Below are 72,089 nucleotides of genomic sequence, written 5' to 3'. Positions count from 1 at the left end.
AGATGGCGGGTCTATGCAGATGACGGGTCTATGCAGGACGTGTGATGTCCTCTCTGTGGATTTGTAGGAAGGGAGAAGTGTCGTAACCTCATCTAGATGCAGATGGTGGGTCTATGCAGATGAAGGGTCTATGCAGGACGAGTGATATCCTCTCCGTGGATTTGTAGGGAGGGAGAAGTGTCGGAATCTCATCTGGGTGCAGATGGCAGGTCTATGCAGATGACGAGTCTATGCAGATTACGGGTCTATGCAGATGATGGGTCTATGCAGGACTAGTGATGTCCTCTCGGTGGATTTGTAGGGAGAAGGGTCGTAATCTCATCTGGGTGCAGATGGCAGGTCTATGCAGATGACGGGTCTTTTGAGGACGAGTGATGTCCTCTCCGTGGATTTGTAGGGAGACGAGAAGTGTCGGAATCTCATCTGGGTGCAGATGGCAGGTCTATGCAGATGACGGGTCTATGCAGGATGAGTGATGTCCTCTCTGTGGATTTGTAGGAAGGGAGAAGTGTCATAACCTCATCTGGATGCAGATGGCGGGTCTTTGCAGATGACGGGTCTATGCAGATGATGGGTCTATACAGATGAAGGGTCTATGCAGATGACGGGTCTATGCAGGACGAGTGATTTCCTCTCCGTGGATTTGTAGGAAGGGAGAAGTGTCGTAACCTCATCTAGATGCAGATGGTGGGTCTATGCAGATGAAGGGTCTATGCAGGACGAGTGATATCCTCTCCGTGGATTTGTAGGGAGGGAGAAGTGTCAGAATCTCATCTGGGTGCAGATGGCAGGTCTATGCAGATGACGAGTCTATGCAGATTACGGGTCTATGCAGATGATGGGTCTATGCAGGACTAGTGATGTCCTCTCGGTGGATTTGTAGGGAGAAGGGTCGTAATCTCATCTGGGTGCAGATGGCAGGTCTATGCAGATGACGGGTCTTTTGAGGACGAGTGATGTCCTCTCCGTGGATTTGTAGGGAGACGAGAAGTGTCGGAATCTCATCTGGGTGCAGATGGCAGGTCTATGCAGATGACGGGTCTATGCAGGATGAGTGATGTCCTCTCTGTGGATTTGTAGGAAGGGAGAAGTGTCATAACCTCATCTGGATGCAGATGGCGGGTCTATGCAGATGACGGGTCTATGCAGATGATGGGTCTATACAGATGAAGGGTCTATGCAGATGACGGGTCTATGCAGGACGAGTGATTTCCTCTCCGTGGATTTGTAGGGAGAGGAGAAGTGTCGTAATCTCATTTGGGTGCAGGCGACAGGTCTATGCAGATGACGGGTATATGCAGATGATGGGTCTATACAGATGATGGGTCTATGCAGTTGACGGGTCTATGCAGGACGAGTGATGTCCTCTCCGTGGTTTGTCTAGGGAGGGAGAAGTGCTGTAATCTCATCTGGGTGCAGAGGGCGGGTCTATGCAGATGACGGGTCTATGCAGGACGAGTGATGCCCTCTCCGTGTATTTGTAGGGAGAGGAGAAGTGTCGTAATCTCATCTGGGTGCATACGACAAGTCTATGCAGATGACGGGTATATGCAGATGATGTGTCTATACAGATGACGGGTCTATGCAGGACGAGTGATGTCCTCTCCGTGGATTTGTAGGGAGGGAGATGTGTCGTAATCTCATCTGGGTGCAGATGGCGAGTCTATTCAGATGACGGGTCTATGCAGGACGAGTGATGCCCTCTCCGTGTATTTGTAGGGAGAGGAGAAGTGTCATAATCTCATCTGGGTGCATACGACAAGTCTATGCAGATGACGGGTATATGCAGATGATGTGTCTATACAGATGACGGGTCTATGCAGGACGAGTGATGTCCTCTCCGTGGATTTGTAGGGAGGGAGATGTGTCGTAATCTCATCTGGGTGCAGATGGCGAGTCTATTCAGATGACGGGTCTATGCAGGACGAGTGATGCCCTCTCCGTGTATTTGTAGGGAGAGGAGTAGTGTCGTAATCTCATCTGGGTGCATACGACAAGTCTATGCAGATGACGGGTATATGCAGATGATGTGTCTATACAGATGACGGGACTATGCAGGATGAGTGATGTGATCTCTGTGGATTTGTAGGGAGGGAGAAGTGTCGTAACCTCATCTGGGTGCAGATGGCGGGTCTATGCAGATGATGGGTCCATGCAGGACGAGTGATGTCCTCTCTGTGGATTCGTAGGGAAGGAGAAGTGTCGTAATCTCATCTGGGTGCAGATGACGGGTCTATGCAGGACGAGTGATGTCCTCTTTGTGGATTTGTAGGGAGGGAGAAGTGTGGTAATCACATCTGGGTGCAGATGGCAAGTCTATGCAGATGACGGGTCTATGCAGGACGAGTGATGTCCTTTCTGTGGATTTGTAGGGAGGAAGAAGTGTCGTAATCTCATCTGGGTGCAGATGGCGGGTCTATGCACATGACGGGTCCATGCAGGACGAGTATTGTCCTCTTCGTGGATTTGTAGGGAGGGAGAAGTGTCGTAATCTCATCTGGGTGCAGACGACGGGTCTATGCAGATGACTGGTCTATGCAGGACAAGTGATGTCCTCTCCATGGATTTGTAGGAAGGGAGAAGTGTCTTAACCTCATCTGGATGCAGACGGCGGGTCTATGCAGATGAAAGGTCTATGCAGGATGAGTGATGTCCTCTCCGTAGATTTGTAGGGAGGTAGAAGTGCCGTAATCTCATCTGGGTGCAGATGGAAGGTCTATGCAGATGACGGGTCTATGCAGGACGAGTAATGTCCTCTCCGTGGATTTGTAGGGAGGGAGAAGTGTTGGAATCTCATCTGGGTGCAGATGGCGGGTCTATGTAGATGAAGGTCCTATGCAGGACGAGTGATGTCCTGTCTGTGGATTTGTAGGGAGCTAGAAGTGTCGTAATCTCATCTGGGTGCAGATGGCAGGTTTATGCAGGTGACGGGTCTATGCAGGACGAGTGATATCATCTCCATGGATTTTTAGGGAGGGAGAAGTGTCGGAATCTCATCTGGGTGCAGATGGCGAGTCTATGCAGATGACGAGTCTATGCAGATGGTGGGTCTATGCAGATGACGGGTCTATGCAGATTACGGGTCTATGCAGATGATGGGTCTATGCAGGAGTAGTGATGTCCTCTCGGTGAATTTGTAGGGAGAAGGGTCTTAATCTCATCTGGGTGCAGATGGCAGGTCTATGCAAATGACGGGTCTATGCAGGGCGAATGATGTCCTCTTCGTGGATTTGTAGGGAGGGAGAAGTGTCATAATCTCATCTGAGTGAAGACGACGGGTCTATGCAGATGACGGGTCTATGCAAGACAAGTGATGACCTCTTCGTGGATTTGTATGGACTGAGCAGTGTCGTAATCTCATCTGGGTGCAGATGGCAGGTCTATGCAGATGACGAGTCTATGCAGATGGCGGGTCTATGCAGATGACGGGGTATGCAGATTACGGATCTATGCAGATGATGGGTCTATGCAGGACTAGTGATGTCCTCTCATGGATTTGTAGGGAGAAGTGTCGTAATCTCATCTGGGTGCAGATGACAGGTCTATGCAGATGACGGGTCTATGCAGGATGAGTGATGTCGTCTCTGTGGATTTGTAGGGAAAGGAGAAGTGTCGTAATCTCATCTGGGTGCAGACGACAGGTCTATGCAGATGACGGGTATATGCAGATGATGGGTCTATACAGATGATGGGTTTATGCAGATGACGGGTCTATGAAGGACGAATTATGTCCTCTCCGTGGATTTGTAGGGAGGGAGAAGTGTTGTAATCTTATCTGGGTACAGATGGCGGGTCTATGCAGATGACGGGTCTATGCAGGACGAGTGATGTCCTCTCCGTAGATTTGTAGGGAGGGAGAAGTGTTGTAATCTCATCTGGGTGCAGATGGCGGGTCTATGCAGAGGAAGGGTCTATGTCGGACGAGTGATGTCCTCTCTGTGGATTTGTAGGGAGGGAGAAGTGTTGGAATCTCATCTGGGTGCAGATGGCAGGTCTATGCAGATGACGAGTCTATGCAGATGGCGGGTCTATGCAGATGACGGGTCCATGCAGGACGAGTGATGTGATCTCTGTGGATTTGTAGGGAGGAAGAAGTGTTGTAACCTTATCTGGGTGCAGTTGGTGGGTCTATGCAGATGATGGGTCTATGCAGGACGAGTGATGTCCTCTCCGTGGATTTGTAGGGAGGGAGAAGCGTCGTAATCTCATCTGGGTGCAGATGGCGGGTCTATGCAGATGACGGGTCTATGCAGGACGTGTGATGTCCTCTCTGTGGATTTGTAGGAAGGGAGAAGTGTCGTAACCTCATCTAGATGCAGATGGTGGGTCTATGCAGATGAAGGGTCTATGCAGGACGAGTGATATCCTCTCCGTGGATTTGTAGGGAGGGAGAAGTGTCGGAATCTCATCTGGGTGCAGATGGCAGGTCTATGCAGATGACGAGTCTATGCAGATTACGGGTCTATGCAGATGATGGGTCTATGCAGGACGAGTGATGTCCTCTCCGTGGATTTGTAGGGAGGGAGAAGCGTCGTAATCTCATCTGGGTGCAGATGGCGGGTCTATGCAGATGACGGGTCTATGCAGGACGTGTGATGTCCTCTCTGTGGATTTGTAGGAAGGGAGAAGTGTCGTAACCTCATCTAGATGCAGATGGTGGGTCTATGCAGATGAAGGGTCTATGCAGGACGAGTGATATCCTCTCCGTGGATTTGTAGGGAGGGAGAAGTGTCGGAATCTCATCTGGGTGCAGATGGCAGGTCTATGCAGATGACGAGTCTATGCAGATTACGGGTCTATGCAGATGATGGGTCTATGCAGGACTAGTGATGTCCTCTCGGTGGATTTGTAGGGAGAAGGGTCGTAATCTCATCTGGGTGCAGATGGCAGGTCTATGCAGATGACGGGTCTTTTGAGGACGAGTGATGTCCTCTCCGTGGATTTGTAGGGAGACGAGAAGTGTCGGAATCTCATCTGGGTGCAGATGGCAGGTCTATGCAGATGACGGGTCTATGCAGGATGAGTGATGTCCTCTCTGTGGATTTGTAGGAAGGGAGAAGTGTCATAACCTCATCTGGATGCAGATGGCGGGTCTATGCAGATGACGGGTCTATGCAGATGATGGGTCTATACAGATGATGGGTCTATGCAGATGACGGGTCTATGCAGGACGAGTGATTTCCTCTCCGTGGATTTGTAGGGAGAGGAGAAGTGTCGTAATCTCATTTGGGTGCAGGCGACAGGTCTATGCAGATGACGGGTATATGCAGATGATGGGTCTATACAGATGATGGGTCTATGCAGTTGACGGGTCTATGCAGGACAAGTGATGTCCTCTCCGTGGTTTGTCTAGGGAGGGAGAAGTGCTGTAATCTCATCTGGGTGCAGATGGCGGGTCTATGCAGATGACGGGTCTATGCAGGACGAGTGATGCCCTCTCCGTGTATTTGTAGGGAGAGGAGAAGTGTCGTAATCTCATCTGGGTGCATATGACAAGTCTATGCAGATGACGGGTATATGCAGATGATGTGTCTATACAGATGACGGGTCTATGCAGGACGAGTGATGTCCTCTCCGTGGATTTGTAGGGAGGGAGATGTGTCGTAATCTCATCTGGGTGCAGATGGCGAGTCTATTCAGATGACGGGCCTATGCAGGACGAGTGATGCCCTCTCCGTGTATTTGTAGGGAGAGGAGAAGTGTCGTAATCTCATCTGGGTGCATACGACAAGTCTATGCAGATGACGGGTATATGCAGATGATGTGTCTATACAGATGACGGGACTATGCAGGATGAGTGATGTGATCTCTGTGGATTTGTAGGGAGGGAGAAGTGTCGTAACCTCATCTGGGTGCAGATGGCGGGTCTATGCAGATGATGGGTCCATGCAGGACGAGTGATGTCCTCTCCGTGGATTTGTAGGGAGGGAGAAGCGTCGTAATCTCATCTGGGTGCAGATGGCGGGTCTATGCAGATGACGGGTCTATGCAGGACGAGTGATGTCCTCTCTGTGGATTCGTAGGGAAGGAGAAGTGTCGTAATCTCATCTGGGTGCAGATGACGGGTCTATGCAGGACGAGTGATGTCCTCTTTGTGGATTTGTAGGGAGGGAGAAGTGTGGTAATCACATCTGGGTGCAGATGGCAAGTCTATGCAGATGACGGGTCTATGCAGGACGAGTGATGTCCTTTCTGTGGATTTGTAGGGAGGAAGAAGTGTCGTAATCTCATCTGGGTGCAGATGGCGGGTCTATGCACATGACGGGTCCATGCAGGACGAGTATTGTCCTCTTCGTGGATTTGTAGGGAGGGAGAAGTGTCGTAATCTCATCTGGGTGCAGACGACGGGTCTATGCAGATGACTGGTCTATGCAGGACGAGTGATGTCCTCTCCATGGATTTGTAGGAAGGGAGAAGTGTCTTAACCTCATCTGGATGCAGACGGCGGGTCTATGCAGATGAAAGGTCTATGCAGGATGAGTGATGTCCTCTCCGTAGATTTGTAGGGAGGTAGAAGTGCCGTAATCTCATCTGGGTGCAGATGGAAATTCTATGCAGATGACGGGTCTATGCAGGACGAGTAATGTCCTCTCCGTGGATTTGTAGGGAGGGAGAAGTGTTGGAATCTCATCTGGGTGCAGATGGCGGGTCTATGTAGATGAAGGTCCTATGCAGGACGAGTGATGTCCTGTCTGTGGATTTGTAGGGAGGTAGAAGTGTCGTAATCTCATCTGGGTGCAGATGGCAGGTTTATGCAGGTGACGGGTCTATGCAGGACGAGTGATATCATCTCCGTGGATTTTTAGGGAGGGAGAAGTGTCGGAATCTCATCTGGGTGCAGATGGCGAGTCTATGCAGATGACGAGTCTATGCAGATGGTGGGTTTATGCAGATGACGGGTCTATGCAGATTACGGGTCTATGCAGATGATGGGTCTATGCAGGAGTAGTGATGTCCTCTCGGTGAATTTGTAGGGAGAAGGGTCTTAATCTCATCTGGGTGCAGATGGCAGGTCTATGCAAATGACGGGTCTATGCAGGGCGAATGATGTCCTCTTCGTGGATTTGTAGGGAGGGAGAAGTGTCATAATCTCATCTGAGTGAAGACGACGGGTCTATGCAGATGACGGGTCTATGCAAGACAAGTGATGACCTCTTCGTGGATTTGTATGGACTGAGCAGTGTCGTAATCTCATCTGGGTGCAGATGGCAGGTCTATGCAGATGACGAGTCTATGCAGATGGCGGGTCTATGCAGATGACGGGGTATGCAGATTACGGATCTATGCAGATGATGGGTCTATGCAGGACTAGTGATGTCCTCTCATGGATTTGTAGGGAGAAGTGTCGTAATCTCATCTGGGTGCAGATGACAGGTCTATGCAGATGACGGGTCTATGCAGGATGAGTGATGTCGTCTCTGTGGATTTGTAGGGAAAGGAGAAGTGTCGTAATCTCATCTGGGTGCAGACGACAGGTCTATGCAGATGACGGGTATATGCAGATGATGGGTCTATACAGATGATGGGTTTATGCAGATGACGGGTCTATGCAGGACGAATTATGTCCTCTCCGTGGATTTGTAGGGAGGGAGAAGTGTTGTAATCTTATCTGGGTACAGATGGCGGGTCTATGCAGATGACGGGTCTATGCAGGACGAGTGATGTCCTCTCCGTAGATTTGTAGGGAGGGAGAAGTGTTGTAATCTCATCTGGGTGCAGATGGCGGGTCTATGCAGAGGAAGGGTCTATGTCGGACGAGTGATGTCCTCTCTGTGGATTTGTAAGGAGGGAGAAGTGTTGTAATCTCATCTGGGTGCAGATGGTGGGTCTATGCAGAGCAAGGGTCTATGTCGGACGAGTGATGTGCTCTCTGTGGATTTGTAAGGAGGGAGAAGTGTTGTAATCTCATCTGGGTGCAGATGGTGGGTCTATGCAGAGGAAGGGTCTATGTCGGACGAGTGATGTCCTCTCTGTGGATTTGTAGGGAGGTAGAAGTGTCGTAATCTCATCTGAGTGCAGATGGCAGGTCTATGAAGATGACAGGTTTATGCAGGACAAGTGATGTCCTCTCCGTGGATTTGTAGGGAGGGAGAAGTGTTGTAATCTCATCTAGGTGCAGACGGCGGGTCTATGCAGATGAAGGGTCTATAGTGCCTAATTTGTGCCGGTTGTTGGCGGTGGCCAACACCGGCACTCTTTTTTGGGCACCGGAACATGATTGGGCCGGCTGGCCACATGTAATTGCTTTGTTATTTCAACTTTCCTGCAAGCTTCCATCATAAATCATTCATTGGAGTCTGCTCTGCTTGCAGGGCCTGGCCGGGCCTGGGAGTTCACAACAAGGACAGCCAATGGAAACCAACATTCTGTTGTTACTATGCAGTGTTTGATACATTCTGTATAGTAATACAGAATGTATAGTTTTCATTGCTGTTCTTGTGGGCCAGTGAAATGACATGGTGATGTGAGGAGACAGGGGGGGTCACATGGGTCTGTTGGAGGCAGCAGCGCCACCTTCACTTCACTTGTTAAGGCGTGGCTGCAGTTGACTTGTGAGAGCAGCTGCCTGCACGTGTCGTCCTGTGTGTGCATTGCGGCTTAGCTGAAGTTCCAGTGTGGCCTACTTGCGCGTTTAATTTCCTCAGGCCAGGGCAGGCCCTGCTTTTGCTCAGTGCAGCAGCGGCACTCTCAGTGAGTTAAGTTAACTTAAGTTTCTTCTGTCCGGAGTCGAGTCTGACCGCATTCGTGTGTGTGAAGAATGCTGCAATTTTGTAAATCATGTCGGCTGGGCATAGTTACATTATTGTTGCGGCGGCCGCCGTGGATATGGTGGCCCACCAACACCACAATAATAACATAAGGTAAGCAGCTGATCATGATACAAGTAAGAGCCTTGCTACAGCAAGGTTGGCTCTCTCCCCCTGGCTGGCTGCCCCCCAGCCCCCACACCTCCCACCTTTGACCACGGCGAGGTAATCCAAGTTGCCCCAATGCCTCCATTATTATTGCGGCGGCCGCCGTGGATATGGTGGCCCGCCGCAATAATAATGTAAGCGGGGGGACGGATCATGAAAGAGCATTGCTCTTCCCTTGGCTGGCTGCCCCCCTGCCCCCTACCTTGAATGCAGTCACACACCTCACAGTGTCCGGACCGGACGGTCCATTTCATGTGCCCTCCCTCCCTGCTGCGGCCGCCGCAGACCAGGATCATGGCCCGAGCAGGCAGCAGGCTGCGCGAGGTGGCCTGTCCTTGTTTGCCAATGCGTGACTGCCTACATTATTATTGCCGCGGCCGCCATGGATATGGTGGCCCGTCGCAATAATAATGTAAGCAGGGGGGGACCATGATAAAAGAGCCTTGCCTTGCTCTTCTTCCTCTGGCTGGCTTCCCCCCTGCCCCCATCCCCCTTTTGACTGTGTCAAGGTGATCCAAGTTGCCCCAATGCCTACATTATAATTGCGGCGGCAGCCGTGGATATGGTGGCCCGTGGCCGCCGCGATAATAATGTAAGGTAAGCAGGGGGACGGACGATCATGTCCGTAAAAGTAGAGCCTTGCTCTTCCACTGGCTGACCCCCGGATCCCAACCCCTCCCCCCCCCCCAACAGCATTTTGTATTTTTGGTTCTGCCCTGGGCCAATTGCCCTATAGTAGGCCAGTCTGAGCCTGGCACCACTGCTAGTGCCCCTTCCCTCTGCCCTGTTGTTGTCTTTTCACCCAACTTGCTCTTCTTGATAGCATATATATACCAAAGAAAAACGTCATTAGCTTGCTCTAACAGAAGGCTTAGGTGGGCGTAATGCGAGGGCTCGCAGGGGAGACTCAGTGTGACCTCATTGCAGGCACCTTGTGCTGTTTGTTTCACTCAAAGCAGCTCAGGATGGGTTGGAAGAAATTCGGCTGCCATTTCTGTCTACTACTCCTGTCCCGGCAGCATCCACCAGTGCCTGATTTACATTAGCTGCTTTTATGACTGCTGCATGTATTGCTTTCTGATTTGACAGTTGAGCCCTGCATCTCCTTCAGCAAAACCGCTCTGATTAATGAGGTTGGGTAACACACGAGATCAGCTTTTATTACTGACTTACAAGAGTCTTTGCAATATCTCTATATTTTGCTTCAGGCTAGTGTAATGTAATGGACATCATGGCTCACTCACCTTTTAAGCCTCACAGTAGCTGTCCTCATTCCCTTATCGAGTCAAGGATTTGAAATAACATTGTAAATATCTTTATAGTTTTCAAAAATTAGAAATCTCTTCCTTGTCGCAGAATCAAATAAAAAATGTTTAATCTGGTACTTCCTTTTTACACCATGGGGCAATTGGACAAGCAATACAAATGCTGGCTGCAGTAAAACAAAAATGAAAATAGCGACTCACCATATTGCCATTTCCAAGGTTCTGCTTGTACATCCCTTGTGTGCTAAAGCTATGGTTTGATCAGTCAGAGCAGCATTTGTTTGTGCCAATGTTTTTTATAACGTACCTAATACCACCAGAGTTCGGTTTCTAAGCGCGGATCTGGGATTCAAACCTCTGTTGCTTTCCGTGGTCTTGCTTCCAAGACCAGCGTTTTGCCCCTGTGCTTTGCCCCTGTGCGTGTTATAAATTACAAAGTATGAAACAAACAGTAATCATTTGTTTAGGGTAATTGCCTAACTCGCTCTAGTTTTCTCATTTGACAGCATTATTATGTGTAAAGCTTTTAGGTATATTTATGAAGCATTAGTAGCACCCTGGGAGTTGCCTGCTGTTTAGCATAAGTGTGTGATCCCGGGCAAATAATGTAATCTCACCTGACTTCAACTGCAAAGGGTCACTCTCCCCCCTTCTTCCCCTCTGTTGAAGGCAAGTGTTAGGGAGAATTCTCATTTATGGCTAATTTCCCTCACCTAGTCAGTCCCCCAGCAGCTTTGCTGGACTTCTGGAGTTCATTTTTTTCCACTTGGTAAGAGTGAGAGCTTTTCCCCCACTCTTACCTGTATTTTGCTATGTGTTTCTATCTGTTTTTGTGATTGTGGACTCTGAAGTACACCACTTCAGTAGCCCCCTTCTTTTTGTGTGTCACACAGCACCTTCAGTGCCGTGGCACAGGGTTGTCTTTGAAACTTCCCTCGACTACTGTCCCCCAGAAAAGGGTAAAGTTACCATTAACTTTACTTAGTCAATCTACCACAGATCCAGTACACCCCATCTTCCATGGAGTACTGGAAAGGGTTAACTCGTATCCCTTTTTATCTGTATCTCCTAGAGCATTGTTTCGCTCTTTTAACATTTAGACTTGGCTGGTGGCAGTGGTATCTACCCTAACTTTTCTACCGCGATTATATTAGATAAACGTGATACTGTTCTTGGCTATTATATTAGACTCGAACATAAACCTGCTTGACCAAATCGTCTTTCTTTTGGCTCCGGTTGGGTTTATTCGCCATTTCTTTTTGTTAAAGTGCTTCTTGTGTTTTACTTTGCGCGGCAAACTAGGTTCGCCTTCTTTGTTCACCGTCTTTTGGCAGGCTTCTGCCCAGAAGCCCTCCTCAAGGCGCCTGGGTGTCTAGGTAGGCTGAATGTGAGGGAGGGGTGTAGTCACCCCCTGCACAGGGTATCCTAGGAAACCCAAGTCGCACTTTGTCATGATTGGCCAGGGTAGTTGTCCGGGCTGGACAACCCCCCTGCTGGGTGATTGACAGCAAGGTTGCGTGAATGGGTTTTTTTCGCATAAAAGGCAGGTCTCTTGGGCTAGAAGTCAGAGATTCGCCACTGAAACTACAAGGAAACGAAGAGAAGCAGAGAGAACGACGGCTGCTGCAACTACCCCGTCCTGGTGAAGCCCTGCTGCAGTCCTGAGCTATCTTCCCTTCAACGACTTAGAGAAGATCCAGTCCGGAGTCTTCTTCCCTTGAGCTTGGTGGGGATAACCAGCTCATCTTCTACAGCCAGAGGATCGTCTTCCGTGGTCGAAATCGCTGCACACTGCTGTAGTGGTCCGGATAGCCACCTGAAGAGCCTCTCCTGTTTTTAAGGAGCGCACCTTTTATTCATTGTCGCTGCTGCCGGCTTCATCCCTGTGTGGTGCAGACCCCCTTCAGATGTCCTCCTTCTCGACGGAGCTCCAGGAATCGTGGGTCTGCGGGAAACCAACAGGAACAACTGCCAGGGCACCAGCTGCACCATATGAACAAGGTACTGTGTTCTGTTAAGGAAACTGGGTGAATCCCTTTTTCTTCATTTCCAAGGCTTGACCTTGTCTTCCCTCCTTCTTATAACTTTTGCTTCCGAACATTGACAATATCGAAGTACTTTTGGCTCCGTTGAATCGTGAACTGTTAGACCGTGTGATCTTCGGCAACTGGCCCAGGTGTCTTTCGACCCTGGATCCGGCCCTTTGACTTTTGAACTCCTGTCTCTGAATGTTTCTTGATTCTGCCTGCCTAACCAAAATATTGCCTGTCATTTTTGCCTCCAACTCCCTCTAGGTATCTCAGGTGCTAAGTGTGTTTTTGCCCCGGTAGCATTTCATGTCACGGATATGCGTTTGCTTAGTAGACCGAACCATCAAAAAGTGATCGCAATCGTATGCGCGGTAACGTGTTTTTGTGCCTAACACCGGTTCATGCCAACACAGGGTACTTACCTTGAGACTTACTGTACAAAGTGAATTGGTTAGTTGTAGTATATTTAACGTGTGGTTTTTATTGAAGCTTAATAGAAGTGTTGTGTTTATAACGAATCGTTTAAAAATACATTTACTTATATTTTTCTACCTGAAACCTTGAGTCAGTGTTTGCTTGAGTCACAGTAATTGTGGTCCCTTTGTGTAATCTCTGCTACTGCTCATATACTCTTGAGATAAGCCTAGCTGCTCCGCCACTGCTACCACTATGACATAGTAGTACAGGCCTGTACCAAAGGTAAAACCTGTATCACCACCTGTGTGTAGTGGTCCCTAAGGGAACTGCACAGGATTCTGCCTAACAGCAAGACAAACATATGTCTGCGGGTGCTGTGATAGAGGCGAGTAACATATTGTGCAGTGTAACATCCTGTCATGTTACGTCCAACTTTGCCCTGTTAGTAAAATGTCTCACTTGCAATACCTACAGATTTGACCCACTGTGTCCTATTAGGCTTTCTTTTTCCTACCCTCACATTTGCTGCATACAGTCTATTATTTTTCCTAGTGTATGTCAAAACAGAAAGATAATCTCACTGTGAGTCTCACAAGAGACCCCAGCCCCACTCAGAGCCATTGTGAAACAGGGCGGTGGGAGGGGGTGGCCGGTGGGGAGTCATTCTACAAAATCGACAAATAAGATAACATCCACAGGTTTGCAACAATTTTCAAATACATTATCACTTCGAGGACAGCAAATATGGTCCAGACGTGTAATAAGTGTGGTCTAGAACTTAGAAGTGTGTTCAAATGCACTCTTTTGCCTCTGGGGTTGCCGGAATGCTGGAACCACTACACCTACCATAACAAGTGTTTTCCAACGTTAAAGCATTATACTTTCTCAACCCATGTGTGCCCTTCCCCATCCATCCCACTACTAGCCTGTGCCAGCAGTTGCTGCAGCGCCAAACATGTGACATGGAGAAGCAGCAGTGTGATGGGCTGGTGGTGAGCCGATCTAGGTAGGTCTAGCACTGAACTGGCAAGGGCCGCGTGCCCGCACCGTGGGGGGCGCCACGCCCGGCATTATGGGGCCAATATTTTTTGGGCACTGGCACTTATTCTTTTACAAATTAAGCCGACTATGCAGGACAAGTGATGTCCTCTCTGTGGATTTGTAGGGAGGGAGAAGTGTCGTAATCACATCTGGGGTCTATGCAGATGGCGGGTCTATGCAGATGGCGGGTCTATGCAGGACGAGTGATGTCCTCTAGGTGGATTTGTAGGGAGGGAGAAGTGTCGTAATCTCATCTGGGTGCAGACGGCGAGTCTATGCAGGTGATGGGTCTATGCAGGACGAGTGATGTCCTCTCTGTGGATTTGTAGGGAGGGAGAAGAGTCGTAATCTCATCGGGGTGCAGACGGCGGGTCTATGCAGATGACGGGTCTATGCGGGACGAGTGATGTCCTCTCCGTGTATTTGTAGGGAGAGGAGAAGTGTCGTAATCTCATCTGGGTGCAGATGACCGGTCTATGCAGGTGATGGGTCTATGCGGGTGACGGGTCTATGCGGGTGACGGGCCCATTGCTGGATGATGGGCTTTCATGGGTATGAGTGTTTGCTGAATGTGAGGGTTTCTGGTAGGGACTGGAAGGTTGGTGCTGTCAGGGCTCTAAAGATTGCACAGTGAGAGTTGAGCTGCTGTACTGGCTGGGGGTGGATGTCCCAGTATTCCTTACCAATAAACTTATTTCAAAGAAAACGAGTGAATGCCAGTTTAAGCCGCATTCCTTAGTTTGGAGGTGACTTTTCTTTTTTCTATGAAACTGTAAGATTCACATTTGGGGAACAATAGTGTGCCCAGCATGTAGGACAGTGATGCCCTCACACCAACGACCAAAGTAGAGAGGTCGAAGTGGGCAGGAACTAAACGGTATGGCGTCCCCTCACTTTTGGGGGCAATCCCGAATCGCTCCCTTAGTGTGACCAGGAGCCCCATTCTAGGGCGGCGCCAGAGTCTCCCCAGAGTGCGCTGTCTATCCCGTCTTTATGTGTATAGACTGCTTGTGACAGAACACTCGTGGTGTACCCCTCGCTCGGCAGTGGGGTACCGCTGCGTGGCAGCCGAGGCAGTGTCTGTACAGGTAATGGGCGGGGTCGTGGTGGGAGTGGGAGTGGCTGTGGCGCTGCATATGGTGGGTGATTGGAAGAGGGAGGCGCCATAGAGCTGCAAGCCGGAGGGGGAGGGGGGTGGTGGGGGGGACTATGACAAACTAATGGTGATCATTTAAATGCAGTTTTGTATTTTTGTCTGGACACTGTGGTGGCGTGGACGAAATAAAAACCCAGGTATGGGGTTTCAATTGGGGAGGGGGAGGAGTGGGACTGGGGTCTGTCTGAAAGAGGGGATGGGGAGGGGCAAGGGGGTTAAAGGGGCGGGCAGGGGAACATAGTTCCACTACTTTTTTTCACTTTGACCACTGCAAGCAAATGAAAGCGCCGAGAGTGGACATTATAAACAGCAAGACACGCAGGCCACGCCCCTCATGGTTCATAAATAGAGGGTCCTGACCTGAGATGGGGGAGGGGCGGATGGCTTCCTCAATTCCGCGGGGTGGGAGGGTGGGGGCTCTATTCTCTAATCTTCTGCAGAGTTCTGCATGGGTCCTGCCATGGTATACAAGGCCTCCATGGGATCCTTTCTCAGCCCTGCTCTGTCCACATAGACCACCATTACGGGGCGCTGGGGGGTATAACCCCTACAAATCAGGCCCCCTCTTCCCTCACCCCACAGCAGCATAAAGAGTGCAAAAAATACCTGCCAGAGAAAATGAGGTAGCTTCCTGCTGTGGTGTCACCAAAGGTGATTATGAACTCCATAATCCCCTGCCATGACGTCAGAGCAGGCAGACACAGCAGAGAGAGGGCTGCCAATGGCTCCCTATGGAAGCCATGTAAAGCAGACACTGCCTGGGAGGGGCTTTGTCAGGAATTCAACCATCCGCAGGGGGGGGGGTGCGCTCACCTGGGATTTTTTGAAATGTTATATGAAAATGAATGATAGTAGATAAACTTCTGGAAAATGTGTGGGGCTAATCCACACACATTTTTCTATGCTCACTGCACAACAAAACTATAGGCCTGTGTACTCTGGGTGAACACAGTCTACAGGCGCAGTCCTCCCTGTCACATTTACTTAGAATGTGACACCCAGCAGTACATCAAGGCATCTCAAAAAGGAGAGGCCAAAACCTTCCTCCTACCATGACCACCCTAATTAAATAGCAATGGCTCCATGGATCCACCCTGTCCATTGTCAGGTCTGCTGGTGGCAGCCTTGCATACAAAACAGAGTTAATTCAAGCAGGCCCATGGGAGGCCTGGTCACAGGACTGCCAAAAGAGGCAGGATACCCTCAACAAACTTTGATATGCACTGTGTCAACCTACAGCCAGCTCCTGCTCCTCAGTATCAAGGGCAGTGAAGTGTCATGTCTGGTACATGTGTTTACAATGCAACCCCTGCAGGGGGACCCCATTCAGAAGGTAGGAGTATGTGATTTGATGGAGACAGAAAGTCTGTTCTCGCAGCAGCTTCAGGGGAGGCCTGCCACTTTAATAAGGAACCACAGAGAGCTACATTAACCAGAGACACGTGTTGATCCATAACAGACAGGAAGATGGGTGGGACTTAGTAGAATATGTTTTCACCTCTTAACCTTTCGTGTTGCAAAGCACTCTGGTTATGACCTCAGGCATACAGGAGATTGTTGATGGGGACCCAGGATTGGTTCGTTAAGGTAGGCTTAGCCTACACCAATCATCAGGGCCCATTTGGCTTTAAAAGAGTGTCGAGCCCCTCTTTTGGGCAGATCACCTGAAGGCTTCACCAGAAGCAGAAGGAAGAACTTGGAATTGAAACCTGGCTGAAGGTACAGTCTTCCTTACATGTTCTGCTAGTGAAGGAAGGCCAGGACCTCCAAGAGGGAAGCAATATCGATCCCCTAAACATCTTAAAGGACGACACAAGCCCAGTGTAGAAGCAAGGAGGAGTGCATTGACAAGCATCAACTAACCAACAATCCAGGACCTTGCAGAGATAAGCCTGCCATTCCGTCTACATTACCAAAATTGGACAAGGTTCCCCGGAAGTTGATTTGCCACAGGCTTCATGAACCCACAGGACAGAATATGCTGCTCTCCGAGTGGGGTTTGGAGAGTGTAGCATGCCATTGTCAGCCCGGGCATGGCACTATTCAGCCCAGTTTGTATCCTCTCTGCTGTATGTCCACACACACTCAATGGCTGTGAAATGGAGGAGTTGCCTGTCAATAGCTATCTGAGAGTGACCTGCTGGGGTATTAAGGAGAGAGTGGGGCACAATAGCCATTCACAGAGAGTGGCAGCCAGCTATAGTCCGAGTCAGAGACTTGCATGAAAGTAGCCTGTCAGGCATGTGCCTACTAAGGCCATGGGATTACTAAAGTGAGATATTTGTATACAATCTTGAGTGGACAGTCCCTTTTATCATTGAGTAACAATTGCATTTTCGCTATGTTGCAACCAACCATTGATCCGCGACCCTGCAGATATAAGCCTGTTGTTCCATCTTCGTTACCAAAATTTGTACAGGAGGGTTATAATTTACTTGTATTCCAATCTGTTCGATCCCTTCTGGTGGTACTAGAGGTGTGGGACTGTTTGATGGTTTGGAAAACGATATTCATCCCTGGACCACTGGTGCCCAAATGATGATTTGTCACAAATAGCCTCAGGTCTTTTGGTTGTAGCACTGGAAAGAAGCTCAGGGGCTACAACCAAAAGGCTAGTGAGCCCTGATTCCTGATAATGCCAACATTACCGTAGTTCCGCTTACCACGCCCTTCATGTTCATACATGAACATGCTCTATGCATGTTAAGACGGATTTCTGAACTCTGACCTGGTGGGCAGAGGTTCAGAAGGCCAGCCTAGTTTCTTGGAAAGGGAACCTTCTGGACAAGCCAGACCAATCAAGGTAGCTTGGCGGCTGTCAAGACTAGGTCTCAGGAGTGGTGAGGGTGATCGAAAGCCCACAATGAGCAAACACAGCAAAGGACACTTACAAATCACTCCCAGTCAGGTGTATATATATTAAAAATACAAATACATTTATTTCAAGGCCTTTCAGTTTCAACACACAGATAAGATCACAGTAATACTTCTAAGCCAACACAATCCTATGTATATACATATATACAAGACCAATGGGGTCTAAAGGGTTAATGCACAAAATGAGACCACAACCCAAAATGTGAAGGAAGCAGTCAGTGCAAATAGGATTTAGGCCCTTCTACATCAAACACAACCCTAACTGAAAGGCAGTCAAACCCCAACATGAGAGGAGCCTACTGCTCAAATGTACTTGCGATGCTGGCGCACCCGGTAGTGTCGATGGGCGAACCAGGGTCTTTTTTAGGGGCTCTAGCAGCTCAGGAAGGTGGGTGAGGTGATGCAGAATAGGTTTCCATTATTCGAGGAGAGTCTCCCCTTGCAGGCAGAGCAGGTTCCAAGAGTTGGGAATAGTTTGATAGTTTGCACTAGCAGTGGAAAGGAGAGGGGCCCTCAGGGGCCACTTGTGTGTTAAATTGATGGATGCACTAGGGGCCACCAGTAAGGGCTGCAATTACTCACCGACCCCATGTGCACTCCGGACCAAATTTCGGCAGTCAAGTCCATGTCGGTTGCAGGTTCAAATGCGGCAATCTCGCGGCTCTGCGGCTTTCAGCAACGAAGTTACAGGGCCTCATTACACGGACGGCGGTTAGGGTTAACGGTCACCGTTAATGGTACCGGTGACCATTAACCCTTACCGCCTTACTACGAGGTCCCTTTGCGGGTTGGAGAATTTAACGCCGACTTTTTGCAGGCGTTAAAAACCAACCCGCAAAGGGACCAGGGAGCTAATTACGGTACCACAATTTGCCGAGCCGTAATTAGCAACTTCCCTATTCCCATTATGCCCTATGGGGCAAAAATGGGAATGGGGAAGGGCAATGGGGGAAGGGGGAATTATCGCCCCACCAACCTTGGAATAGGGCGGTAATTCCCCTTTCCACCAAGGCGGTGCCGGTATTTTACCAGCATGGACCAAGGTGCTAATGGCCTTGGTCCACCGCCGTCCGTGTAATGAGGCCCACAGTGTTGATTCCCAAATGGGACAGTGACGATTTCTCAGCTCCTGGTGAATGGATCACGCCAGATCTGTTGTACCAGGTTTCAGGGCACAGAAGAGCACAGCTGCAATGAGTTTTCAAAGTTCGTCACCACGGCTGGGCAATACAGTAACCGCGTGTACTCCAGTTCGGGCGCTCTCTCTTTACTCCAGACCTGGGAACGCCAAGTGTACAAAATTCATTGTGATAGTGCCGTGAACACAGAGCGTATGGCCTCCTAGAAACAGCGGCGGTATCAGGGCAAAGGTCCTGTGTAAGCTGATCAGCCCACTGGTTGGCCCACAGACACTTCCGAGAAGGCTTACTTGCAGGTTTTGATGAAGGGGCCGCAAATAGTTGGCCCCACTATTCTAATGGGTCTAAGTGTCTTCGCAGACCTTCTAGGACGACAAGATGAAGAGGAGTCCACTGGGATGACCGCGGGTGTTCCCAGGCATTCCCAGCACACCAGACTCTCTGGCACCCAGGATGTGTATTGGAACCAGACAGTCCAGCCCACATCCTGGAAGCACACACACAAGGGATGCAGAAGCCAGCAAAAGCTTGGTGTTTTGCAGGAGAATGCATGCCCAAATAAGGACTGACCTGGGTCAGCTTGACCTGAGGAAGATGAAGGGGCAAGATGGCCAAAGGACAGGACAAAGATCCTCGTGGCATGGCCATTTTGGAGCCAGGCCACCCATTTGTGCCAAATGCGGTAACCACTGTTTACCTGGCTGGAAACTGTTAAAAATACATGAAAAGATAAGCTGCCACCAGCCCTGTCCATGGCACATCTGCATGTATCCTAAAAATTCCTTCGAGAGTATCTAGGGCCTTTAAAATTACAGGAAGGCCCAAGTGCACTGTACTGGAAGGTACATTGTACACTTGCAACATGTTGCAGAAAAGGTCCAACATTGGAAAGGACGAAGGGAAACAAAGTCTCCCAGCACTGACTGTCTTAAGGCCATGTCGGTTTCCCCATAAGAAAGTGAACGAAAATTGCAGAGGAGAGCAGCAGAAGGCTGTGCTCCTCTGGCAAAGTCAGACTATACTATGGTGTTTAAACAAAGCAAAACCCTGGAAGGTACACAACTGGAGGGAAAATTACCCATGAAATGGAAATCTTTCCTAACAATGCACCATCACTCCAACAAGTGTACGTGTCAATCCATTATGTGCCCAGATCAGACTGGCAAATTCCATCTCTAGTCCAAATCTAGTGCAGAAAAGTGAAAAAAGTAACATCACCACCAATTGCTCCTGTAGTGTAGAGGAGCTCTGGTGGTCACGCCTGATTGGGGGAGAAAGGACCTTGTGGGCCATTACAGTAGTAAAAATCTTAGAACAAATCTTTGCCTCTACTGTTCCACAAACTCACAAATGACTTCTGAGAAGGCTGGGGCAAGTTGTAACGAATCAACTCGGCAGTTGAACTTTGCCTAAATTAGGATACTCTGGGCCACATTACGAGTTTGGAGGCAGCCATGCCCTTAATAACAAACTCAGGTCTGGGTCAGAGTTCCTTGAATGAGGAATTACCGGGCCATTCCAACCTTGGAGGACCCAGTAATTCCTCATTCAAAAAACCTATCCCCATTCCCATTAGAACGCCCATAGGGCTCAATGGGAATGGGGAGGGAGCTAATAATGGGCCCGTTCTTAGCTCCCTGGTCCCCTTGCGGGACCCGCAAAGGACGTCTGGTCTGACCAGGTGTTCAGAGCGGGTCCCGCAAGGGAACCTCGTGATAGGGAGGAATGGGTTTACCGGCACCGCCACCATTACCGGTGCTGTTAAACCCATTCCGCCCACCTCGTAATGAGGCCCTTTCTTTTTTCTGGAAGTTTCATCTTCAAATCTCTTATCTGTTTTTGTTTGTGTCTTGTAAAAATCATTTTCGGCGATTATAATCTCGTAAATTAAAAATATATATATATATATCGTGATATGTTGGTATTTAGTATTCTCAAATGATTGCATTAGTCTTTTCTCTTATTGAATTGCAGAAATTTCACAGTAAAGTGCTCCTAATGAAGAGGGTTTAACTTGAAACGCGTTGGGCTTCCCATTAAATCGAAATCTTCGAGGAAAACAGACCTCAGGGAAATTCTTTTTCAGAAGAATACTTTCTTGAATACTTCATTTGCAATTCTTTTTGAATGCCTTACTTTTTTTGTCTGAATACTTATATAATAATGTTTTGGTTTGGGATCTTACTTTTCTGTATTACATGTATTACATGTGTATTACATATATGTGCCAGGACCGGGTTTCTCCCCTGCACCTTAAGTTTCATATCTAATTAGTTCCAACTATGCAAATAACTAGATTAAATCTTTCTAGCAAATATCCTTACATAGAAGTGCGTTGCTTTGTTTTTACGAAAATATCTGATGCCGCCAGTGCAAAGGAAAGGAAAAAGCGAACAGAATTCTTAAATTAGTGAATCTGTCCCGCAGGTGGAACGTTAAGCGCCTCCAAAAAAATATAAGATAGAAAGAACCTCGTCGCTTACCAAAATGACCTGCGCCTTTCGGCAATTACTACAACGGCCAACCTCCGCCTCAAGAACGCCTCCTCGGGCCGAAGTCCAACCTGAGTCAATCAGAAACGCCATCTTGGCCTGGGGTGCCGTGTCATAGATAAGGTGGTGGTACCTATCATGTATCAGAGAGGGCGTGGGGGAGCACAGCAAGCAGGGGTTGTGTGAGCTCTCACACTATATCCCGTGTGATCTTTGGCGGTGGGTGGGTGAGGTGTGGAGGAGCACAGCAAGCAGGGGTTGTGTGAGCTCCCACACTATATCCCTTGTGATCTGGGTGAGGTGTGGAGGAGCACAGCAAGCAGGGGTTGTGTGAGCTCCCACACTATAGCCCTTGTGATCTTTGGTGGTGGGTGGGTAAGGTGTGGAGGAGCACAGCAAGCAGGGGTTGTGTGAGCTCCCACACTATAGCCCTTGTGATCTTTGGTGGTGGATGGGTGAGGTGTGGAGGAGCACAGCAAGCAGGGGTTGTGTGAGCTTCCACACTATATCCCTTGTGATCTTTGGTGGTGGGTGGGTGAGGTGTGGAGGAGCACAGCAAGCAGGGGTTGTATAAGCTCCCACACTATATCCCGTGTGATCTTTGGCAGTGATATATGATATGATATTTATAATGCACCTATACACAAGTGTTTCAAGGCGCGAGGTGGGCGGTGGGTGGGTGAGGGGTTGCGTCAGCTCTCACACTTCATCCGGTGTGATCTTTGGCGGTGAGCGGTGAGTGGGTGAGGTGTGGAGGAGCACAGCAAGCAGGGGTTGTGTGAGCTCTCACACTATATCCCGTCAGACTTTGCCGGTGGGTGGGTGAGGTGTGGAGGAGCACAGCAAGCAGGGGTTGTGTGAGCTCTCACACTATATCTGTGTGATCTTTGGCGGTTGGTGGGCGAGGTTTGGAGGAGCACAGCAAACAGGGGTTGTGTGAGCTCTCACACTATATCCCGTGTGATTTTTGGCAGTGGGTGGGTGAAGTGTGGAGGAGCACAGCAAGCAGGGGTTGTGTGAGCTCTCACACTATATCCTGTGTGATCTTTGGCAGTGGGTTGGTGAGGTTAGAGGAGCACAGCAAGCAGGGGTTGTGTGAGCTCCTACACTATATCCCGTGTGATCTTTGGCCGGGGTCGGTGGGTGGGTGAGGGGTTGTGTGAGCTCTCACACTTTATCCTGTGTGATCTTTGGCGGTGGGTGGGTGAGGTGTGGAGGAGCACAGCAAGCAGGGGTTGTGTGAGCTCTCACACCATATCCTGTATGATCTTTGGCAGTGGGTGGGTGAGGTGTGGAGGAGCACAGCAAGCAGGGGTTATGTGAGCTCTCACACCATATCCTGTGTGATCTTTGGCAGTGGGTGAGGTGTGGAGGAGCACAGCAAGCAGGGGTTGTGTGAGCTCTCACACTATATCCCATGTGATCTTTGGCAGTGGGTGGGTGAAGTTAGAGGAGCACAGCAAGCAGGGGTTGTGTGAGCTCACACACCATATCCTGTGTGATCTTTGGCAGTGGGTGGGTGAGGTGTGGAGGAGCACAGCAAGCAGGGGTTGTGTGAGCTCTCACACTTTATCCCGTGTGATCTTTCGCGGTGGGTGGGTGAGGTGGGGAGGAGCACAGCAAGCAGGGGTTGTGTGAGCTCTCACACTATATCCCTTGTGATCTTTGGCGGTGGGTGGGTGAGGTGTGGAGGAGCACAGCAAGCAGGGGTTGTGTGAGCTCCCATACTTTATCCTGTGTGATCTTTGGAGGTGGGCAGTGGTTGGGTGAGGTGTGGAGGAGCATAGCAAGCCCGGGTTGTGTGAGCTCTCACACTTTATCCTGTGTGATCTTTGGCGGTGGGTGGGTGAGGTGTGGAGGAGCACAGCAAGCAGGGGTTGTGTGAGCTCCCACACTATATCCCGTGTGATCTTTGGCGGTGGGTGAGGGGGAGCAGAGCAAGCAGGGGTTGTGTGAGCTCTCACACAATATCCCGTGTGATCTTTGGCGGTGGGTGGGTGAGGTGTGGAGGAGCACAGCAAGCAGGGGTTGTGTGAGCTCTCCCACTATATTCCGTGTGATCTTTGGCAGTGGGTGGTGGGTGTGTGAGGAGTCACGTCAGCTCTCACACTTTATCCTGTGTGATCTTTGGTAATGGGTGGGTGAGGTGTGGAGGAGAACAGCAAGCAGGGGTTGTGTGAGCTCTCACACTATATCCCGTATGATCTTTGGCAGTGATATGATATGATATAATATGATATTTATAACGCGCTTTTACACGTGTTTCAAGGCGCGAGGGGGCGGTGGGTGGGTGAGGGATCGCGTCAGCTCTCACACTTTATCCTGTGTGATCTTTAGTGGTGGGCGGGTGAGGGGTCGCGTCTGCTCACACACTTTATCCTGTGTGATCTTTGGCGGTGGGCGGTGGGTGGGTGAGGTGTGGAGGAGCACAGCAAGCAGGGATTGTGTGAGCTCTCACACTTTATCCTGTGTGATCTTTGGCGGTAGGTGAGGTGTGGAGGAGCACAGCAAGCAGGGGTTGTGTGAGCTCTCACACTATATCCCGTGTGATCTTTGGCGGTGGTCGGTGGGTGGGTGAGGGGTCACGTCAGCTCTCACACTTTATCCCGTGTGATCTTTGGCGGTGGTCGGTGGGTGGCTGAGGGGTTGTGTGAGCCCTCACACTTTATCCTGTGTGATCTTTGGCGGTGGGTGGGTGAGGTGTGGAGGAGCACAGCAAGCAGGGGTTGTGTGAGCTCTCACACCATATCCTGTGTGATCTTTGGCAGTGGGTGGGTGAGGTGTGGAGGAGCACAGCAAGCAGGGATTGTGTGAGCTCTCACACTTTATCCTGTGTGATCTTTGGCGGTGGGTGGGTGGGGTGTGGAGGAGCACAGCAAGCAGGGGTTGTGTGAGCTCTCACACCATATCCTGTGTGATCTTTGGCAGTGGGTGGGTGAGGTGTGGAGGAGCACAGCAAGCAGGGGTTGTGTGAGCTCTCACACTATATCCCATGTATCTTTGGCAGTGGGTGGGTGAGGTTAGAGGAACACAGCAAGCAGGGGTTGTGTGAGCTCTCACACCATATCCTGTGTGATCTTTGGCAGTGGGTGGGTGAGGTGTGGAGGAGCACAGCAAGCAGGGGTTGTGTGAGCTCCCACACTATATCCCGTGTGATCTTTGGCTGTGGGTGGGTGCGGTTAGAGGAGCACAGCAAGCAGGGGTTGTGTGAGCTCCCACACTATATCCCGTGTGATCTTTGGTGGTGGTCGGTGGGTGGGTGAGGGGTCGCGTCAGCTCTCACACTTTATCCCGTGTGATCTTTGGCGGTAGGTGGGTGAGGTGGGGAGGAGCACAGCAAGCAGGGGTTGTGTGAGCTCTCACACTATATCCCTTGTGATCTTTGGTGGTGGGTGGGTGAGGTGTGGAGGAGCACAGCAAGCAGGGGTTGTGTGAGCTCCAATACTTTATCCTGTGTGATCTTTGGCGGTGGGCGGTGGTTGGGTGAGGTATGGAGGAGCAGAGCAAACACGGGTTGTGTGAGTTCACACTTTATCCTGTGTGATCATTGGCGGGGGGTGGGTGAGGTGTGAAGGAGCACAGCAAGCAGGGGTTGTGTGAGCTCTCACACCATATCCTGTGTGATCTTTGGCGGTAGGTGGGTGAGGTGGGGAGGAGCACAGCAAGCAGGGGTTGTGAGCTCTCACACTATATCCCTTGTGATCTTTGGTGGTGGGTGGGTGAGGTGTGGAGGAGCACAGCAAGCAGGGGTTGTGTGAGCTCTCACACCATATCCTGTGTGATCTTTGGCAGTGGGTGGGTGAGGTGTGGAGGAGCACAGCAAGCAGGGGTTGTGTGAGCTCTCACACTATATCCCGTGTGATCTTTGGTGTTGGGTGGGTGAGGTGTGGAGGAGCACAGCATGCAGGGGTTGTGTGAGCTCCCACACTATATCCCGTGTGATCTTTGGCGGTGGGCGGTGGGTGGGTGAGGTGTGGAGGAGCACAGCAAGCAGGGGTTGTGTGAGCTCTCACACTATATCCAGTGTGATCTTTGGCAGTGGGTGGGTGAGGTGTGGAGGAGCACAGCAAGCAGGGGTTGTGTGAGCTCCCACACTATATCCCGTGTGATCTTTGGCAGTGGGCGGTGGGCGGGTGAGGGGTCGTGTCAGCTCGCACCCTCTCTCCTCCCAGTGATTGATGGGGGAGCTTGCAGCAGCTGCCTCATGCATATTCTTTGGCCGGTCCAGGCATCGCCTCCACGGCGGCCATGATTGATGGAGTTCACGCTCTGTGCTGACGGCTTCAGCACAGACACATTATATACTCAGCTCCCCCCACAGGCAGCGAACATGGAGTGCCCATCACCAAGTCTCCATGCAGAGCCTTCCAGTTGCCGCTAACAAGGAGACGCATGTTTCCACTGCCTGTGGCTCTCTCAGGACTCAGGAGTACCGCCCGTCTGGAAGCAGGTGGCAGATGTGGCGTGCTGCAGCCTGGGAGGTGATGGCGCCAGCGCATGCGCAGGTGCCTTCCCCGGTGCGCAGTGTGGAGCTCGCCCCGCAGATGTCATGCACTGCGCTCCCACACACCATGCTTTCAGACAGCCCCCTCCTGCCACACTGCCCTGAGCTACTCTATGCTGCCAGCCCTCCCCAATCCGGGCACTGCCCCACCCTGAGCTCCTGCACACACAGAGTGGCTGGGCTAAGGGTCGAGTGGTACCCCCCCCCCCCCACTGCCCCCACCCTGAGCTCCTGCCCACACACAGTGGCTGGGCTAGGGGTCGAGTGGTACCCCCCCCGCACTGCCCCCACCCTGAGCTCCTGCCCACACACAGTGGCTGGGCTAAGGGTCGAGTGGTACCCCCCCGCACTGCCCCCCCGCACTGCCCCCACCCTGAGCTCCTGCCCACACACAGTGGCTGGGCTAAGGGTCGAGTGGTACCCCCCCCCGCACTGCCCCACCCTGAGCTCCTGCACACACATAGTGGCTGGGCTAGGGGTCGAGTGGTACCCCGCAAAGTAATGGCGGCATTGACTGGTGCCCCGTGAGTCGCCCTGCCCCTTCTAGCAAGGAGGCCTGCTTGGCTGTCCCTCCTCTCCAAGCCTTGGCGAGGAGGCGCAGCCTACGTATGGGTGGGGTGTCGGGGGAGGCCACCCACCCATACTTAGGCCACGCCCCAACTAGAGCCCTCCATGCCTTTGAGGGGCGGGGGCCTGGCAATTGCTTGGCTCCCCGGCAAGCGGGGGGGGGGGGGGCACTGCTGTCATACCTTTGGTCCTTCCAGCCCTCCTTTTTGTTCCTAAGCCCCAGGCTTCGAGCCCCGCAGGTAAACCTCTTCGGTTTGGAGCCTGTGATTAAGAAATAAAAGCAGAGGGCAGCGGGTGCACCAAAGGTATGGTAGCAGAGCGCCCCAGCTCTCCTTTTGTATCTTAATGAGTTGAGCAAACCCCCAGTAGGCAGCTCTTTCATTCAAGGAGCTTCATGGTTAAAGGACTGCCTGTAGGTGTCAGCACTTCAGATTGGAAAAAAGAGAGGCATTGGCTGTTGGTTTCCCTTTTGCCACGCAGCCGTTTGGCTAAATGGGCTGCCTGAGGGGGTTGGCGTATCTGGGGCTAGTCAGGATGTCTGGGGGTCCAGGCAGAGCCCCGGCTCAGGGCCACTTTTTGGAGACTACCAGGGCACGGCCCCGGCTAGCCACGGTCCACTTAAAGCCCTGAGCCTCAGAACATCTGCAGGACTTCCTCAGGCTCATCCTGTAATTCCCTGAGTGCCTTGCCACTTTCCATACGTGAAGCGCGGGTGCGCCCCCTGCTGGCTTTAGTCAGCATTACGCCTTCCTACGCGTGCAGACTTCAGGGGAACTCCCAGGCATCTCTTTCTGGCGTTATCCCCAGCGCCACCTCAGAGAACAGCAACAAAAGTAAAACATGTTTATTTTTATTTTTTATTTTTATTTATTGTGATTTAGCCAAGACAAATCATGACTTTGTACACAGGTATCAAAAATAAACACATTCATGGCAAACCATTTTTCAATTATAATAATTACCAGAGAAAAGGAAATAAAGTAGAAGATAAAAGAAAAGAAAACAAGGAAGAAAAGCAGAGATAAAGGGAATGAAACTAATGAGGAGGAGGAAAAAGAGAAAAAAAAGAAAAGGAAAGAGGGAAAAGGAGACAACCAAGAAAACCAATTCAATACAACCCTTAAGTTCGATGGTCAAAACAAACGAAAAAGATAAAAGAAAAAAACATCCAATATCCCACATTACATTCTCTAGTAGGCGTTAGGACTCATAAAACAACTTAAGAGTGAACCTATGCTTACTACTAATAACTGCAAAAAACACGTGATGTTTCTAGCTGGGTGGGTGAGGGAATTCTCTAGAGGGTTTGATGCCTTTACTCTTCACGCCTTCCTACCTCTCCAGTCCCCTTACCTCTACATCCTCCCACTTTCCCTCCTCTAATAAGAACCACTCCCATTCCCAAACCTCAACATTTTTACCACTTCAGTTGTAAGAAACGGTTTGTTACCCGATGACAGTCTTTCCAGAACATGGGAGATGCCAAAGAATCAGTGCTGTAGACAAATCTTCCCAGTCTAAGGACCCTTAGGGCCCAGGTCCCTGCACAGCTAATCAGCAAAGTAAAACCTATCTGTGTTGACCTTGAGAAAAGGTGTGCACGTGATTTGAGGAAAGATCTATTTCTCTAATGCTTTTGGTTTTATTGACATTATCTGCCACATTGCGACTGATAATAAAATGTCTTAATTGATCAGACATTTCCTTTTTTCATACACTTTTTCTTGCACTTTTTTGCTATTTTTCACCTTTATTTGCTTTTTCGTTCCTTTTCTGTTTAATTTCCCTTTCCCTCTTTTTTACACTCCATTTCTCATTTGCTCTTTATTTCATTGTCACATTTGATCTTTTCTTTTCCTTTCATTTGCTCTTTTGCTGAAAGAAATTGCAAAATAAAGGTGAATCTTTAACTTTTACGTTCATTCTTTACACTTTTGCTTTTACTTTATTGCAGTGTCACTACTTTTGCTTTCTTTTAATCTTGTTCTTTCACTGTTTCTTGTACTTATCGCTCATTCTCTTGCGCTTTCTTCTTCTACTTTTGTTTGGTTCTTTATTTCAATAATTGTCTATTTCTTTTGCTCTTTTGCACTTTCTGTCTGTCACTTTTTGCTCTTCATTTTGCTCCTCTTTACATTTTCTTCTTTCCCTCTTTCGACTCTTTTATTTTGCTGCTCGTGCACTTGTTTGTATGTTATATGATAAGTTATTTACAAGGCGCCTGTACATGTTCTTGCTTTTGCTCTTTATTTTGCACTTGTACTGAGATGTTTCACTCTTTCTGGTGCACTTTCCCTGCTTTGCTATATTTCTCATTCACTCTGGATAATGATCTATCATTTGCTCTGTATTTTAGCTTTAATGCTGCATGCTCTTTTATTTCCTTTTCGTTTATCTTGCTCTTTTTTATTCTTTCACTTACTGTTGCTTTCTTTCTCTCCTTTCGGTCATTCTTTCACTCATTGCTCTTTCTTTTTGCTCTTTCTCTTTTTCTCTTTTCTTCATCCTTCGCTCTTAGGTTCTTTCTTTTGCTCTATTACGCGCTTTTGGTCATTTGCTGTTTCTTTTATTGTTTCACTCTTCTGCTATTTGCTCATTTTCTATGCTCTTAACTTACTGTTCCTTTCACTCTTTCTTTTATTCTTTCACACTATTTCACGCTCTTCTTTTTAAGTGTTTGGATCTTTTGTATTACTCATTTGCTTGCATTTTCTTTTGCTCATTTATTTGCTTACTCTTTTTGAAGCTCATTCAGTTGCTTTCTCTTTCTTTTGCACTTTCACTCACTTCCTATTTCCTTTGCACGTTCATTCTCTTGCTCTTTCTTTTGTTTGTTCATTTGCTTGCTATTTCTTTAGCTCTTTCATTCACTTGCTCTTTTTTTAGCTCTTTCATTCACTTGATGCTTCTTTTGCTCCTTCATTGGTTTGCACTTTCGTTTGCTTGTTCATTTGTTTGCTCTCTTTTGCTCATTCATTTGCTTGACGTTTATTAAGAGCTTTCATTCGCTTGCTCTTTTGCTTATTCATTCGCTTACTCTTTCTTTTGCTCGTTCATTTGCTTGCTCTTTCTTTTGCTCTTTCATTCGTGTGCACTTTCTTTAGCTTGTTCATTTGCTTTCTCTTTCTTTGCTTGTTCATTCACTCTTTTTGTCACTGTTTCCTTCTTTCATTTGCTCTTTTGCCGTTTCATTTTCTTTCATCTTTCCCTTGATCTTTCTCTTTTCTGTGGTAATCTCTCTTTTGGCCTTTTGCTCTTTCACTCTTACTCTTTTCCTTTGGTGCTGTATCTTTGGCTCTTTCTTTTGATCAATTTCTTTCAGTCTTGTAATTATTCATTCATTGTCTTTGGCTGGCTCTTTTGCACTTTCAGTCTCTCACTCTTTCCTTTGCACTCTTGTTTACCCTTCCTTTCAGTCTCTTTCTTTCATTCGTTTGTTCATTCATTCGCTTTGTCTTTGGCTGGCTCTTTTACACTTTTGGTCGCTCACTCTTTTTTTGCACTCCAATTTACTCTTTCTTTTGGTCTCTTTCTTTCATTCGTTTGTTTATTAATTCACTTTTTCTTTTGCTTGCTCTTTTTCTCTTTCTTTGCTCATTAATTTGCTTGCTCTTTCACTCTTATTGTAAATGTTTTTCTTTCTTTGCTCTTTTAAGTCTTTCCTTACAATCATTCACTTTCTTTTTGCTATCACTCTTTTCTTTGATCTATCGTTCCATTTCTCGTTGTTTTGACCTGTTTTGTGCTATTTTCTGCCCCTTTCCTACATACATTTTCACGCTCTTTGGCTCTTTCTTTTGTGGTATCTTTTGCTTTTCACTTAACACTTTATTTAGAACTTTCAGTCTTTCTGTTGCTCTTTCTCTGGTACGTTTGCTCGCTCTGTCACTCTTTTGTTGCTTTGTTTTTATTTTCACTCTTTTATTCATTCTGTCACTGCATAGCACCCGTGCAGATTACGCTGCCCCCATCGCAGGCTATATCTGAAGCTGTTGGCAGCGGGATCCTGTTATAAGAGGCCTCCTTTTCCGTGGCATATTTCGCGCTACACGCGCAGCGGATAAATAATAGGACTGCTGTAACATTCTGCACTATGTAACATCTGAGAATTAGGGAAGAGACCTGAAGGGGATACTAGGAAAGGCCATCATGATGCACAGCCCATGGATGCTCTGGCTGCAAAGCAAGAAACCAGAGAAGGAAAAATCCAGATTCAAAGAAAAGAGGGAAGGGGGAGAAACAAATACATGTTTCTCTTGTGATAGTATTTATCACTTTGCTAATCCTGCTTTCAGGGCCATCTGTAAGAAATGTGATTGGAAGGGGCATTTCACAGACTGTTGTGGAACAAAGAAAGAGAAGGCAGAGTGTGTTGACGAACTCTGTGATGACTCAGAAGCGAGTGCCTGTGTTGTGGAGGAAGAAGAAATATATAACATTATAGATGAAGAGGCTGATGCAGAAAACCCCATGTCGACAGTAAAAATGAATGGTGTGGGATTTGAAATGGTGATAGATTAGGTTGCTAAATACACCATAATGCCAAAGAAAATGTTTGAAAGCAAATTACTCAAGAACGTTCATCTCAACAAGGTGGATATTAAGCCAATGGCTTATGTTGGGAAAAGAATTGAGATATTGTGTGCGTTTTGGACCACCACACAATTTTAAGATAGAGTGGCCAAAGGAAAGGTATCCTCTAGATTTGAGATCTGCCTACCATCAAATAGTCCTTCATCCGGATTCTAGGAATGTCAGCACATTCATTACACCTGAGGGTCTATTCCAGTGTAAAGGCATGCCCTTCTGCGTAGTGTCTGCTGCTGCAGTCTTCCAGAGGGTGATGTATGAAATGTTTAGTGACATCCAGGGGGCGGGAGGGGGGGGGTTCTATGTTTTCAAGATGACCTGCTAGTTTATGCCCAATGCAGGGAAGAGCGTGATAGGAGACTAAAGAAAGTTCTTGATATTTTCGTGGAACATGGTTTGACTCTCAGCAAAGAGAAGTTTAAGCCTCATAAAACCATAATTCAGTATTTAGGACATAACATTTCTGAAAATGGTATAAGATCCAAATTGGAACTTGTGAATAATATTTTGGGGTTTCCCAGTCCCACGTGTGCTCTAGCACCATGAAGCGTCTCTTGTGCTAAATGGAATTACAAATAGAGATCACAGACCAAATAACTGGACAGACTCAAAGAATATAGCAAAACACTACTTTATTCAACGGTGGCAGACCAGACAAACATTGGGCGGATGCATGTGCACTCCTAAAGCAGCTTGATTACACAGAGGTCTTCATACCCCAATATGAGTCATCTATGACCTTATTCTATGCAGCAAAAACACAAAACACAAATACAAAACCTATGAAGTGGAAGAATTGGTGAAGGGATCATATCTACTTATAGAATATATAAGGATTAGTGATTCCTTGGCTGCCCCTTATCCGTAGGGCACGCCTTGAACTACCTCTAGGTACGTAAAGTACTGATTATAATGGACACAATGTCAGTGGATTGGTATATGCAACATTGTGTGTTAGGTTGTCCCTCAAACCGACTGATTGGTTGGCATACTATCCCAACCTTGGACTAGCAGCACGTAAGCGAAACGAAACATAGGTGTTTGATTCCCATCAGACTACTCCCCGTTTTCCCAATTAGTTTAACACCTCTCATCGGTCGGCCATAAGCAAAAGTCTTCCTTTTTTAGTTGACTTTGTTGACTGCTCACTGGCCCGGAACATTCAAGGGAGTGTAAGCACACCACTATCTTCGTCTGAGGCTTAATGCATAGCTCTTGTTCTCTGCTCCAAAAGACCACGATATGTCAATTTCTGCCTTCTATTTATTTATTTATTCAGATTTGTAGAGTGCACGTCAGCCCAGGGGCATCGTGGCGCTTGTTACAGACATATATTAGTTACATAGAATACATTATTCACATAAAATACATTATTTACAGTGGCAAATATGGCGTTTGTACAAATTTGCAATGCAGTATATTTACATGGATTCGCAAGTGTCACATATTATTGTGCAAGGAAAGAGGTCTTCAGTTTCCTACGAAAAATCGGGAGTGAGTTCTCCGCTCTAATGTCTGCAGGAAGAGCGTTCCATGACTTGGCAGCAATGTTGGGGAAGCTTAGGCCACCGGCTTTGGCTCTTTTGATGCGTGGCATATGGAGTAAGTTGGTGTATTGCGTCCTGGTGGGACGGGCGGAGGAGGGTTTGGAGATGGTCTCTGATAGATAGGATGGGGGCGGAGAGAGAGAGACATTTGTAAGTAAGGGTGAGGATTTTGAGTGTGATCCGCTCTTTGACCGGGAGCCATTGGGCTGAATGTTTGGCATGGGAGATATGCTCTCTTCTTGGGATGCTAAGAGCGGCCCGGAGAGCATTGTTCTGTGTGACTTGTAGTCTGTTTAGGTTTTTTGCCGATATGCCTGCTAGGAGGGCATTGCAATAGTCCAGTTTGGCTCCAATGGTTGCTCTGGCTATTGAAAGGCAGTTAGGTTTTGAGAGGTATGGCTTGATGGCGTTTATAAGTTTGGTGGTATGCGCAGATGAGGAAGTGATTGCGTTGACTTGTCTGGTCATTGATAGTGAGGAGTCTAGGTATACTCCTAGTGTCTTGACAGCTGTGGATACAGGGATGATGGAGTTGTCAATGGAGAAGTTGGCGTACAGTTTGTCCAGTTTGTCTAGGGTGCTCTGTTGACCTAGTATCATAATCTCAGTCTCGTCTCCATTAAGGCAGAGGCCATTAACTGCCATCTAAGCCTGGATGATGGAGTAGATCGTGTGGAGTGCCCTGGCGTCTTCGTAGTATGATCCTCAGAGGGGTAGAAGTACTTGTGGGTCGTCCGCGTAGTTCGTGTACGTGATACTGTATGAGTCGAGTTTGTCAAAAAGAGGCTTAGTGAACAAGTTGTAAAGTGTGGGTGCCGTGCAGGATCCTTGAGGGACCCCGCAATGGATTGTAGTGGGTGTGGCGTTAGCAGTGTCCGAGAAGACTTTCATGGCTCCTCCCTCTAGGAAGGAGGTGACCCAGAGAGCTGATCTTTAGAAAAGTTGACTGAGTGTGTGAGGTGTGAGGTGAGGGTTTTGTGGTCAACCGGATCGAAAGCGGTTGAAAGATCTAAAAGGAGCAGGAGAGCAGGCTTGCCTTTGTCCATGATTTGGGTGATCTGACTCTTCGGACCCACCAGGGCTGTTTCTGTGCCGTGTCCTTTCCGGAAGCCTGATTGCCTGGTCCGGAGGATGGAGTGGGTTTCCAGAAAGTGTTGGGTTTGGCAATGTGCAGCTTTGTCCAGTAATTTCAGGAGGAATGGCACTGTGGTTATTGGTCTGTAGTTGTTGGGTTGTAGGGGGTCGAGGGTAGTTTTTTTTTAGGAGGGGCCGGACCAAGGCCTCTTTGTGGCTAGCTGGGATGATGCCTGTTTTAAAAGACGCATTGATGAAAGCCGTAAAGAGCGGCGCAAAGCAGTCTGCGCAGTCTTTGATGAGTTTTGGTGGGAAAATATCGCCTTTACAGGGGGAGGGTTTGAGATTTTTTAGTAAGTTGATGACTTCTGGTTCAGTGACGTCCCTGAAGGAGAAGTCAGGTATGGTGGGCTTGGGCGAGATGGGTGGGGTGTTAGTAGGCTTAGTTCCTGTCTGTTGAGGTAATGCTTTGCAATGGTCTTTGATTTTCTTTTGGAGAAGGTCAATTTTTTGTAGCATGGCGGCTTGAATGCTGGTACACCAAGCTTCATCTTTGATTATTTCATCCGGGGTATTGGGGGGAGGGGATGAGCTCGTTAAAAATGGCAAAGATCTCTTTAGAGTGCGATTTGGCATTGGAGATACGTGTGTTGAAGGCGTTGGCTTTGGCAGCAGTGATGGATGTTTTGAATTGGTGGGAGATTAAGTTGAATTTGTTTTTGGCACTGCTGCAGGGGTCAGATTGCCAGTTTTTTAGTGCTTCTCTTTTGCGGGAGCGCATTGAGTGCAGTTCTTCAGTGAACCAAGAGTTGGTGTGTAGTGATTTCTTTTCTTTTTTCCATTCGAGTGGTGCTATTTCATTGATGGCTTTAGTGATGACATCTTTGTAGATGTCTGCCAGAATATTGGGATCATTAGCGAAAGGGGGTGCTAGTTTGGGGGTGTTGAGGTAGGGGCGCAGGTTATCCTCTTTGAGTTTTTTAGAGCTTCTGACTTGTGCAGCGATAGCAGGGGTCAGAGTTTTGTGGTTTTTAGTGATGGGAACAGAGAATTTGATACAGTTGTGGTCGGTCCAGGGCAGTGAGGTGTTAGAGGTGATAGTGGAGAGGCAATTATGGTCCGCGATCCAATCTAGAATGCAGCCTTTGGAGTGAGTTGGACTTTCTAAGTTCCTTGGTGAGGGTGACCGCAGGTTTGTCTTTAGCATCCTTGAATCCCAGATTGAGGTCTCCTAGTAGAAGGGTTTTGGTGGAGCTTTTAATATTATTGCTGAGGATGTGAGTGATGTTTTCCTGAGAGTCAAGGGTGAGGCCTGGGGGGCGGTATAGTAGGCAAATGTTGATGGTGCTGTTGGGTGACAGTGTGAGTTTAGCCAATAAGAGGTCAGAGTTTCTGGTCGAGGAGTGACTGACAGGTCGGAGCTGGAGGTTCTCTTTGTAGATGAGGGCTACTCTGCCTCCTGTTCGTTCAGGTCTTGTCTGAGTATGGTGAAGCCTGGTGCTAGTGCAAGTGCAGCGGCGGGGCCTGATGCTTCATGTAGCCATGTTTCAGTGATGGCCAATAGGTCAATGTTATTGTTGGTTTTGAGGTCATGTATATCAGATGCATGAGCTGAGAGGGAGCGGACATTGAGGAGGGCACATTTGATGTGAGGTGTGTGGGGTTTGTTTGTGAAGGTGTGGGTGGTGGACGTGTCTGATATGTTATGTGTGGTGATATTGTGGGGTGTAGTTTGGTTAGTGGGTGGTTGTTTGTGGGGGAGTGGGTGTCCAATGCGGGGGCAGTGTTTGGAAGTGGTGCGGGAACTCAGTCTATAGTTTCTGTATTCTGTGGGAGGGGGTTGTGTGCTGAATTTTGTGGTCTGTGTGCGAGCTATAAGTCTTTCCAGTCTATACATTATTGCGACGCAGGGTGCAGGGGGTGCGTCTGTGCGAGATGACTGAGTTTGTGAGGTATCCGGGGCAGCGGGTTTCGTGGGCTTGGGGAGTGGGCTTAGTGGCATGAGTGCGAGGGGACGGATTGATGTGTAGGGTTGGAGAGCAGTGAGTGTTGCAAGGAGAGTGAGCAGCGTGGTGGTAGTAGCGGCGAGCTTGCAGGAAGCTATGGGCATGATTGTATGCTGGGAGGGGCTGTGGGTAGTGGATGGCACACACAGGCTGGGTTGGGTGGCCCTAGCCTGAGGTAGGCTGGAATACATAGCTTCAGAGTCGGCTAAACAGCATCTTAAGGTACTAAGAGATGTCAGTGTAGCTTACGAGCAGCAGGATGCACAGGCAAGAGCGCAGATGAGCGACCATAAGGCACAACAAAATGACAATGTGGTCTAGGAGTCACCATAAGGCACATTACGATGTGGTCTAGGAGCGACCATAGGGCGCAATCAATAATGGCAGGAGTGGCCGCTAAGCGACCATAAGGCACAACAAAATTACAATGTGGTCTAGGAGCGACCATAGGGTACAACAATATTGCTGAGAAGTTACATAAGTGGCATAAACCACCATAGAGGCATCATCTAAATGGCAGATGTGGTGTAGGAGCAACAGGGCTCAGTTAAAAAGTAAGTGTTGTGACCTACAGAACGTGCTCCTTTTGGACTTCCTGGTCCTTGTCTCAATGGGGCTTGCACTCCCTGGTACTCTCAACATGGCCGTCCAGCGTGAAACACCTTCCTTGCTCTACACGTTGGACGTAGCGTGTTCTATTAATAGACCACACCCCCCGCGGCTCTGCGCGTCTCAATGCTATTGCGAAGTAGCGACCAGACGTGTGCCCCATAGCTCGAGGTATTGCTTCCCTGATTCTGTCCCTACTAACTCCATTCCTTGTCCATCTCCTTTCTTTCTTACTTCCTGGACTCGTGTGCTGAGTAGTGCACTTTCTTAATTTCCCAGATTCCTGGATCGTTGCATCCCGGAACTTTGAACGCACGCTGGAGTCGGAAGAGACTCGTGCAGCCTTATTCAAGACCCGATCCGTCCGCAAGAAGGCATCGACCAAGAAATCCAGCAAAGATCGGACTCAGGTGAGAAGTGGGGAACTCCTTGACAGTTTGAGATGCCACCCGACCGAACTCGATATGGACATTGAAGCGGCCGTCCAGGACCTGATGCGTGGCATGCAAGAACTTACAACCGAGGTACAGAATCTAAAGGTGTAAAACGCCGCTCTCAAACAATTAGTTCTATCCCCTGATTCTGCCACAAAAGAAAGTGTGTTGCTGGGAGGCATAGTGGACAAATACGATGGGTCGGCAAAAACCCTTCGCGGATTCCTGGATTCATGTTTGGTCCACTTTACTTTTAAGGCCTACTACTTTTCGACTCCCAGGACTAAGGTGGGTTTCATAATTTCTCACCTTTCAGTAAATGCCTTAACCTGGGCTACGCCCCTCGTTAATTCCGGCGATGCTCTCCTAGATGACTTTGATGGGTTCATACAGGCCCTTAAGACCATGTTTGACCGCCCAGAGCAGGTCTATAGTGCCCAGGAACGTCTGTTAGACTTTCAGCAGGGATCCCAGGATATGCTCACCTATGTAACCCGATTCAAGCAATTAGCCAAGGAAGCTGATTGGTCCCCTGAGGCGAGTTTTACCCCTTTCAGCTGAGGAATGAATGAGGAGATTAAGGATATGTTGGCCAGAGTGGCTCGCCCAAACTCATTCCAGGCACTAATGGACCTTGCCATGCAAATAGACTTTCATATCCAGGAAAGGAAGGCAGAGAAGAAGAAATCCAGAGGAAATCCTCCGAAAGTGTCCTTTGAGAGCACCACCAAGACGGACACAAACCCAGGCTCAGCCACTGAACCAGAACCTATGCAGATAGGAGCCTTCCGTGGACCCATATCCCCGCAAGAAAGGATGAGAAGGATTCATACGGGGTTGTGTATGTATTGTGCCTCAGATAAACACCTGGTTAGGGAATGTCCTCTAGCCCCTCCTCGGCGTTCGGGAAATGCCAGCTCCCGATCCTAGATGGAGCAGAGCTTCGGGAGAGAGATGTTTGCTCCACATCAATTCCATCCTTGAACTCTCCTGGACAAAACAATTTGGTGATACTGCAGGCCTTCCTATCGCCCTCCAAGAATAAGACCTATTCCATTTTGGCCCTGGTAGACTGCGGAGCTATGGGAATATTCATTGATCAAGAATGGGTTGTTAGTCATCACATTCCATACGAGACACGAAGCACTATGCAGCCGGTGGAAGCAATCGACGGAAGACCCCTCACTTCAGGGCCCATAAGCCTGCAGACTAAAGAGATCCAGCTTTCTATAAACCATCACCAAGAGCGGATTAGATTCGACATCATTAAGTCAGCCCATTACCCCATGGTATTGGGTATGCCCTGGTTACAGAAGCATAATCCGTACATCAATTGGACAGCAGGATCACTATTCCTAGGCTCTGAGTTTTGTATATCCCACTGTCTAATCCTGGATCCCTCCTCAACACCCCTTGAAGAACCACCAAGAGACCAGCAAACACCACTCATGGTTTCCAATATCATTCAAGTCCCTGAGGCCTATCAGAGATATGCTGATGTATTTTCCACTGCCATAGTCCAGGCCTTACCCCCTCACAGACCTGAAGACTGCGCCATAGATACAGATCCCTCAGCAGTGATTCCCTTCGGCAGAATATTCATCCTTTCCGAACCTGAGAAAAGGCCCACAGAGAATACCAGGATACCAACCTTGAAAATGGCACCATAAGACCTTCAAAATCTCCAGCGGGTGCTTTGTTGTTCTTTGTTCCCAAGAAGGACACCAAGGAACTCAGAGCTTGCCTCAACTATTGTGGCTTAAATCAATGCACACTCAAAGACAGGTACCCATTGCTCTTGATCTCGGATATCCTGGAAGCTGTGAGAGGCACCGTAATATTCACGAAGTTGGATCTCCAGGGTGCCTACCATTTGATCCGTGTCCGGGAAGGAGACAAATGGAAAACAGCCTTCAGAACACCCTTTGGTCACTATGAATATCTAGTCATGCCCTTTGGACTAGCTAATGCCCCGCAGTTTTTTAACGTTTCATGGATAGGGTGTTCTCTGACATGTTATTCCTCTTCGTCACGTCATTGTCTATCTGGACGACATATTGATCTTTTCCAAGGACTTTCTAAAGCATGAAGAACATGTAAAGGCAGTATTACAACGACTCTGTGAACACAAACTTTTAGCCAAACCCGAAAAATGCTTGTTTCACGTTACTTCTGTTCACTACCTAGGATTCATCCTTAGCCCTGAAGGAATTGGTATGGACCCTTCAAAGGTAAAGGCCATACTGGTATGGCCCGCTCCCACGTCCGTGAAACAAGTTCAATCCTTCCTGGGGCTTGCCAACTTCTACCGGAAGTTCATATCCACCTTTTCTGAGATTGTTCAGCCGATTATTGCTCTCTTGAAGAAAGACACCCCCTTTATCTGGTGTACACCGCAAGATAAGGCATTCCAACATTGAAAGGCAGAGTTCACGCAAGCCCCCATTTTAGCCCAACCCGACATAAATTGACCATTCCTAGTGGAAACGGATGCCTCTAACTACGCCATAGGAGCGGTGTTGAAGCAGGAATTTGAGGATAAACTGGAACACCCCATTGCTTACCTTTCGCAAACCCTGACTCCCAGTGAGACACACTACTCCGTCCTGGAAAAGGAACTGTTAGCCATCCGCCAAGCCTTCACTGAATGGCGAAATCTACTTCTGTGTACTAGATATCCAGTTCTGGTCCGCACGGACCATCGTAATCTTCAAATTCTACAGTCATTGGAATGTAGGAACAGTCGTCAGGCGCATTGGTCCTACCTCTTTGCCCATTACCAGTTTCACATCAATCATGTTCCCGATCACAAAACCTGATTGCTGACGCCTTATCTCGACGTCCTGACTATGTAACTACTGAAGACATGGCCTACCCTAAGATGTTTCCCCACACGATCATTGTAGCTCAAGCAGTCAATCTCCTGGAAGAAATTCGAGTGCAAACCCAATCCTCTGATCTGTGGAAGGATATTTCAAGGAAGAATCAATGGAATCTAAGAGTCAAGGAAGGATATTTATTCAAGGACAATGCGCTGGTCATTCCCACACAGAAATTACAACAAAGAATAATAAACCTCTGTCATGATACCCTTCACTCCGGACATCGTGGCATAACCAACACCCTCCACCTCATACAAAGACAGTTTTGGTGGCCTGGAATGAAGACCAACGTACAGCAGTACATCCAAGCTTGTGCTATCTGTAGTCAAAATAAACATGATAACAAGAGACCGGCGGGTCTTCTACTGCAACCTACACTGCCAACAAGGCCATGGGAATTCATTGCTACAGACTTCATTGTAGAATTACCATCTTCCCGAGGATACACGACCATCATGGTTACCATTGAATTGTTCACTCATATGGCTCATTTTACACCCCTGTGTAAGCTACCATCTTCGTCCGAACTTGCTAGAATCTTTCTGGAACACATATTCCGTCTGCAGGGACTTCCTTCCAAGATCATATCTGATCGAGGACCTCAATACGTCTCACAATTCTGGCAACATCTCTGTCGCATTTTGTGAATCCAACGCGCCCTCTCATCAGGTTATCATCCCCAAACCAATGGGACCACAGAACGTGCTAATCAGACCCTGGAACAGTATCTTCGATGTTTCGCCACCAAGGTTCAGGATGACTGGTCGCTCCTGATACCCGTGGCTGAATTCGCCTACACCAATTACGATCATTCAGCACTTAAGACCAGTCCCTTTTATTGTAGCCAAGGTTTCCATCCATCGGTTCTACCCTCTGTTCTCCCTCATCCCACACCGGTACCTACTGTCGACTCCTGGATCTAAACCCTCATCAACGTACACCAGGAGGCCAAAGAAAACTTAGAGAAGGCCAGAACACAGACTAAGAGGTATGCAGATTCCAAAAGAAGACCAGGGCCTTCTTATGCAATTGGTGATCAAGTCTGGTTGTCCTCGAAATTACTACCCCAACATCTATGGCAAAACAAATTGGCCCCTCGGTACTATGGTCCATTTCCCATCAAGGAAATTATAAATCCAGTCTCATACCGGATCAAGCTACCAGACTCCTGGAAGAAAATTCACCCAGTTTTTCACACATCCTTATTAAAACCCTACATCCAATCCTCCCAGAAATCCTGCAGACCCGCTCTTCTGCTGGTCACAACCAACTGGAATATGAAGTGTCCCGAATATGCAACTCCAGGTATAAACGGGGTCAGCTTCAATACCTGGTTGAATGGAAGGGATATCCTCCTAGTGAAAGAACCTGGGAACCACTATCTAATCTCAAGGGCCCTCGACTGCTCAGAAAATTTCACCTCATACACCCGGGCAAACCCAGAGGAACGGGTCTTCAGAGGAGGCATGCTGTCATGAACTACAGAACGCGCCCCTTTTGTACTTCCTGGTCCTTGTCTCAACGGGGCTTGCACTCCCTGGTACTCCCAACATGGCCGTCCAGCGTGAAACACCTTCCTCGCTCTACATGTTGGACGTAGCGTGTTCAAGGTGCCAAATTCCAGTGGGATCATACTTGTGAAACTGAATTTAAGGGCATCAAGGGTGCTTTGAATAAAGCCCCAACACTCAGTAGCCATGATCTCAGCAGGAGATTTACTGTAATGGCAGATGCCAGTGATCAAGGTTTAGGAGCTGTGCTAACACAAGTGTGTATTGGTAAGGAATCTACTGTGTCTTTTTCTTCGCAAGTGTTAAAAGAAGCAGAGAAAAATTACTCAACAATTAAAGAGTTGTTGACAGTCAAATGGGTCATAGATATGTTTGGGCCATTTTTGTGGTGCATGAAATGTACGATTCGCTCGGATCATAAGTCTTTAAAAGGTATTGTAACCACCACTTGTCTAGACAAGGTATCCTCTAGGATTAGGAAGTGGGTGGCCAGCCTGCAGGATTATGTATGGTGGGTGGAGAATGTACCAGGCGTAAAAAACAAAGCTGCAGATTATCTCGATTGACCAATGAGGTTGAGGAACAAGATGCAAAGGATGAAGACATAAATGGTCAAGTGTTGGGGTAATTGAAGTGAATCAGGATGTGGTGTCAGAGGAAGGATGGCGGCAAGTCAAGTCAGAAGATGAGGTATTGTGCGACAGTAAGGAACATTTTGAATGTAGAATAAAAAGCAACAAAATAACGAGACTGCCATGAGACTAGTATTTGATGAGCTAAGCTGGAAGGGAGATATGTTGATGAGGGGAGACAAGCTACTTCCCCCTGAAGGTGGCAGAAACAAAATACTGGCTGACCACATGAAGGCCATCAGGGTATGACAAAGACTAAGCAGTTGTTGAGGCAACATTATTGGTGTCCGGACATGGATGTACACGTGGAGAGGTTGGTGAGAGAATGACATATCTGTGAAGAGTCTGCCAAAACCTCTGTCATGTGGGTGGAGCCAATGGGCCTCATTACACGGTAGGCGGTGAACCATGGCGCTATTAGCGCCATGGCTCATGCCGGTAAAATACCGGCACCGCCTTGGCGGAAAGGGGATTTACCGCCCCATTCCAAGGTTGGAGGGGCGGTAAATCCTCTTTCCGCCATTGCCCTTCCCCATTCCAATTTCTTCCCCATAGGGCTCTATGGGACTGGGGAAGGCGCTAATTACGGCACCGCAATTTTGCGGTGCCGTAATTAGCTCCGAGGTCCCTTAGCGGGTTGGATTTTAACGCCTGCAAGAAGCAGGCGTTAAATCCTCCAACCCGCAAAGGGACCTCGTAGTACGGCGGTAAGGGTTAACGGTCACCGTTGCCATTAACGGTGACCGTTAACCCTTACCGCCGTCCGTGTAATGAGGCCCAATGACATTAATATCCATTCCTGAAATTCCATGGGACCGGGTAGGTTTGGACATTGTGGGACCGGTACAATGTCAAACAGGTTGAAAGTACTGTATGTTATTAGTTGACATGTGGTCTCATTGGGTGGAGATACCATGGGTATAACATATTTGTACAAGAGACATTGTTAAATTCCTAGTTGAGGTATTCACGAGGCAAGGATATCTGTCAAGTATCGTTACAGATAATGGTGTGTAATTGGTGTCAGGAGAGATGGAAGTGAGGCAATAGACTAGATGGGAAACCTAGTCACACAACCGCTCTCCGTTTGTACCCAGTCTGGGTAATTATATTCGAAAAAATAATTCCAAATGGTTTTAGTTTGGTTCTTCTTAATCCGAGAATTGTTCATAGAAAAATGAGTTCCAAGACCTTGTTTATGTAATATATATTCTTTTATCAAAAAAATCAAAAGAATGATCACTAATCAAAGCTTAGTGAGGACGCAGCTGACATGTTGCATTATGCAAGTAGACTTAAAATGCCAATGCATTTCGGAGTATAAAACTCCTTCATCAGGGCAAGTCTGTCATTACTTTCTACGCCATCTTGGATCCACTTGTCAACGCCCCAGACATGTTGCATTATGCAAAGTCTACTTGCATAATGCAACATGTCAGCTGCGTCCTCACTAAGCTTTGATTAGTGATCATTCTTTTGATTTTTTTGATAAAAGAATATATATTACATAAACAAGGTCTTGGAACTCATTTTTCTATGAACAATTCTCGGATTAAGAAGAACCAAACTAAAACCATTTGGAATTATTTTTTCGAATATAATTACCCAGACTGGGTACAAACGGAGAGCGGTTGTGTGACTAGGTTTCCCATCTAGTCTATAGCCTCACTTGTTTTCTTGGGTCAGGGTGACTCCAGACCCATCTCAGCCTGCTCCCGCAAGTGTTTAGATATTTCTTTGCTCAAAATTTAAAATACAAATACGGACTGAAGACGACAAATAATAATATTTACCCTGTGGTGCCCACTTATTTCTCTTTTTCTTTTTTTTTTGTCAGGAGAGATGGAAACATTTTTTTAAAGTTATGGGATTCAGCATAAGACAGGTTCTATCTATCATCCTGAAACCAATGGGATAGTAGAAAGGTTTAATCGTGTCATCAAGGATTGCATTAGAGGGACCATTGCTGAGGGGAGAGATTGGAGGAAAGCTGCAGATGAAGTGGTGGTAGTGTATAGGTTCACTCCTCATTCCATTATGGCCATTTCACCCTTCGAGTTGCTCAGGGGCAGGAAGCCCAATACAAGAGTTTGTCCCCCTTGGCTTAGTAGAGCAGGGGTGGCAAGCGTAGATTTACAGAACGTTATCAATAACATTAGTAAGAAACAATTACAGAATAAGAAGTGTTTTGATGTCCAGAAAGATGTGAAAGAGAAGAAGTTTGTAGTGGGTGATGAAGTGCGTATTAAGCTGCCTCAAGGGAGGAAAGAAGGTGTGGTGTGTTGATTAGAACTGATCAAAGTGATAAAGGTGCTGCATGGTGGTGTCATAATTGTGATAGTAAAGGTTGGAACAAAACTAGAGTGTGTTGCAGTCGGGTCGACCAAGGAACAAGGAATAATAAAGTGTAGTTTAGTGCTACATCTAGCGGTAAAGATACAGGGCGACCAAGAAGAGAATGTCGCAAGCCATCGTACTTGAGGGAATATGCAGAGTGATTTCTGTCACCACCACTGAAGGGGAAATGTGGACACGGTTTGAGGATTATCACTTGTAGTCTATTGTTGTTATCTTATCCATGTTTGCTTTGACTTCATTCCAATTGTCAATAACTCCGTTTGTGATAGGTGCTGTCAGCGTATGTAGTTACCTTCGTCTATCTCAAAGTCTTGTGAATGAAGGGTATTCTGTTGAGAAAGAAATCTGTAAAGAAGGGAGTTGTGTAGCATTCTGCACTGGGTGCCATCTCAGCCTGGAACACTAGAATGTAGGGCACTTCCGGTGGAACGGGAACAAGATGCCTCTCCCATTAGAATGTGCATCTTTAGAAGCAGAGAGTAACAGAGAGAGAGCTGACGCCAAGGAAGCCAGTGGGGCGTAAACGAGCTCTTGGATAAAGAAGAAGAAAGAAACTCACCTGTCTGCTCTATCCTTTCAGTTGCACACAGTGATTGCTTTGATACTTCCCTCTTGTGTGTGGGAACTATTTATTAGTGGGACTGCGCGTATCCATGCATGCAAGCGCATACGTAGAGTAAGCTTGGGCTGGCACGTCACACATGAGGGTCTTCCAACAGCGTCCCTCTGCTGTCCCACACATTCCTCCTCACCACAGATACAATAAGCTGTGTGTTGCTTTCTCAAAAGTCATATCATTCTTGGCATTTCAGTTATTCAGCCTAAGGCATTGAACCTACTTGGTAATCTACCTTGGGTTCTGGTAGAACATCTTGAGGTTGAGGTGATAATACTACTGGGCAAGGTCATCTCAGGTGGGGTTGTTGACCCCAGTACTCAGCTGATCTCTCCATGCTTCCAGAAGGTTCAGTCAGTTCACCCTCAACTTGCTCAGAGTTCTCGTTCTCAGTCTCTTCACTGTCACTAAGTGGGAGGCACTCAGTTGACTTCATGTTGGTGAAGTCAAAGCGCGACAAGTTCCTCATTGTCGTGAAAGATCCTCACTGTACGGCGGTCACCGTCCCTTCCCTGCAGATCACTGTAATCGAGGGACATGGTTGGGTCTCCCTCTCTTGGGGATGGTGATGCTCATGTCATCGGTGGCTGTCTTCATTGATGTGTTTCATAGCACGTAAGCATGGAGCAGTACCTAGCAAGGGGCATAAAATACTGAAAACTCGAGATTGCAGTGTTACTGGACTGCCCGTTCTATACCCTGGGACTAACCCCCTCTCTAACTGTATCAGCTGCAGCACCCCCTTAGACCTGAGGCAAGGAGCACCCAGCTTCATGGGGTACTTTGAGGACTCCTAACTGCTCCTTTTGCCCCTCCTGCTCATCATTTCACTGTGAAGAAAGGCTGGCAGGCTTTCGGCATGATTCTGAAATTGAAGTTATGGAACTACCGCAGAACCAGGTGGCGGGTGGCAGGTGGGAGGGATTCTATGTTGTTTGTCGGCTGTGCGCACTGTGTGAGCGGAGTCTGAGGCTTGTGGGAGACACTGAGGTAGACTTCTGGGAGAAACAACCAGGGATTCTGACTCCCAGTGCTTTAAGTGGGGTAAGAAACTGAGGGGGGACCCTCATTTGGGGGCGTGGCCTAAGACATAACGGGCGTGGGTTAATTAGTGGGCGGGGCCTACTGCCTACAGACTTCAGTGACAGATCCTACTGCTTTTTACTGTGGTGGCATGGAATTTTTGTCACTCTAAGTCAGGCTTCAGGACAAAGCATGCAACACATTAGTCTGTCTATACAGTGGACTGGTAGGTGATTACTTTAATTGGGCTCAGACCAATCCACTGAACTGACCGCTACTTGACTCTCTCCTGCACTCTTGCCGGGACAACTCTTAGGTGAACCACCGGTGAAAGCAAGTGGCAGAGCGTACCACCATCACACAGCATCTGCTGACAATTTGGTGTTAAGTTACCATTCACAATTATTCAATTTTTACATTTCAACATCTTTCCATGTTGTGCTGTTTGCATGTTTTGTATTTCCCTGTGATGTCATTGTTATGGGAATTATTATTTTTGAAACTTGAAAAATCGTACACATCTTTTTGGTCACAGAATGTTGGCAAGTATGCGATCCTTCTCGCATGCGAGGGAACAAACAGTAGAAAGTTTGGAACAAAGAAAATAAATGCTTGCACGCATTTTCTTTCATTTATTTTCTCCGTTCCAAATTTTCTGCTGTTTGTTAAAAAGGTTTCCTCTGGTAACCCTCGCGAGGGGTTGCCCGAGGAAGTTAGTTTCCAAGGTGCTCTTCCGGCAGCACTGCAGCAGGCAGCTGTGACTGGCAGAAGTGTTAGCCAGTCACAGCGTCGCTCAAGCTGTGACTGGCTGGCAAGTCTGTCAGTCACAGGCTTGCCTGACTCTGCCATGCCTGACCTCTTGATGGGCGGCCGGCGGCTCATCCCCCGTCGCGTCCGTGGCAGGAGATGCACCCGCCGTGGCTTGGTGGGATCGGGGGGCCCCGGCAGGGCCCCGGCTCAGTCTCACTTTTTGGAGACTGCCGGGGCCCGGCCCCGGCCCACTTTAAGCACTGCTGACTCCTGCCCGATCGCCAAACACCTAACAAACTCTGTCCTACGCGTCAGATAGGCAATAATCGCAACAGGCCACTGAGCATTGCACCTGAGCAAGTTAGAGTGACGTTTGAGGCCGCACTCGGCCTGCCAACCTGTATACTAAGGAAGTTGAGAGCGGCCCCAGACCTTCATATCACAAGCAGCTGTTTCTCTGAACCAATAGTTCTTGCCTCCCATAATCCTGAGTGCAGTCTCCAGGCTGCCCTCTTCTCCCATCTGCCAGTGCCTAGATCCTTGTGGCTCGCAGGGGGAAATCTATATAAGAGAGAAAGAGTGATGTGGCCATGTGAACCAGTGAAATGGCAGCTGCAGGCAAGCGGCGGGAGGCAGGAGCACAGGGAGGACACCAGGTTATACAGGCCTTTTCAGGTGTTGCTCTGACGTCTAATGCATTCTGATGGCCTTCGTGTATGCCTTGCCAGGTTATGTTTGCTACATGTGGTGTCAGGTGTGTATGTCCATCTGCAATAACCCGCTCCAGTTCTACTTTCCAACACAAAATACACATAGCAACTAAGCCCCCCCACACATGGCAATTGAACACCCCTTACAACAGACATCAAACATCAGAACATTGCGTTGCTACTATCCACTTAAATACCACCCCCAAGCCCCCTTGGAACACAAGGCTCCCCTGTACACAAACACATAACAGCTAAACACTGACCCCCACACTGGGCTCAGGGTGTTTCCGGTCTGCACGCATCAACACAATAGCAAGGCTGTCTTGCACGTTCCCTTTTCTTTTCCCACTGAGCTCACCCGACGAGAGCGCCTGGGACCCTGGAAATGGAAGCGGAGCCTGGTATGGCTCCCAATAACATACCATTTTCCCTGGGGGTGAGGGCCTTGCGCCTTAGTGCAGCAATGGGTGAGGCCCTGAGGGTCCAAGTGCAGCAAGGGGTGAGGGCTTGGGGACTCTTGGTGCAGGCGGCGAGGCCCTCGAGGTTCTTGCTGCTGGCGGTGAGAACATGGATGCTCTTGGTGCAGAGGGTAAGGACATGGAGGCTCTTGCTCCTGGGGGTGAGACAATGGAGGCTCTTGGTGCAGAGGGTAAGGACATGGAGGCTCTTGCTCCTGGGGGTGAGACAATGGAGGCTCTTGGTGCAGGGGGTAAGGACATGGAGGCTCTTGCTCCTGGAGGTGAGACAATTGAGGCTCTTGGTGCAGGGGGTAAGGACATGGAGGCTCTTGCTGCTGGGGGTGAAAACATGGAGGCTCTTGGTGCAGGGGTGAGGCCATGGAAGCTCTTGGTGCAGAGGATGAGGGCCTGGAGGCTTTTGGTGCAGGGGCAAGGACTTGGAGGCTCTTGGTGCAGAGGGCGAGTGCCTGGAGGCTCTTGGTGCAGGGGGTGAGGCTGTGGAGGCTTTTGGTGCAAATGATGAGGACCTGGACGCTCTTGGCACACGAGGCAAGAACCTGGAGTCTCTTGGTACAGGGGGGTGAGAACCTGGAGGCTCTTGGTGCAGGGGGCGAGGACCTGGAGGCTCTTGGTGCAGAGAACGAGGACCTGGAGGCTCTTGGTGCAGGAGGTCAGAACCTGGAGGCTCTTGGTGCCGGGGTGAGGACCTGGAGGCTTTTGGTGCAGAGGAGGAGGATCTGGAGGCTCTTGGTGAAGGAGGCGAGGGCCTGGAGGCTCTTGGTCCAAAGGATGAGGGCCTGGAGGCTCTTGGTACAGGGGGTGAGGACATAGAGGCCCTTGGTACAGGGGGTGAGGACCTGGACGTTCTTGGTGCAGAGGGTGAGTATCTGGAGGCTCTTGGTGCAGAGGATGAGGACCTGGAGGCTGTTTGTGCAGGGCAGAGGACCTGGAGGCTCTTGGGGCAGAGCAGGATTATTTGGAGGGTCTAGGTGCAGGGGGTGAGGCCCTGGAGGCTCTTGGGGCAGGGGGTGAGGACCTGGAGGCTCTTGGTGCAGGGAGTGAGGGCCTGGAGGCTCTTGGTGCAGGGGGTGAGGACCTGGAGGCTCTAGGTGCAGGGGGTGAGGACCTGGAGGCTCTTGGTGCAGAGCAGGATGATTTGGAGGCTCTTGGTGCAGGGGCGAGGACCTGGAGGCTCTAGGTGCAGGGGGTGAGGACCTGGAGGCTCTAGGTGCAGGGGGTGAGGACCTGGAGGCTCTTGGTGCAGGGGTGAGGACCTGGAGGCTCTAGGTGCAGGGGGTGAGGACCTGGAGGCTCTTGGTGCAGAGCAGGATGATTTGGAGGCTCTAGGTGCAGGGGGTGAGGACCTGGAGGCTCTTGGTGCAGGGGGTGAGGACCTGGAGGCTCTAGGTGCAGGGGGTGAGGACCTGGAGGCTCTTGGTGCAGGGGTGAGGATCTGGAGGCTCTTGGTGCAGGGGGTGAGGACCTGGAGGCTCTTGGTGCAGGGGGTGAGGACCTGGAGGCTCTAGGTGCAGGGGGTGAGGACCTGGAGGCTTTTGGTGAATGGGGTGAGGCCCTGGGGGGTCTTGTTGCAGTGCATGGGGTCCTTTGGGACAGGGGATGAAGCCCTGGAAAACCGTGCAGCAGTTAATAAGGCTCTGCACGGTCTTCTTACAGGGGAGTGAGGCCTGGAGACTGGCACATCAGAGGATGCAGTGGTCCAGGGGTCCAGGAGACTGGCAGTGCAGGGGATGAGAACCCCACTGGGCCCGATCGCAGGGTGCCGGACTACTTGATGGCTCTCAGTGCAGGAGAGCGGGTCCTAGGGGACCCTTGGGACAGCAAGGAGGGCCATGATTTCTCCCGGGCATGGATTGAGGGCATGGTGGCCTAGGAAGCCTATGGTGACAGGGCTCCCAGAGGTGTTTGGTAGAGTGGGCAGGGTCCCTGCAGGCTCAGCAATCAAAGGAATGGGCCCTTTGGTTCAGGTTTTATGGGCCCTCGAGACGTGGGTGATGGGGCCCTGGGGTACCCCGGTGAAGGGGATAAGGCCCTGCAGGCTTTTATTCGGGCATTGAGGGCCTGCGGGTTCTTTCTGCAGGGGATGAGGGCCCTGTTGGCTCTGGGTGCAGGGGTTGAGGGCCCTGTTGCCTGTGAGTGCAGGGGATGAGGGCCCTGTTGGCTGTAGGTGCAGGGGATGAGGGCCCTGTTGGCTCTGGGTGCAGGGGATGAGGGCCCTGTTGGCTCTGGGTACAGGAGATGAGGGCCCCTTTTGCTCTGGGTGCAGCGGATGAGGGCCTGTTGGCTGTGGGTACAGGGGATGAGGGCCCTGTTGGCTCTGGGTGCAGGGGATGGGGCCATGTTGGCTCTGGGTACAGGAGATGAGGGCCCCGTTGGCTCTGAGGGCAGGGGATGAGGGTCCACTTGGCTCTGGGTGCAGGAGATTAGGGCCCCTTGGCTATGGGTACAGGAGATGAGGGCCCCGTTGACTCTGAGGGCAGGGGTTGAGGGCCCTGTTGCCTGTGAGTGCAGGGGATGAGGGCCCTGTTGGCTCTGGGTACTGGAGATGAGGGCCCCTTTTGCTCTGGGTGCAGGAGATGAGGGCCCCGTTGACTCTGAGGGCAGGTGATGAGGGTCCCCTTGGCTCTGGGTGCAGGGGATGAGGGCCCTGTTGGCTGTGGGTGCAGGAGATTCGGGCCCTGTTGGCTCTGGGTGCAGGGATGAGCCCCCCCCCCTTGGTTCTGGGTGGCAGGGGATGAGGGCTCCATTAGCTCTGGGTGCAGGGGATGAGCCCCCCCCCCTTGGCTCTGGGTGGCAGGGGATGAGGGCCCTGTTGGCTCTGGGTGCAGGGATGAGGGCCCCGTTGGCTCTGGGTGCAGGGATGAGGGCCCCCTTGGCTCTGGGTGCAGGGATGAGGTCCCCCTTGGCTCTGGGTGCTGGGGATGAGGGCCCTGTTGGCTCTGGGTGCAGGGATGAGGGCTCCATTAGCTCTGGGTGCAGGAGATGAGGGCCCTGTGGGCTCTGGGTGCAGGGATGAGAGCCCTCTTAGGGGCTCTGGGTGCAAGGATGAGAGCCCCCTTGGCTCTGGGTGCAGGGATGAGGGCCCCCTTGGCTCTGGGTGCAGGGGATGAGGGCCCTGTTGGCTCTGGGTGGAGGGATGAGGTCCCCCTTGGCTCTGGGTGCAGGGATGAGGGCCCTGTTAGGGGCTCTGGGTGCAGGGATGAGAGCCCCCTTGACTCTGGGTGCAGGAGATGAGGGCCCTGTTGGCTCTGGGTGCAGGGATGAGGGCCCTGTTAGGGGCTCTGGGTGCAGGGGATGAGGGCCCCCTTGGCTCTGGGTGCAGGGGATGAGGGCCCTGTTAGGGGCTCTGGGTGCAGGGATGAGAGCCCCCTTGGCTCTGGGTGCAGGGATGAGAGCCCCCTTGGCTCTGGGTGCAGGGGATGAGGGCCCTGTTGGCTCTGGGTGCAGGGATGAGGGCCCTGTTAGGGGCTCTGGGTGCAGGGGATGAGGGCCCCCTTGGCTCTGGGTGCAGGGATGAGGGCCCTGTTAGGGGCTATGGGTGCAGGGATGAGGGCCCTGTGGGCTCTGGGTGCAGGGGATGAGGGCCCTGTTGGCCCTGGGTGCAGGGATGAGGGCCCCCTTGGCTCTGGGTGCAGGGGATGAGGGCCCTGTGGGCTCTGGGTGGAGGGATGAGGGCCCTGTTAGGGGCTCTGGGTGCAGGGGATGAGGGCCCTGTTGGCCCTGGGTGCAGGAGATGAGGGCTCCGTTGGCTCTGGGTGCAGGGATGAGGGCCCTGTGGGCTCTGGGTGCAGGGATGAGATCCCCCTTGGCTCTGGGTGCAGGGATGAGAGCCCCCTTGGCTCTGGGTGCAGGGGATGAGGGCCCTGTGGGCTCTGGGTGCAGGGGATGAGGGCCCTGTTAGGGGCTCTGGGTGCAGGGATGAGGGCCCCCTTGGCTCTGGGTGCAGGGATGAGGGCCCTGTTAGGGGCTCTGGGTGCAGGGATGCGAGCCCCCTTGGCTCTGGGTGCAGGGATGAGGGCCCTGTTAGGGGCTCTGGGTGCAGGGATGAGGGCCCTGTTAGGGGCTCTGGGTGCAGGGATGAGGGCCCCATTGGCTCTGGGTGCAGGGTTGAGGGCCCCCTTGGCTATGGGTGCAGGGATGAGGGCCCTGTTGGCTCTGGGTGCAGGGATGAGAGCCCCCTTGGCTCTGGGTGCAGGGATGAGGGCCCCCTTGGCTCTGGGTGCAGGGGTGAGGGCCCCCTTGGCTCTGGGTGCAGGGTATGAGGGCCCTGTGGGCTCTAGGTGCAGGGATCAGGGCCCTGTTAGGGGCTCTGGGTGCAGGGGATGAGGGCCCTGTTGGCCCTGGGTGCAGGGGATGAGGGCCCTGTTGGCTCTGGGTGCAGGGATGAGAGCCCCCTTGGCTGTGGGTGCAGGGATGAGGGCCCTGTTAGGGGCTCTGGGTGCAGGGATGAGGGCCCTGTTAGGGGCTCTGGGTGCAGGAATGAGGGCCCCGTTGGCTCTGGGAGCAGGGATGAGGGCCCCCTTGGCTCTGGGTGCAGGGATGAGGGCCCTGTTGGCTCTGGGAGCAGGGATGAGAGCCCCCTTGGCTCTGGGTGGAGGGATGAGGTCCCTTTTAGGGGATCTGGGTGCAGGGGATGAGGGCCCCCTTGGCTCTGGGTGCAGGGATGAGGGCCATGTTAGGGGCTCTGGGTGCAGGGATGAGGGCCCTGTTAGGGGCTCTTGGTGCAGGGGATGAGGGCCCTGTGGGCTCTGGGTGCAGGGATGAGAGCCCCCTTGGCTCTGGGTGCAGGGATGAGGTCCCTGTGAGCTCTGGGTGCAGGGACGAGGGCCCTGTTAGGAGCTCTGGGTGCAGGGATGAGGGCCCTGTTAGGGGCTCTGGGTGCAGGGGATGAGGGCCCTGTTGGCTCTGGGTGCAGGGATGAGGGCCCTGTGGGCTCTGGGTGCAGGGATGAGAGCCCTGTTAGGGGCTCTGGGTGCAGGGATGAGAGCCCTGTTAGGGGCTCTGGGTGCAGGGGATGAGGGCCCCGTTGGCTCTGGGTGCAGGGATGAGAGCCCTGTGGGCTCTGGGTGCAGGGATGAGGGCCCCTTGGCTCTGGGTGCAGGGATGAGGGCCCTGTTAGGGGCTCTGGGTGCAGGGATGAGGGCCCCCTTGGCTCTGGGTGCAGGGATGAGGGCCCTGTTAGGGGTTCTGGGTGCAGGGGATGAGGGTCCTGTGGGCTCTGGGTGCAGGGATGAGAGCCCCCTTGGCTCTGGGTGCAGGGATGAGGTCCCTGTGAGCTCTGGGTGCAGGGATGAGGGCCCTGTTAGGGGCTCTGGGTGCAGGGATGAGGGCCCTGTTAGGGGCTCTGGGTGCAGCGGATGAGGGCCCCGTTGGCTCTGGGTGCAGGGATGAGAGCCCCCTTGGCTCTGGGTGCAGGAGATGAGGGCCCTGTTAGGGGCTCTGGGTGCAGGGGATGAGGGCCCTGTGGGCTCTGGGTGCAGGGATGAGAGCCCTGTTAGGGGCTCTGGGTGCAGGGATGAGAGCCCTGTTAGGGGCTCTGGGTGCAGGGGATGAGGGCCCCGTTGGCTCTGGGTGCAGGGATGAGGGCCCTGTTAGGGGCTCTGGGTGCAGGGATGAGGGCCCTGTTAGGGGCTCTGGGTGCAGGGGATGAGGGCCCTGTTGGCTCTGGGTGCAGGGATGAGAGCCCTGTTAGGGGCTCTGGGTGCAGGAATGAGAGTCCCCTTGACTCTGGGTGCAGGGGATGAGGGCCCTGTTGGCTCTGGGTGCAGGGGTGAGGGCCTTGTTAGGGGCTCTGGGTGCAGGGATGAGAGCCCTGTTAGGGGCTCTGGGTGCAGGAATGAGAGTCCCCTTGACTCTGGGTGCAGGGGATGAGGGCCCTGTTGGCTCTGGGTGCAGGGATGAGAGCCCCCTTGGCTCTGGGTGCAGGAGATAAGGGCCCTGTTAGGGGCTCTGGGTGCAGGGGATGAGGGCCCTGTGGGCTCTGGGTGCAGGGATTAGAGCCCTGTTAGGGGCTCTGGGTGCAGGGATGAGAGCCCTGTTAGGGGCTCTGGGTGCAGGGGATGAGGGCCCCGTTGGCTCTGGGTGCAGGGATGAGGGCCCTGTTAGGGGCTCTGGGTGCAGGGATGAGGGCCCTGTTAGGGGCTCTGGGTGCAGGGGATGAGGGCCCTGTTGGCTCTGGGTGCAGGGATGAGAGCCCTGTTAGGGGCTCTGGGTGCAGGAATGAGAGTCCCCTTGACTCTGGGTGCAGGGGATGAGGGCCCTGTTGGCTCTGGGTGCAGGGGTGAGGGCCTTGTTAGGGGCTCTGGGTGCAGGGATGAGAGCCCTGTTAGGGGCTCTGGGTGCAGGAATGAGAGTCCCCTTGACTCTGGGTGCAGGGGATGAGGGCCCTGTTGGCTCTGGGTGCAGGGGTGAGAGCCCCCTTGGCTCTGGGTGCAGGGATGAGAGCCCTGTTAGGCGCTCTGGGTGCTGGTGATGAAGGGTCCCAGCGGCGGGGTCCCCCTGGCTCCAGTCTGTGCTGGCCTCCATGCCCACCCTGGGAAGGGGCTGTGGGCAGGCGTGTGGGCCACAGGCCTTTGTCCGAGTCCATCTGCCCGGGTCATGCGGCACTGAGGCGGCCGCAAAGGCCGCCTCAATTCTGGGTCACTGCGTCGGGCCTGGGCCTGCATGTCACTGCTGACCCCTGGGGGGGCGGGCCGTGAGGGGATCCGTGGGAAAGTAGACCCCGAGCCACGAGGGGCCGCCTCCTATAGCCCCCCACTCCTCCGCGCCAGGCCACTGCTATGATCTCGCTTATTATAGACTAAACGGCTCCCAAGGTACTCCTTTCACCGACCTCGCATGGATGAAGGGTGGAGCGGCCTCGCCGGTGCGAGCTGTTGCACCCCAGCCCCCTCCTATCCCCCCAGCGGCACGCAGCTCCTCTCTGCAGCAAACGCACAAACACATTGAGCTATCGTCTGCTCTCCCCTCAGCACGTAATTGATTATTATTTACCGAACCCCTCGACCCCACCCAACAAGACGAGGCGATTATCACCTCAAAATGTTGACTAAATGGGACCGGGAGGCATATTCCAATTTAAAGCACATTTCAAGTGAGTTGCGTAAATCAGTAGCTATGGGTGGGAGGGAGAGCGGGGGGCGTGCGGGGGTTGGGGGATGGGGCGAGAAGCAGGACGATTTCCCCACGCTTTCAATACTTTCACAGACCCTCCACGGATGCAGTCTTGCGTGACACCGCCCATGCAGGTCAACTACAGGTCTGAGACTCAGGACATTGCAGTCTGAGGGCTGAGCCTCAGGACGTGGCAGTCTGAGGGCTGAGACTCAGGACGTGGCACTCTGAGGGCTGAGACTCAGGACATTGCAGTCTGAGGGCTGAGACTCAGGACATGGCAGTCTGAGGTCCGAGCCTCAGGACGTGGCAGTCTGAGGGCTGAGACTCAGGACATTGCAGTCTGAGGGCTGAGACTCAGGACGTGGCACTCTGAGGGCTGAGACTCAGGACATTGCAGTCTGAGGTCTGAGCCTCGGAATATGGCAGTCTGAGGTCTGAGCCTCGAGACATGGAAGTCTGAGGTCTGAGCCTTGGGACATGGAAGTCTGAGGTACGAGCCTCGACACATGGAAGTCTGAGGTCTGAGCCTTGGGACATGGAAGTCTGAGGTACGAGCCTCGACACATGGAAGGCTGAGGTCGGAGCCTCAGGACATGGCAGTTTGAGGTCTGAGCCACAGGATATGGCAGTCTGGAGTCTGAGCCTCAGGACATGGTAGACAGAGGTCTGAACCTCAGGACATGGCAGTGTGAGGTAGGAGCCTCAATACATGGAAGTCTGAGGTCTGAGCTTCAGGACATGGCAGTGTGAGGTCTGAGCCTCCGGACATGGCAGTGTGAGGTAGGAGCCTCAATACATGGCAGTCTGAGGTCTAAGCCTCAGGAAATGGCAGTCTGAGGTCTGCGCCCGAGGAAATGGCAGTCTGACATCTGAGCCATAGGGCATGGCAGTCTGAGGTCTGAGCCTCGAGACATGATAGTCTGAGGTCTCAGCCTCAGGACGTGGCAGTCTGTGGGCTGAGACTCAGGACGTGGCAGTCTGAGGGCTGAGACTCAGGACATTGCAGTCTGAGGTCTGAGCCTCGAGGTATGGCAGCCTGAGGTCTGGGCCTCAGGACATGGCAGTCTGAGGTCTGAGTCTCGAGACATGGAAGTCTGAGGTCTGAGCTTCCGGACATGGAAGTCTGAGGTCTGAGCCTAGGGACATGGAAGTCTGAGGTACGAGCCTCGACACATGGAAGGCTGAGGTCTGAGCTTCAGGACATTGCAGTCTGAGGTCTAAGCTTCAGGAAATGGCAGTCTGAGGGCTGCGCCAGAGGAAATGGCAGTCTGACATCTGAGCCACAGGGCATGGCAGTCTGAGGTCTGAGCCTCGAGACATGATAGTCTGAGGTCTCAGCCTCGAGACATGGCAGTCCGAGGTCTGAGCCTCAGGACGTGGCAGTCTGAGGGCTGAGACTCAGGACGTGGCACTCTGAGGGTTGAGACTCAGGACATGGCAGTCCGAGGTCTGAGCCTCAGGACGTGGCAGTCTGAGGTCCGAGCTTCAGGACATGATAGTCTGAGGTCTCAGCCTCGAGACATGGCAGTCCGAGGTCTGAGCCTCAGGACGTGGCAGTCTGAGGGCTGAGACTCAGGACGTGGCACTCTGAGGGTTGAGACTCAGGCCATGGCAGTCTGAGGTCCGAGCTTCAGGACGTGGCAGTCTGAGGTCCGAGCTTCAGGACATGATAGTCTGAGGTCTCAGCCTCGAGACATGGCAGTCCGAGGTCTGAGCCTCAGGACGTGGCAGTCTGAGGGCTGAGACTCAGGACGTGGCACTCTGAGGGTTGAGACTCAGGCCATGGCAGTCTGAGGTCCGAGCTTCAGGACGTGGCAGTCTGAGGGCTGAGCCCCTGCTAAGCACTTCTCAGTGAGCAGGAGCTCTCCCAAGAGCAGGTGTGTCTCCCTTAATAGTTCTCGGCAGCAGATGCCTCCTGGTCCCAAAAAGGGTTAAAGTTGTGTCCGATAAGCATGGATTTCATTGTCATTGGGGGCCGCTGGTTTTTCCGGCTGTTGACATTATAGCCCCCCCACCACCCAGCCAGGGGAATTCCTTGCGGTGGTCCTCATTCTTTGTGGTTTGACTCTCCGTCCCGCATCGTTCGACCCCCAGGCACGTGGAACTATTCAATGGAAGGCAAATGCAGAACGTAAAGATTACCCCGACCGCCTCCACACTCGCTACTCGGTAATGAAACCCCGAGAGAAAGTGCACGACTGTCAGGGAAACCCTCTGGGGTAGAAAACCCTGACAGGATGCGGACTTCGATGTGTCGATCACAGCGTGAGGACGGCGTCTCCAATGGAAATGGCAGTTCTATGCGGAAAGGCTTCTTCTGATGGCATAAACAACAAGGTAAGTTGCGTTGCAGAAGAGAAGAGTGGAAGTACAAAGAAGGTCAGCTAGGATAAGGAAGATCCAAAACCTCTTAGTCTGTAAATCCGCGAATACCTGAAGTGATCCCTGAAAGGACGGATTCTGAGAGAAGTGAAGGACGGGAATTCTAGGGGATAATCGAGAGGTGAGTGCGAGCCCTAGGAAATAGCAAGATAGACACTGAAGGGAAGACAATGAACTGTAGAGAGTAATTACCCGAGAGGAACCCCAGACATAGGAACGAAGATTAAGCTCCTGGCGGGAATACGGGAACGATCGTTGGAAATGGACAAGCCGGAGAGACTGGGAAGAGAATCTGAGATAGAACAGTATTAGTATGGAAGGATGAAGGAAAGTAGAGGTAGAGAGAAATGAGAGCAGTTAGGTACAAACTCACGGAGCATCAGCCAAAACAGTAGCGACGCGAAGATCAGTCAAACTTCGTGCCGTATATGGTATCACGTGAGTAGTTCGCAGCGTCCCTGGCGAATGTGCAGAGACTGCAAAGTTGTTCTCACTGCGGACTGTTCTGTGGTCCGCCATCTTGGAAGTACCGATCCGCGTTACACCGCACAATCGGTTTCGGGCCCAAAGGGACCAATGTTTTGCGTATGTAACATCCTCTCCCCTGCTTACCCCGCAGCACTCTGGGCACCATGGGCCTCCCTGCCTCACCAGGTCCCTTCTAGGCTACTCGGTGGCATGTGGCACGGCCTCTCTACCTCTTGCCCTCTCAGGGCTGGGCCCAGGAGCCGACGGGAGGCCATCAGCAGCCCGGCCAGCCACATGTGCAGACTAGTGCCACAGCCCCAATTCCCATCACAGGAAGTGACACAAATGCCCACAATAATTGCACAATTACTCAGGGACGTAATTTCACTAAAATGCTTGGGGTGGCGGATGTGACATCACAATGCCACGCCCCCAATAGTGACATCACAGGAAGTGATGTCATTTGACCACGCCCCCATGTGCCATCGCAGGAAGTGATGTTATTTGACCATGCCCGCAAGTGGCATCACCTGAAGTGGCATCATAAAGCATTATCCCCCAGTACACTAAGAACAATATGGTTACGATATCAGTGTAGTGTGACATTTCATACAAGAATGGATCATCATATGTAGCAGTGTGTCAAGGTCCATGTTGCTATGGGAAGCGTATGAACCCAAATCCCTTCTTTATGTGGATCTGCCCTGTTATTTCAACAGGACTAGCGAGCGAAATCACATTCTGGGGGGACAGGGGCGGGTAGGCAGGTATGGGGATAGGGCAAAGCCAGAATAAAAGGTGAGAGGGAGAATATTTCAGCAGAGAACATGTATTCTTCTAGTTGATTGCATCCGCAGTCTTTAATGATTTTGGCACTTACCCAATTTTCTTCTGATTCGGCAAGTTACCTTCAGTGTTGTGTTGTACTGTTTGCAGTTGTTTCATGGGCTTCATTAATCCTGCACAAAACAGCCAGACGTCTCCGATTTGCATCTCCTTCAGAACCTAGAGCTAAGTTTAAAATGGGTTTGATAAGTGCGTTGACAAATACTGCTGCCACCTGATCATCTTCCTGTATCTCTTCAAAGTGCCAGCATAACTCAAGAGGAAAAAAGATTTCAAGTGCGTGTTTCTATGCATTACTACCATCACACTCAATTTCAAAACAAGTATAATTTGTTTGTTTCAGGTACACATCCTACCATACAAGGTCTGCAGAAGTTTGGTGCGTTACAAACCAGATTACCAACATTGAAACCTGTTATTCCACTTATGCAGTGCTTCTGAATTGCCATTCTTATGCTGCACCCTTCCCCAAACACCACTCCATGCACCCACACGTCACGGTTTCATGGGAAACTTGAACATTTGGTTAATCTCTTCCTCAGGACCCTCCCCTTTTACCCCCCTCGTAGACTGTGCCGTTGTCCACATGGGGGCTTTGCAGGCACAGATGACAGTCTGCTACATTTCAGCCACCATGCAGAGAGGAGAGCTTCCAGAAGCACTGCACTGCTTTCTGGAGTGAGGCCCTTTTCCCTGTCATAGAGCAGGCCGTGCTGTAACAAAACAACGTCCAGACAGTTCACCACCGAGGCCCTGGCCCTAGACAAATCATGTCTCTCCCCAACACCCAGAGGCACAACGAACGATGCACAAAAATAAGGCCCTACTGGAGCCTGCAAAAACAAGCTAGCCGGTCCGATAGCACAGCGAGTAGCGCTTTGGCTATGACATCTGTGCAGGTCCTGCTGACGCAGGTTCGAATCCCAGCAGGGCCAAACTCAGCTTTTCATCCTTCACCGTTGGTAATAATGAGCAGCGCTCCGATGCCTGAGGGTTTGAAGTGCTATATAAATGCTAAATTATTATTATTATTTACAATATTTGATATAACACTGGCAGCCCATTCAATTAAAATAATTGTACATTATGGTAACCATTGTTTTAGACAAAACCGTAAGTTTTAACGTTTACGGATAAGTGATACAAATGACAAAAAGTGAAATGTGTACTGTAAATCACACACAAAGCACTATTTAGCTACCCATAACTATGCTTTCTTTCAAGACAATTCAAATATATCACACTGAAGCAAAGTGTTAAACTATCCCTTTCATTATCATGGATGCATATTTGACATTAAAAAGCGTTTATTATTGTGTCCATTGTCACATGATTGTCCTTGCATCATGTATGAAACAGGCTGCTTTTGTCAAAGAAAGGAAAACAACCAAGTTACCTTTTGTTGTGAGCCTAAGTCTAAAAAAGACATTTACAAAAATGCACTAGCCATTTCCCGGCGAAATGCATTCTGGTTATTGTAGTCTTGAATTCAGTATGGGTCAAAAATCACACTCTTGCTTTATTATTTATATATTCCTCAATGTCCATGGTTTATCAGGCCTCAGCCCTAACCTGACTGTCACTGTGACCTGAGAGTGCCAGGACGAGGCGTGCTAAGTGAGGGCCTGGACTCCACCAGGACAGTAGAGAGGCACCTGCCGATTGCTGAAATAGCTTTGGCAGGTGTGGGCAAGGAGTCCTGCTGCGGCCGTCTGCCGCTGTGGCTGCAGGCAAGTTGGTGAGCATGGTCCTGCGGCGGCTGGCGAGGCATAGCCAGTTGGAATACCGCGGCAACTCGGCATTAGCTGCCCCAACCCAGCAGCACCCTGACCCACCTCAGACAGTCAGTGACTCACACTTTACCTACCGGACAGCAGCAGGGGACAGAACTCAGGCGCACCGGAGAAACAAACCACATGTGCAGTGTTGCTCTCACAAAATGGAGGAACCATGCTAGCTGTGGCCACGCCGCCTCCTCTGATTGGAGGAATGCCAGAGGTCGCAAGAAATTGACAGAGGTCGCTAGCCAATCAGCAGTGGTCGCTCTTGCAACCTCTAGCGTCCTCTGAATGATGTCCCTACAATTACTAAAGTATCGACATCTCAGTAAATAAACACAGCACCTCTCCCTGATAGACTGGTAAGAACGGATAAGTCCGCCCCAAGTCCTCCTATGACTAATAGCACAACCTCAAACCTAATAAAATACTCATGAGTGTATGACTCAATAAGGAGTGCCAGTGGCCAAGCGCAGCATAGGAACCCCCCAAGAAAGTATTCTCTGGGAGTAGGATTTCCCCCTTAGATTTTGTTTTAAGTTATGTGTTTAAAGGGTGCCATTTTTTGGGCCTATTTTTTGCGAGAAATTGTGTAAAAAGCGGTACAGTTTACAACTGGTTATGTAGAGTAACACATGGACAAATATCATAGACACCTGGTCACCAACAGTACAAAGAAGCATTTTCCAACGCATTTCCATGATGAGGATGTATTTGCCCAAAATGATGCCAGCATTCGCACTATGAAACAAACTTTATTGTGCCTGTCTCCAGAACATATGTGCCAGTATTCTGGAAGGCATATCCATGTTGACTGTGCCCAATCCTGCCAGTATTGCCGCTGTAAGAACACACGCACGTCACGTACAGCACGTGTTAAGAATTGTGGAGACGTTGGGACATATCTACTTGAGAAGTTTCGGCATGCCCATTCCACGATGGTGCTGGCGTTGGTCCAGCTTAGTAGGAAAGGCACTTCCGGAGTGGTTATGGCATTGGAACGCCATAGTGAAGACTGATATATGGAGGGTGAAATATCTTCTCACACCACTTTTGTAGTTTTATATGCTTATTTAAGTATAGGATTAATAACCCACCGTTCACATCCTAAACAGCTTCATAACTGATGCTTTCCTGTGCATGATTCCTACAACCAATGCATTCGAACATTCTAGTATCCTGGCTTCCCAGTACATTCTACATTCCATACCTATAGCCCATCTGTACATATGAATAACAAAGTAAAACAGACATCATTGAATTACTAATGACTTACACAATAAAATACTACACACCTCCCTTCTTTACAGTGACTCACAACAATAAATTTAACATATGTACAGCAACATATACACTTGATGTTGAAGTATTCAGATCACTTACCAAGTTGAAAGCAACTTGGATATACAATGCAGTACCTGACGGAGATGTACAGAATATCATGAGATACAATTTCAACTTACATAATCTTTCAGACACAATGGTCTTGTACATATACGTTTATTGCGACCATTTTTACAAACTTGAATGTCTCTGTTTTGTTCCACTTCCTTTCTAACCTTGACTTGTCTTTTCCCTTCATTCTCTTGTTTTGAGCATTTTAAATACTCTATTGAGATGCCACACTCTCCCATCTGATACCTTTATGGCACCATGACATCTTTTAACTCTTTGAATGGGATCAGACCATTTAATCAAACCTCTGGCATTGACCCCTGGGAGTTTTATTCTCACCCAATCACCAACTTTAATGTGGGACTCCCTAACTGCATTTCTCACATCATACCACTCTTTATTATATTCCTGCCTCTGCAACATTTTTCTGCTCACTTCTTCACAATCAACATTCTTAACACATGCTCTGCCCAACCATGCTGGACACAACCAGGTATTGGGTTTCCTACACCTCAATATCTCAAATGGTGAAATCCCCGTAGTGGAATGTGGTGTAGATCTATGAGCAACTATGGTATCTTCTACCACCTTTTTCCAATCGGTATTGCCACTTAATGCACACCTAATGCTGTTCTTAATAACCTTATTGAATCTTTCTATGATTCCATTAGTCTGGGGATGATTGATAGAGCTTGTCCTGTGTTCAATTCCGTTCTCCTTAAGAAACAAACTCATCTCTTGTGACACCAATTGTACACCGTTGTCAGTGATAATCATAGTTGGATATTCCTCACGTTTGAAAATTTTATCCAAAAACGCTATCACATCTTTCGTGCAAATCTTTTGCACCCACTCAATTCCTGCCCACCTGGACACCATGTCTATGAGTACCATGCAATATTTCAAATTGCCCTGACATTTTACAGGACCTACAATATCTAATCCAACACAATCCCACGGGATAGTGGGAATTGAGGTTCTAGTCATCAGAATCTGCCTGGTTACATAGCCCTTAGCTGAGTCTTCACAGTTACAACAGTCACAAATTAGTCTTTCCACTTCCAGATCAACAGCAGGCCACCATAAATCCTGTCCAACTCTCGGCTTAGTTTTGGTCGTCCCTTGATGTCCCTCGTGAGCTATCTGTGATATCTTCTTCCTCACTCCCTCAGGAGGAAATAGAGTTCCATTCCTTAACACCAAATCATCATGTAAATGTCACTCATCAAATACATGTCTCACTGCATCCGGCAATGCACCTTTCCTGATCTCACTACCCTTCTTACCACTTTTTAGTAATTCCCTCACTTTAGTGAGAGTTGCATCTAGATTCATTGCTGTCAGCTATTCCACCTCAGATACAATATCTTGGCATATACTCAAAATGTGTTCCTCATCATTACTCTGCTGTTCATCATCCACACTTTCAACCACATTGGTTAATCTTGACAATCAGCTGATTTGTTTTTTGCTCCTTGCGCAAATTCACAATCAAAATTGTATTCTTGTAGACTTGCAACCCATTTCCTAATTCTGGACGACGTCTTGTCAAGTCCCTTAGTAGTGAGAATTTCCTTAAGGGGTTTGTGGTCAGACCTGACTACAAACTTAGTTCCCCATATAAATGATCTAAATTTTTCAACAGCACATCTTACAGCTAACAACTCCTTTTCAATTGTAGAATATCAGATTCCTAGCCAGTCCCCGTCTCCAGTCAACAGTCGTTTTGGGACTGACTTCCAGGGAGCCTTGGTGAAGGTTCACTAGTGCACGATGTTCCCTCGTAGCTCGCGAAGAGCTCTCCTAGCCAGGTCCTCTCTCGGATCAGTTCTTGGACACATAACAGCTTTCGGATTGTGTCCAAGGAAAGCAGCAGCAAAGCCTTCTTCTTCCAACTGCGCTTCAAGGTTAAGCATCAAGTTTCGACTTCAGCTTCTGAACAATTCCAGTAAGTGAGAGGTCCCCAGATATACTGTCGCGTTCATGTCTTTTTGCAAAGCCTCGATCACACCCTCATGTTCCAAATGCATAGTGTTGGTGTCGGTATCGATAGCAGGCTCACTCATCTCCTCGCTCAGCCATTGCCATTGTTGTATGAATTCTGCAGCCTTCAGTAGTTGCCTGAGTGTTTGCTCGCCATGTAGTTCAATCCCATTGTCACAAAGGTTCTCCAGAACATCTACCTTCCTTTCAGCAACCATCATGGTCCGGCACTCACCCACTCTCAGCCGGCCACACGGACTGCCAAAGACTGCTATACCTCTGCAAACCCTCTGCGTTGGAGGTAGGGGGTTTTAAGCAGCAACTCCTGTCTTCAATAGTAGGCACTGTAGACAGACTGTAGGGACTGCCAAAAACTGCTATACCTCTGCAAATGCTCAACTATAACTCAGTTTCTTAAGTTGTATAGATAGTTACATAGCGCCGTCTTTTCAGTCTCTGAAAGAATGAACATCTGTCCAAAGGGAACCACCACCTCATGATGTAATTGGATAGAACAGTCATAGGTATGGTGTGGTGAAAGGCCTTTTCTTGATCATTGTAAAGACTGGAGGGAGATTCTGTACTCCTGCCCTCTATATGGCAGAGTAGAAGCACAAAGCACCCCAGCCACCATTCTCTAAATGGTAACAAAGGTCGAGCAATCAAGGCTTAAGAACCAGCCTGCAGCACCTCCTGAGAGTTTAAGTACAGTGTAGTCCCCAAGCCCCCACAAAGGAATGTCCACACACTATGTTGTGTGATAACACAGTTCTTTATAAATAAGATTCAATATATATACAATCATTAACCCACTTTATGCTTTGGTAAATCTCATATGGTAAATATGTACAATGTCTATGTGGTACCACAGTTAGCACTTGACTCCTTTAAAATGCACAAACTGCTGACAGTCTCAATGGGATACAAATCAAATAGTAAAGTGAATCAACAATAGACATGGGAAGGAAGACAAGTTGGGTTAAACAAATGGCAGAATACTGGGTCCCTACCACTAGACACAGTTCTGTGTGAGGATCCCTCCACCTGGGCAACCTGTAAATAAAGTGTATCAAAAAGCCCAGTCCATCTATTGTTTTAGATAGTCTTGGTTCCTTCTAAAAAGGTTCTACTATCCCAATGTTCCTCGTTTAGCAGAGTTCTTCGACGGGTCATCGACGGATATTTCTTGAGTGAACTCCCTTTAAGGCAAGAGCCACAGGTCATCGAGATTCCTCGAAGAAAAGGTGAACAATGTCATTGAGACAGCAGCTTCGGCCTTGGCGGTGATCATCGACAATCGATCGTGGACTTCCTGTGAAGACGAGGTGTGCGGTGCATCTCGGTGACGATAGTTAATTGACACAAAGAGTACTGAAGGAAGAACGCAGGGCCAGCAAGGGCGTCGCGTCATTGGCGTCGACGATCGGGACTCGACCACAGCTGGCTTTCGGATCTTCGTGGACTTCGTGTTGTCAAACGGGAAATTATATCGTACCTCCTATTGTAATGAATATATGTATATTGGCCTACACCAAGCTGCTTGTAAGTCACTTGTGAAGAAATCCGTGTTGCAGGGTCCCGACCTTAGAATCAATGTAAGCCGCCATTTTAGGTCAAACCGCCATTTTAGGTTCTCTCTGCAAAGTCACCCTGTGAGCTAAAATGGTGGACGGTGTCACTCCGAAAATGTAATATGGCCGTCTTGACCTCTATGCGTAAACTGATGTGTAACTTGCCTGCAGGCCACTTGTTAGGGTCATGAACTGAGATCTTGTCCTTCGCTGACCTGTGTGTAAAGGATAACTCGTGTCAATGAAGCTAATCCATGAGCATATGTTACAAACAATGTTTTCAAATATTGAACTGAGACATTTGTTTAAACTACATTGTATAGATGTTTGAGAAGGTCTCTATAAGAAATCCTAAAGTACACTGTAGCAATTGAGGCTTATTGGTGAATATATTAAAAGTAAACCCTAAATGTATAGATGTGTGAACTCGGCACGAACCCTAGATCTGTAATGTATTAATGAATATTAACCCACAGTAGGGGTGGACATCATGTTTTCAAAGGTATAAAAGGTGCGACTATTCTAATGTACAGTCCCACTCACTGAGCACACCGAACCACGCTGGAGTTCGCTGTGTTGTACTGAGGGCCGATAGCTATCTCTTGCTTTGTCCTTTGAAACTCTTCAATATAAAATAAAGATCTTTGTATGTTCTTTTGTAACCCGTGTTCGGTGTATTTCCTTTTGGGGTACTCCGTCTCGATATTTTCTCGTTGTTTTCACAGTTGGCGCCCGAATAGGGACCCTCAAGATTGATGCTGGATTGTCGAAGGTTGACACATGCTATTGAACCGGGATCGGACGGTGTGACAAAATAAGGGGCCCCTTCTGAAAGAGACGTGACACCTCAGCAGCGCTGCACGACCCGATCCCTGGACGATTAGCGTATGGTCCGAGACGGCATCTTGACGAGGGTCCACTTATCGAGTTGGGCAGATTTGCCGAAATCACCAAACACGAGGTAAGATTAGTTAGGTAAGAATTTTGAAATCCGATCGGACCTCCTTAGGATTGATCAGGTGAGTCATGACCCGATTCTTAAGTATCCTGATAATTTGTTTTGGAGTATTGTATCTGCAAATAAAATGATTGACCAGGTAACACCAATATTTTGATATGCCTGGGAAATTGTGTACCTGCTTCAGGGCGTTATTCCGCAGTGATAGACAATCTTTGGAATTTAGCCGTCCGGCACCAGAGGAAGGGTCGCTGGCTTGCACTATGTACTGTAAGCATGACATTTGACATTGGAAGTATAGTGTTTAATGATATTTGGCGCAGACAAACCAGACATGCCTCCGAACTTCAGTGGCCAATCAATGGTAGTTTTGAAATCCCTCGTATTGAGTATTTAGAGTCAATTCTATTAAAGAAAAAGGCTAGACCTGCAGCATTTGATGTTTTGCAGAATTGGAAAAAAGAAGCGTTACAGCAACTTAAGAGTAGAGAAAAACATCCGTGCTGTCATAAAATGAACACCGAAAAAGCGTTGTTACATGACCAAGATAAACATTCTGAGTCGGCTAGGAATATGGATAGGGCTTTCTCACTTGGCATTCAGAAAATCTATCCTTCCAAAGACCTTCATGTTTCCGATGAATTTATTGATAAATTCTTAAATGAACGAAGGCCTGGTGCCTCTGCGCCACCTCCGTATGTTCCTCTTCCAGTCGCTTTGCCTCTTCCTGCTGTTATTCCTGCTCTTCCTGCTGTTGTTCCCGTCGTTCCTGCACCTCCTAATGTTCCTCTTCCTCCAGTTGTTGTTCCTCCACCTATTCCTCACCTCTTCCTATTGCACCAGTAACAGTACCTCCATTGAATTTGCCTGCTCCTCCTCTTCCAAGTGGTCTTGTACCGCTTGTAGTCGATCAGGGTGCGGGGTCAAGTGTTGTTACTCGCAATACTGTACCTCCAGAGAAGAAACGAGATTTGATTGCATGGGCTAAGCATTGTATAGAGAGGGATGATCGAGCTAATGTTCTTGCCACACTTTCTAATATCGATAATTTTCCTGAGAAAAATGTTTTTATTGAAGGTTTAGGGATTCATTTATGTGTAATGTGGGGCAAATGAAATAATGCAGATCTCCCACAAGGGTTGAGGGATCTGAACACCTTAGCGTTTTCAAGAGACACTGTGGAGAAAGTACATGAGCATGTTGAGAGGATATTTGAGTATAGAAAGGAGTTGGAAAGGTTACAGAATGAGGATGACGACGAGGGTAGTATGTATGTACAGAAACGGTTCCTTCCTTGTCGTAAATCGATATGTGAGGAAGTACGAATTTGTACGAAAGACGCGATTAGATGGATTTCAGACATGTCGATAACTCCAGTGAGGTACATGACACATATAGTCAGTATACGCCAGAAATGCAGAGGAATGTGATACAGGTAATGATAGAGTACCTGCAGGATGATTGCGTGAAAAGAAAGATTACTTGTCCCACAGAGTTATTGAGCATTTATAAGAGAGCTTTTTCACTTGACACTTCTTCGGCTGCTTTAGCGCTCGACTTGGCTCTGTTGCTTAGTAAGCGTTCAGAGTTGCCTACTCCTCAGTTGCCTATGAGAGAGGTTCCTCCGACATTTGTCCCGAAGGTTGAGATTGCGGCTGATACTGCAACGAATGCAGTTGCTGTGAACATTCCTGCACATTATATATCACAGTTTGTTCACGTCCCGTTCTCAAGAGAGGAAGTGAATACCATTAGACAATCTATTCCTGACATTGGGAAAAATCCGACAGGATTCTATAAAGAAATAGAGTCTGTCTTACAGTTCTCAGTATTCACCTTGAGTGATATTGATCTGTTATTTCCTGTACTCCTGCCCGTAGATTTGTGGAAACAGGTTAGGACTATAGATGACGTACCAGGGTTGGGCGATACATGGGCTAACATAATTAGACTCGATGGAGAAAGGTCAGCTGGTGAGAGACCGCATCAGGTGATACTAACCTTGCCTGATAGAATCATTGTAAAATTGAAAACCATAATTCCCGAAAAAAGAATTATTTGGGACAAGCTTACGGCCTGTGTCCAAGGGAAGTCTGAGGGTGCTACCGAGTTCTTTAATCAGTTTGAACAGGTATTCTCGGATTTCAGTGGACAAGACTTTGGCACGGAGTCTGGGAATAAATTATCTGTGGACAAATTTGTGCGTGGATTGCTGCCTGACATCCAGTCACAAATTATGTCTTCTGAGAGCGCTTGGCAGGCGAAGCCCCAATCAGAAGTACTGCACATGGCTCAGTACTATGAGGATCTTGTCAATAATGAAAAGGAAAGAGTAGAGAAGAGAAAAGGTGATTTGAAGATTAAAGTTTTATTACAACAAATTGTTAGAGGCCCTAGAGGGGGTAGTTCGCAGGTTAGAGGTCAGTATGTTCCACAAGGGAATGTGCCCTTGGGTCCTGTGAACATTAACCAGTGTGCCTATTGTCGACAAGAGGGTCATTGGCATGCACAATGCCCCGTCCTTCGACAAAGGTCGAATAACTCATTCGGAAATATGGGTAGACGATCCAGAGGTCGCCCGGGGGTAGGTGGCCCTGGTAGAGGTCAGTTTACACAAGATCCACGGCAACCTTTTTCACAGGATAATCAGGTACCAAGTGTGGATACTAGAAACATATTTGATCATCCTTCTGCTGCTTACCTCTCTGAAGAGCTTCCTTTTGATGATATTCTGTTTCGTTAGGATTGCCCGAAGCAGGGTTTGGAACCTACGCCTATTCCCGTCAATCATAAAGGTCCCTACGTTGAAATGATAGCGGGAAATAGGAAACATCTATTCTTGGTAGATACAGGTGTTGTTTGTGCATGAATGTGATGGATGTGCTTTGGTTGTATTAATGCAGGAACATGGAGGGAAGAATAGGCCATGCGGTTATTTTTCTTCCGTCCTTGATCCTGTAGCATGCGCTTTGCCAAGATGTTTGCGAGCTGTCGCTGCTGCGTCTGTAAAACAGAGTGAGGGAATGGTCCTAGGCCATGATCTAACCCTGATGGTGCCTCTACTGAACAGAACCCAAACTCAATACCTCACTTCCGCACGGTTGACGAGATATGAATTAATCTTGTTTGCTACTCACATACAAATTAAGAGGTGTTGTGTTCTTAATCCGGCTGAACTCTTACCTTTCCCGCAAGGTACTGTTTGCAGTGACGAAGAGTCACATGAATGTCTGTATACTACCGAAACAAGAGACAAAGGGTAGAATTGATCTGAAAGACACTCCTTTGAACAATTCACAAGGGGAGCTGTTTTGTGACGGCTCCTGCTTCAAACTTCAGGATGGTACATCCACAGCTGCTTGTGCAATCACTACATTGAGCACGGTTGTGGAAACCAAGAGAATCACGCATAACGCCGCCCAGGCCGCAGAGATTATAGCAGTGACCTGAGCTTGTGAACTTTCCGAAGGGCTTACAGTAAACATATATACTGATAGTCAGTATGCCTTTGTGGTGGTTCACAACTTTGGAAGACTTTGGTCAGAGAGAGGGTTCTTAACTTCACATGGTACCAAGATCCAGCATGGCTCCCTAATAGTACAACTGCTCTCAGCACTTGCGCTCCCTACTCAGTTAGCTGTCGTGAAATGTGCAGCACATCGAAAGGTTATAGATGATATAGGAAAAAGGAATGCTTTCGCTGATCAGATAGCTAAACAGACTGCCACCGATCTCTTTACGGAGATGTATGTTTCAAGGGAAACTGTAAATGCCTAGGCAATGGACGAGGGTGTTGGGTCTGTAAGGGATATCCAAGCCGATGCCACATTAGAAGAATCCAAGAGGTGAGCTGAGGGCTTGGAGAAACTTGATGATGATGGGTGTTGGGTGGATGTGGTTGAAGGAAAATGGCTACTTCCTGACGCATACGTGATGATGATGGTAGTTATGGCCCATGGCCCTACACATATATGTACCCAGAAGGTTACGAAAATGCTAGAAAACGTTTGCGCGAATGACAAAGTTTCGAAATTAGCTCAGCGCTATGTCCAAGACTGTATGATCTGTTTACAGCACAATGTGGGAAAGGGAACATCAACTCCAAGGGGAAGTTTCGGGCCACCTTCTGTCCCCTTTGAGGTCATCCACTTTGATTTTATTGAAATGGAACGGTGTAACAATATGAAATATGTGTTAGTTGACATCTGTGCTTTTAGTAAATGGGTCAAGGCTTTTCCTGTCAAAGATGCTACAGCCATGACTACTGCGAAAACCATGTTAAAGGAATATTTTCCCAGGTTCAGGCTACCAAGAGTCATCTGGTCTGACAATGGTCCACATTTTGTCGCTGCTGTAATTCTGCAGATGTGTGCGGCATTACGGATCGACAAACGGTTCCATTCGGCCAGACACGCTCAGAACGCTGGACTAGTAGAAAGACACAATGGTATCATCAAGAACAAGCTCGCTAAGATGTGTGCTGGCAGCAAACTAAAATGGCCGGATGCCTTACCGATTGTGTTGCTAGCCATGCGTACAACCCCTCAAAATAAGACTGGGCTCTCTCCATTTGAGGTGGTAATGTGGAGACCTGCTAATATCTGGAACCTTCCTAAATGTCGATCTCTAAAAAATGTCAAAAATGTACTTCTTTCAGATACTGCAGCCAGTTGACTAAAAACCTGTATTTGATTTATCACCAGGTGCGAGAGGCTTTACCTGTGCGATACGAGGGCCCGGGCCACAGCATTCGGCCTGGGGATTGGGTGCTCACCAAGGCATTTGAGCGTTCTTCTTGCCTTGCACCTCGTTGGCTGGGCCCATTCCAGGTCCTGCTGGTCACACAGACGGCGGTGCGTGTCGCAGGCAGGAAACATTGGATCCACGCGACGCATCTCAAGAAACTTCCTCACCCAGTGCCACGCGATACAGAAGAAACAGAACCCCTCGCTAACGCTGCAACCAACGATCCCGAAGCAGTAAATAGTGTTGAGAGTGCATCGGAGAATCTCTCTGAGCCCGTGAGGCTTGGGGAATCTGCCATTTTGTCTCCACATTCTCCAAAAGTTTTGCTTCCAGATACGCTACTTCCAACGGGAAGTGACGACACATTGTTCTCGGATCAATTAGTACCGGGAACAGCAAGGTACAATTTACGTCCAAAGAAATAGACTTACGGCACGGTTCGGCTGTGAATTCGAAGAAGAATGCAAATTCATCAAGGGCTTGCTTTTTGCCCAAGTGATTGTTTGAGAAAAGGGGATTCTGTTGGCTAGGGTTGTGGAAGGACTAAGAAGTCGCGCGGCCGGGATATCGCCAGCTAATAACACTGGAGTTTGTCGTTTGAAGATTGCAATGCCTGCAACCGCTACCGCTCGTACTGAACTGATAAATGATCGTGTGAACGGGCGGGAGAATGGACAAATCTCTTGGGCCCTGAAAAAATATTGCTGTCTTTTTATATTGTCGATTGGTTTGATAATAGTAACTGTGCTATGTCTCTGGTACCTGGAAGAAGTGCATCCATTTGAAACTTTGTTACCAACGGAAAATGTACCCACTGCCCCTACTCCTTTTGTGTATTTGCATACTCTGTCTCCTAGAGACTCCCAGCATAGACAAAGATATCATAACAATACATTGTTACTTATCATGAATGCCACACATGCCATTTTTAATAGGTCCAACTGTTGGGTCTGCTCGGATTTACCGCAACACGTGGATAAGGGGCTAGGTTGGTATATTCATCCTTTACCTTTAACAACTGCTTGTTATGCTTCTCTTAGGGCACTGTTCTTTGGCCTTTGGAACGATAGCATCTCGGGGAACTTTGATGGTACTAATTTGAATAGTTTTGAGAAACGTGTTATAACTCCCCTGGGATGCTCGCTTTTCGCAAATAGCAGGAAGCTTAACGTTGCTTCTATTAGGCCCTCTGATAGACTGTCTCGTCCCTTTCAATCTTTGATTT

This window comes from Ambystoma mexicanum, chromosome 8 (genome assembly GCF_040938575.1).
Source record: "Ambystoma mexicanum isolate Mex_15411 chromosome 8, UKY_AmexF1_1, whole genome shotgun sequence".
In the NCBI taxonomy this organism is placed as follows: domain Eukaryota; kingdom Metazoa; phylum Chordata; class Amphibia; order Caudata; family Ambystomatidae; genus Ambystoma; species Ambystoma mexicanum.
Note: the sequence above shows the minus strand (reverse complement) of the source record.